The 72,089-nt window shown below is 38.3% G+C and overlaps 2 protein-coding genes across 2 annotated transcripts; one reads left to right on the top strand and one right to left on the bottom strand.

The window, feature by feature from the left end:
* Nucleotides 1-12,900: 12,900 nt before the first annotated feature.
* LOC121439873 (peptidyl-prolyl cis-trans isomerase A-like) lies at nucleotides 12,901-13,492 on the bottom strand. Its single transcript, XM_041640491.1, has one exon. It carries the CDS (start codon nucleotides 13,487-13,489, stop codon nucleotides 12,995-12,997), a length of 495 nt encoding a protein of 164 aa, XP_041496425.1. The 5' UTR covers nucleotides 13,490-13,492; the 3' UTR covers nucleotides 12,901-12,994.
* A 33,732-nt stretch (nucleotides 13,493-47,224) lies between these two features.
* On the top strand, nucleotides 47,225-50,046 carry LOC121439844 (DNA ligase 1-like). The gene is given in 2 exon segments (XM_041640455.1): nucleotides 47,225-48,112; nucleotides 48,114-50,046. Coding segments are annotated over 2 exon segments (2,769 nt in total). The 3' UTR covers nucleotides 49,995-50,046.
* The last annotated feature ends 22,043 nt before the right edge of the window (nucleotides 50,047-72,089 follow it).

The following is a 72,089-nucleotide window of genomic DNA, read 5'->3' as shown; positions in this document are numbered from 1 at the left end:
CAGTAAACAAAACAGGCAGCTTGGAGTAACACTTACGCAGTAAGAAGAGGAGGGGAGAGAGCAGGAGCAAAGGGAGATGTCCCCATGAGTGAAGAAGGCCAGAGCAGTAGCCAACTGAAGGAGCCATAGAGACGTGGATAGAGTATAGAGTGTCCACCTGGAGGACATAGCCGGCCAGACACCAGAGAGATGAGAGCAGCAGTTAGAAAACTGGCAGAGGTGAGCAGTAGCTGAAGGATGAGACCCTAGGTTGTGAAATCTAATGTTGTGGGTGGCACAAGCCAGCAGAACCAAATGATCCGCACATACTGAGGAGAGTCAGAGCAGATGCTTGGCTAAGAATGGCTGAGTTCCCGAACAGGAAGCTCATTTATGCCTTTCTGGGGTGTCAGCACCAGATAAATAAAAATAAATAAATAAAATAAAAAGGGAAAGAACTCGACTGGTCCCAGGTTTCACTGCCAGATGAAGGGAAAAGAAGAAATAAAAATGGAAGGAGAATGACGGGACCTAAGCATGATGAAGAAGGGCTATTACAGATATTATAGAGAGCATTGGCAGAGGCAGGGACATGTGTGGGAGTCTCGAGGGGACATGACCAGACTGAGATGTCCCATGTGAAGATAATGGGTAATGGGATGTAGAGCAAAGAGAGGGAAAACAGGTACAGCATCCAAGAGAACCAAGGAGAGTAGACAAAAGGTCAGGTACCCAAAATAGTTCAATTATATAGTGAAGGGCTGCTGTGGGATAATGTTTTTTTTTACACACACACAAATAAATAATAATAATAATAATAATAATAATAATGATAATAAACAAAGAAATGTAGTAAAACATATCCCGAGTAGAAAAATATGTGGCATCACCATATGGATGTGATGGGTCTTCTCCTGTCAGTCACTAATTAAGAAAACTCCCTCTTGGTCACATCATTGTGTGTGACTCCTTACATAACCACTGTTATGGCTGCTTAGGGGCTGGAGAGATCGCTCTGAAGTTAAGACTACTTGTTGTTCTTACAGAGGACCTGATTCAGTTCCCAGTATCTACATTTTCTTTGAGAAGCTGTTCCACAGTGTATTTACAAATATACACCTTGCATTCAAATACTTGGTCTTCTGTTATCAATGAAAGGGAAGAGATTCTTGAGAGAATTCTGAGTGATGTGGTTTATGAAAACCACTTCCTGATCTGTCAGAATCCCAATGTTTTGGATAATGACCATAGGTCAATAAAAATTTAGAACACAGAACTAGAGGAACCAGTATCCAAAGTCTTACTCATCTGTCTATATCAGGTCAAATGTGAAGTAAACAGTCTGAATAATTTCCATAAAACACTGTGCCATTATTATGCACATGGCAGCCAAAGAGATGTATTTTCTTTCATTCAGTTTTCTTTCATCTTGAAAAATTGTGCATTCAAGTTAATGTACTATTGGGAAGCTCATCAATCTCTTCTAATTTGCTCATGTTTATAACATTTGCCAAACATTTAGTTAGGGCCTACTGTGTGCCAGGGACTGAATTCTAAAATCTGAGTGAGTTAGCTTGAATTATTTAATAGTGTATCTTCATGACTTTATACCTTTGTCATACAATTATGAAGGCACATATTTAGTTGAAAGGCTCATGGCATCCTTACAAGCAAACAATTTTAAACCAGCTGTGTGGAAATTAAAACAACTGAATTTGCTTCTATCAAGCTTGGCCCTTTGATGGTGAATGCTTTTCATGCCAGCATGTATGCCAGAACTGAATCTACTCGTTCTGTGTTTCTCTACATCAGAAATAGTTGGATACTGGGCCCTCTGTCTGAAAATCTAGAGTCAACTTTACTATTGTCTGAAACTCTGGAGTCAACTTTACTATTGAATAAATGATGGTGTTTTTTTCTGTCTGAATATTTGTGTGGGTATTCCACAACTAACAAAAAATAGATGCAGGAGAGTACCTTGCTTGTTTTACACTTTAGGTGTTTTTAGTCTTTCAACTTCTAAATGATTAATATCCTATGCTTTCCTAATATTTATTTATTCCCAGCATGTCCTGTGTTCCCTGGTTGCTGAGGTTTTAGTTATTTGTTTGTTTGTATATATGCATTTGATATTTGTATATACATAATTTTAGATTTTATTCATTAAATAACCATACTATCTATATCATTTAGCATTTATTATGTTTATTTTTATTTTATTTTTATATTTTATTATATTTTTAAGGAAAATTTGTTTTAACTAATTACCTTTCCCAATTCATGTGTCCCATACCTCTGCCTACTCTAGTGCCTTTCTCCCAGGAGTCTCCTTTCTGTTTTCATGTGGCATGTATTAAATTGTCATTCCACTTCCTTCTCTCCTCTTTCCACTTCCTTTTTTTCTTGGCGGTCTTCTTTATAGCATCATAGTCTGTTCCTACACTCAAATCTACATATGTGCTTATACTTCAACATGGAAAGCTACGATTTCTATATCAGAAATATACAGTATTTGTCTTTCTTAATCTGAGTTATTTTACTTAATGTAATATTGTACAGAGCCATCCATTTTCCCTCAAATTTTGTAATTCATTTTCTTTATCATTTAATGTTTTTTGTGTATACATTAATCTGTAGATATATGCCTAGCTAGCCTCATTCCATTTTTTTGATATGGTGACTAATGCAGCAATAGAAATGGATAACCAAGTATCTGTGTTGTAAAATAGAGAGTGTGTTGAATATATGCTCAGGAGTGATATATCTGGATCAATAGGAAACTACAATATTCAGTCACCTATATATCGTCTATTTTTATCTTATAAGAAACATGCATGTTCATTTCCAGTGGCTTTACGAGTTTATGTTTCCACCAGAAGTGAATAGAAGTTTCCCTTTCCCCAACATCCTTCAGTATTTCCTAGTGTTTATTTTCTTGATGATAGGTATTCTGATTGAAATGAAATGGAATCTCAAAGTTGTTTTAATTTGCATAGAAAATAAACACTTAATAAGATAATTTTACCTTCAAGAGATGAGCTAATTATCAAAAGACATGTCATTCAGACACTCCATACGTGTGCTGCAATTCTTCAGTGGCATTCAAAGTAAGGACAAAACACAAACCCCAAGTAAAAGAGGACAACTAGACCACAGGTAATGGTTTAGATCAGTAAACTTCTGATAGTCATAAAGAAGAGATAGTACATTATTCCAAGAAGCATTTTAAATTATTATTTTATTACAAAATATAATGTGTATGGACAGGAAAATATATTCATATTTTAAATAATATATATAAAATAAATATAATATATAAAACAATAGTAATAAACACTAAAGCATTATCAATTTCTTTGAAGTTCCCTCTCTGTTGCAACTTATATTTCCCTTTTTGTTCAGAAAGAAATCTAATATAGAGAATTATATATTGACCTTGTCAATGCTCTTTCATATTTTACAATATGCAAATATAGTCATTAAAATTTATAATTGGATACTTTATATCTTAGACTTCTATAAAGACAATTATCCTTCATATTTCCTTCTACAGTGTTTTTTAGATTTTTATTTTTGAAATTGCCATGAAATTATATCATTTCACCTTCCTTTTTTTTCCTCCAAATTCTCCCACATAGCTGTCTTAGTGCCTTAGAATTCATGGCCTCTTTCTTCTTAAATGGTGTTACATAATGCAGATATAGCCTAAATACATAAATATTAAGTATATTCCATTTATCCTTGTATTTGCATTTTTGTAGATTTAGTTTAATTACTTCTTGTCTTATAGAATTCCATTATATGGCATTATGATTTAAATGTTTTGCCCTATATTATAAAACCTTTACTATGTTGAGTAATCTCCCTTATAGTCCTAGACTTTCTAGGACTTTTATCATGAAGAGAATGTTGGATTTTGTCAAATTCCCCTTCTGGGTATAATGATGTGATCATATGTCTTCTGTTCTTGAATCTATGTGGTAGATTACATTTATTGATTTATGACTGTTGAACCACTCCTGAGTCTCTGGTATGAAGCCAAGTTCATCAGCGTGGATAATCTTCATAGTGTGCACTTACATTCAGTTTGCAAATATTGTATTGAAAATTTTGCACACATGTTCATTGGAGAGAATGTCCTATAATTATGTTATATTGTTAAATTTGTGTCTTGTTTTCCTGTCATATTAGTACTGATTTTATAAAATTAACTAGGAAAAGTTCCTTCCTTTACTGATTTGTGGAATATTTTGAGGAGCAGTACAGTTATTTTTCTTCCAAGGTTTGACAGTATTCTGTCCTGAACCCATCTGACCTTGAACTTTTTTAATTAAACAATTTCTTCATAATTAAAAAGTCAAACAAACAAAAATACTTGGTCATTAGCATAATAATGTTGTGAGGTTTGACCTACAGAAAATTAAGCCATGAAGGTAAAGAACTCATGGATGAATTAGATGGTTCATACAAGGGCTTTCCAGAGAAAGTTTGTCATTTTTGTCCTTCCACCATCTGCTACATGAGAAAACAACATTGCTCACCCCTGGTGGACATAACAAGGTACCATCTTAGAAGCAGATGGTACCTGTCACTAAACAACCAGACCTGCTGGCACTTTGATCACATACCCTCCAGCCTCCAAAGTTGCGATAATATAAATTGATGCTCCTGTGATTGCATTTAATTATGTACCAGATCATTTTTGATTAGATATTTAAGCTCTTCAAGTGACTTTGGACTATGTTTCCAGATAAATGTTTCAATTCATTTTGTCTCAGTATGTGGAAGTTTAATTTCCAAGAAACATTAAGCACAAGTACACCCCTACTAGCATTAGACTACTTTACTAATGCAAGTGGTTTTTTACAGCATTGTGTCAATACTCATCACATTATGATATAAAGGAAAAAGTTTCAAAGCATCCTTGTGGGAAATAAAATCAACCAGTTTTAATTACGTTACCCCCAGTCCATATTCAGTAACAGAGTAAACTACAATACCCAATTGCCTAAATATCTATACCTAGATGTCTATGTTAACAAACTGCTTAGCATTATATCACATGGTTACAGTGTTTGCCTATATTTCATTGTTCAGGAAATCTCACAGACTAAGCTCCCAGGAAAAGGAACGATTTATTTTGTAGTATAACCTTTAGATAGAGACCCTCTACAGAGCAACAGACTGAGCTCCCAAGGTCCAGTTGAAGAACAGAAGGAGGGAGAAGATGAGCAAGGAAGTCTGGACTGCGAGGGGTTGGTCCACCCACTGAGACAGTATGCCTGTTCTAATGGGAGTTCACCAAATCCAGCTGAACCGGGTCTGAATGAGTATGTGATCAAACCGGACTCTCTGATTGTGACTGACAATGGGGGTGGACTGAGAAGCCATTGATAAGGGCCCTGGAACTTGTTTCTACTGCATGGACTGGTTTTTTTGGGACCCTGGTCTATTTGGATGCAAAAAGTCCTAGGCCTGGAAGTAGAGGGGAGAGCCTAGGACTTCCCACAGGGCAGGATTCCCTGCCCTCTCTTTAAGAGGGAGGGGGAGGGAGGAGGGGGAGTGGAGGAGCGGGAGGGTAATGGGAGGAGGGGAGGAAGTGTAAAATTTTGAATGGATAAATAAATAAATGAATAAATAAGGTGTGGGGAAAAGGGCAAAAGTGTAAAGAAGCACAGCATGCATACCTTGACTTTTTGTTTCCGTGTTTGTATCTTTTGCCAAAGTTGGATGTATGCAAATTTTCTGATTGAAAAATTTCAAATAAATTCAACTACAAAAAAATAAAATATTGAAAAGTAGTGTGTTTGTTATTCTGTGTTCTTAATGTGTACTATAAAAGACATGTGTTGAAATGTAGACACCAGTGTATACTGCTAAGAGTGGGAATGTTCAGGGGGTGATTACTCATGGGGCTATACTCCTTATAAAGAAGACTATGATCATTCTATAAGGTCTGGATGAAACTGGCATTAGTCCCTATTTTGTCAATGTGTCTCTTTTGCAATGCGAGGACACGATGTTCATCTCTCCCAGAGAATGTGACAAAAAAGCACCATCATGTAAGCAGGAACCAGGCACCAAAACTGAAATAACCTAGATTTGGCTTTCCAGTTATCAGAGCTGTGAGAAAAGTGTTTCTCTTGTTTACATTAATAAATTGTCCAAAATTATTAAATCAGGTAGTGAATGTTACAATTGTTCATTAAAAATCCTCACTTTTACATTTAAGATTTTGTCAGAAAATAGGCAGTGCACAAGTTAAATCCAATGTATTATACTTGAGAAATGTTGACATATATATATATATATATATATATATATATATATTATCTCCCTTGTCATTTCCTCATTTTGCTCTCTAAAAGAAAATTCTCTCCTAAATGTGCGTTAATCCTTCCTTTGAATTTATTTGCATATATTTAAGTGCCCATATATAATACACAATATTTTCATTGATTTTAAAATTTTACATATGACATCACATTCTAGTTTCCATTTGGTGACACATTAGTTTTCTTTTTGCAAATTATTTATTAGGTTGACAATTTCATATCTACTTTGGTCACATTCACCGCAACTCTTCCCAGAGTCATCCACTCTTTCTTCATAACCTTATATTGTGTGATTTGAAAACCAACCAAACATACAAATAAAAACATTGAGTCCATTTCATACTTCATCTATGCTCTTGGATGTGTGTGGCTTTCCACTGGAATGTGGTCAACATACCCAAGGCCACACACTTAAGCAAACCTCACTCTGTTGGCAGTTATCAATTGCTATTAGCTCCTCAGCTAAGTGTGGGACATTGTAGCCTCTTCTGCTGTATGTATGGCAATTTGGGCTGGCCCAGGTCCAGCACAACTTTGGTAAATTCATATGTACAGATGTCCTGCTGTGTCTGTGTTTTAGCTAGAGCTTTTCTCATATGAAGAGGCAGCATGACCACAGCTACTCTTATAATAGAAAACATTTATTTAGAGCTTTCTTACAGGTCAGAGGTTTAGTCTGTTGTCATCATGCCAGAAAGCATAGCAGCACACAGGCAGACCTGGGGTTGGAGAAGAAGTTGAGAGTTCAACATTTGGATCAGCGAACACCAGGAAGAAAGAGAACCATAGGGCCAGGCTTGAGCTTCTGAAACCTCAAAGCCCATCTCCCAGTGACACTTCCTCCAATAAGGCCACATCTACTTCACCAAGGCCACACCTCCTAATAGAGCCACTCCCTTTGAGCTCATGGGAGTCATTTTCATTCAAATCCCCACAGTCTGTAAACACTGGTTCCTTGTTATCTGCTGATTCCCGCACTTACAGTCCGTCCACATCCATTTCTGCAATGTGCCCTGCGCTTGAGAGGAGAGGGAGTCAAATATAGATGTACCATTTAAAGCTTAGTGTTCTTCAGTCTTTCATTTTCTTCACTTAACCAGCTGTGAATCTCTGTGTTAATTTTTATCTATTTTAAAGAGAAGATTCGCTTATATATTCTTAATTCAACATTTGTGTTTCCGTATTTGCCCATGTACTATGCCATAACCCTTTGCCATTCCCTATTTTCCTCATTATGTGGATAATTCATAATTTATTTTTAACCCTATTGCTTTTGAAAGAATTTTTGTTCTTGCTCTAATTTTCACTGTTGTAACACCACAATAAACATACTAGGATGTACTTCAATGGATGCTTGTATGTGAACATTTTCAACATAATACCCAGACCTGGATGAGAGAGTTACAGCTTCAGAACATTGTCTACTTTGCTACCTATTGCCATATTACTCCCGAATTTGATTGACAATGTGTACTTTCTCCAGAAGCTAGTGAACATTCCTCATTCCTTCTCTTTCTTGAATCTTAATTTTCATTATAGCAGTATAGACTACCAGATGATAGATACCTAAAGAAGTTTAGGAAGTAGGCAAGCTCTGATAATAAGATGACTCGTAGAACGTAGTAGAAACTTATACTAATATATTGAAAAGTTTTCATCAGGAGAATATCTTGACTGAATTTGTGCTCGAAAAGATCATATAGGTTTCAGTAGGAAAGATGGATTATGGGAAGGAAAGCCCTTGTAAAATGTTGTGATTGCCACTCAAATTTACTCACTTCTTTAAAAGGCTCTCTCTCTCTCTCTCTCTCTCTCTCTCTCTCTCTCTCTCTTTCTCCTACCTGAATTGTTTTTCTTCCAGTGGCACTTCAAGTTCATGTAGCTCTGTTCAAAAGAGAGAGAACTGGTTTTTCATACATTGTTTGACAGTTTTCTAAAGAAAAACATAGTGTGCAAAAGAGACATGCAGCCTCTGTCAATCACACAAACGAATAAACACACCTTTATTGCTAATTATCATTTTTGTTTTGTGCTACTGTTTGCCAAATGGCATTGAAAGCTGAAGCACAGATGCTCATTAACATCATTCTTGATTTACTGATAATTCAGTACTGACAGTTTAATAAGTTTAGGATGTAACCCAACGATTATTTGTCAACACATTTTTGGGGATATGTTTTTTACTCCTTTTTAACTGAATGGTTTGCTTATTTTGTGATAATTGTACAAATAATATGAATACTTTAAATTTACATTTAATATTTTCATAAATAGTTCAAATATGTCTGACCCATTCTTGCTGATTGATAACATAGACCCTTATGGTAATAAAGAGGAACTACAAGATAAATTTCAGTGATTCTTAAAATTATCTGAATCTGGTGGTGGTGGCACATGCCTTTAATCCCAGCACTTGGGAAGCAGAGACAGGTGGATCTCTGTGAGTATGAGGCCAGCCTGATCTACAAGAGTTAGTTCCAGAACAGGCCCCAAAGCTACGGAGAATCCCTGTCTCACAAAACAAACAAAGAAAATTATCTGATCTGCCTGTAATTGCATATTAAGACTGAACTACATTGATTTCCTTGTTGGAAGAATGATAGAATTGTTAAATATGGACTTGGATGTCTGAAGATATTTTCAGTAGAGAAATACTCAAAGTGCTGTGATGGATGCTCCTTGGATTCACCTTGAATGATTGTTATTTTGTGAGAATTTTACTTTTATTCATTAGAGAAAAGGATGATGTTTCAGAACCATTGTGTGTCATGAGGGTAGACACAAACAAGGTATTTTAGACATAAATAGAAATCTACCAGCCCAAACTATGCCCTGCTGTATATGCTGTGTTAGAGATTGGTGTTATTTTCATATAGATCAATATGGAAATATTCTGACACTCAAAATCACTCCAAAGAGGCAGATATTAATTTTTTTCTTCCCACTAAATGTCTTTCTCACACATATTATTCAGCATATGGTTAATCTCCTCTGGATTTTGTCAATCTGAGATTGTTGAATAGATTTCTCTATGGCAGGGTGTTCCAAGGAATGCTAATACTTCCTAGTTGGTATGTTATATAAGACAAAACTATCAAATATAAACTCACACCATATAGGCTTATGTGTACCAGGTTAAGATGGTGGTAATAGCAAACTTTCAACACATTATTTTCTATAATTAAATCCTGTGGCTATGACTCTGAATTCGGCAATACCTTTTAACAAATTTGGCTGAGGGAAACTGTAAAGAATACATACAGCTACAGTATAACCAGCACTGAACATCCCTGTAGAAAATCTTAAGAAAGCAAGGCTGAGATATTCTTGGTGGTATTCAATATTGTTTACACTTAACCTACCGAGGAAATAGGTAAGAGCACAAATAAGTCTGACCCCTGAAAATTAATCACTCAGAAGCTACTTCTAAGCAAATTTTGCTCAAAAAAGAACCTTAAAGCAGTATAAATTAATCTAAAGAGAAATATTCTAAACCAGATTTGAATTCATCATTGTTCATACTGTGTAAGTTGATTTGTCAAAACAAAACAAAATATAATCTTCAAAACATCTAGTATTGATTGGTTAGGTATAATATCACATTTTTAACTTAAAAAAATAAAATGTGATTACAGTTCTTCATTTTCTCCTTTGTTTTTCAGTCTCAACTTCTTCCATGTAACCCCTCGCCCCTGAAATATTTCTCCATTCTTATTTTTCAAACATGACCACTTGGCATTGAAATTAGGGAACTCACTCCTGGGGTAGACTATTTCTTCTATTCTCAGCATTATTTAGCAGTCTATAGTTCTTTGTCTAGGAATGAGGTCTGGTAGTTAAACTTCTTCATGTTTTACTTAGGCAGCTATGTTGTCATGATATCATGGATGAAGCATCCCTGTCTTACAGCAAAATTCACCCTAGCCCTCTGGCTCTTACTGTCATCCCACTTCCTCATCTGGGGGTGTTCTCTGCGCCTTGGTTACAGGAAGTGCTTTGCAAATGTATCACAGTATTGGAAACCAAGCCACTTACAAAAGGTTAATCAGATCATAGGTCTTAGAGGGGCAAACATTCAAATGTACTTTTTTTATGGATTTTTTTCATTGTGTACATGGTAGTGGTGCGGGAGAATTGTCTGTCTTCTGTCAATCATGTTTTAAATAAACGCTGATTGGCCAGGCAGGAAGTATAGGAGGGAAAACCAGACAGGAAGTAGAAATGATGTAATGAGAACAAGAGAATTCTGGGAAGGAGGAAGTTGATTCCTCTCACTCCTGCCCAGACCACTGAAGCAGCAGGATGTGATCTGCCCCACTGAAAAAGGTACTCAGCCACATGGCTAACATAGATCAGAAAAATGGGTTAATCAAGATGTGAGAGTTAGCAAGTGAGAGGCTAGAGCTAATGGGCCAGTCAGCTTATAATAATGGAAACCTATGTGTGATTTTCTTTGGGGCTAAACAGTTGTGGGCTACCAGGTGGCACAAAAAACCCAACAACAAGCAGGCCCCCTAACAGTTGTGGGGAACTGGGTAGGGCAGAAAACACAAACAAGCAGGCCCCCGTTCATGTTACATGGTAGTTTTGTTTGCATGTGTGTCTGTGTACCATATGAGTGACTGGTACCTGCAAAGGCCAGAAGAGAAATTGGATAACCTGAAACTGGAGTTGAGAGATGGTTGTGAGACACTATTGAGTGCTGGTAACTGAACCTGGGTCCATGGCAAAAGCAGTAAGTGCTTTTTTACCATTGAGACATCTCTCTAATCCCCACCACAATAATTTTTATAATTGTTTTATTAGATTATTTATTTAATCACATTAAGAACTTTGCCACATGTATACTAAAATTAATGATTTACTTAAATCATATACCCAGTCAATAATGGAAGTGAAATTAGAAACCAAGTTTGCTAGACTTTAGAGCTATTGCCACAACAGGACTTTCAGTTCCCTATTAATAAATTGAAAATGTTAAAACTATCTTGCCAAATTACAGAGTATTATGAAGTATCAAAGATTGTGTGTGTGCTTTATAAATTTTATATTTTGTTATCCCAGTTCAAGACATTTCACTTTTATCTCCACATTAGTATCTATCAACTGTAATATATTCCTTACTGTCAATCACCATTTTTCGTGATTTAATAAGGCAGTAAAATATTGGTCAGAGGACTGTTAAAAATCAAAAGCAAAAAGTCTTAGCTGTGCACAAGTATTTTTTTCCTTCTAGCTAAGAATACATGTTAAATTACAACATATAGACATGGTGGCTCATGCCTTTAACCCCAACAATTAGGAGGGAAGTAGAGGCAGGCAGATCTCAGTGAGTTTGAAGTTAACCTGGTCTATATAGCATGCTCCAGGACATTTGGAACTAAATAGTGAGACTTGTCTCAAAAAATCCCCAAATAAGTAATAATAAATATAATAATAATATAAAGTATAATATATATAATATAATAATAATATAAAGCAACAATCACCATAAGAAATAAAATATATATTTAATAGAAATTTTACCCGAGTATACTGTATAATGCTTTCTAGAGAATAGATCAAAATAAATTGAAAGAACCATCAAAACTCTCCAGGAAACAGGTTTATATATGTGTATGTGGTAAATGACTTTATATCTCTTACCTTATTTACTTGGATGTTTCCTATTTCAAAACTCAGATGTAAAGAGCAAATAAACATTGGCCAAAATACTTGGTAACTAAGGTGAGTCATCCTTCTGAAATGAGAAATAAAGGGTATTCATTTCTTCTTGACGAGATAAGTGTAAAAAGTGGGTTCAGACACGGGTGAAAAAAAGATACTATGCTCAGAATGTAGGTCTCTTTTTCTTAATGGATATAGCTAATTTTTGTGTGTTTTTCCCTTTAAAACATAAAAGATGCCTCCAAACAACAACAAATGTGGTGTTTGTAACAAAATGTGTGTATACCTGTCAACAAAACATATTCCAAATATTGAATTAAATTCTATTCTTTGTGTTCTCATGACAATTTCTCATGACAAATGTGAGAAACTATATAAATGAATAAAGATTTGAGAGGCTACAATATTTTTCCAGTAGTAAGAGAGCACAGACTTCTATAACCATAGAAAATGTACTAGGAATGAAGAAGAAATACAAATATTCCCAAATAATAGAAAAATAAGCAAGATCATTTTCAGTAGTAGAAATATTGATAAATAAAATAGACTGTCTCCCCTGAAGCCTCTAATTGTATTTCATGGCTGAAGTGAAGAAAGGATTGTACTTGACCTGTTTTTTACATTACTGAAGACTTAAAAGCTATGATACATGGATGTAGGCAGAAGCATGTTAAAAGAATATGGCATCTATATGTCACTCAAAATTGTATGGTATCACTGGCATATATATGTATATAAAATATATATGTTTAAAAGTTACAGTCAAGAGAGTAGGAGGAGGGAGACAGTGGAAATTTGAAATGGTATTTTTTTTCTTACTTAGTTTTTATTCATAATCATAAACTTAACTCTGCAATCCAGCTAGATTTGAAGGGGAATGAGGAAAATATGGAACACAAAGAACTTCAGTGAGAGCAGAGATTACAGGGTACTGCGGGCAGATGGGGCTGGGATGCTCTCCTGAGCTACAGAAGGAATGGTCTGGTGGGTAAGAAGCCCGCAAGTCAAAAGAATTAGAGTTGTCCACAGTCGGAAATGGTGATCTTCTTGCTGGTCTTGACATTCCTGGACCCAAAACGCTCCATGGCTTCCACAATGTTCATGTCTTCTTTCACCTTCCCAAAGACCACATGTTTGCCATCCAGCCACTCAGTCTTGGTGGTGCAGATAAAAAACTGGGAACCGTTTGTGTTTGGTACAGCATTTGCCATGGACAAGATGCCAGGACCTGTATGCTTCAGGATGAAGTTCTCATCCTCAAATTTTTCTCCGTAGATGGATCTGCCTCCAGTGCCATTGTGCCGTGTGAAGTCACCACCCTGGCACATGAATCCTGGAATAATCCTGTGAAAGGAAGAACCCTTATATCCAAATCCTTTCTCTCCAGTGCTCAGAGCACGAAAGTTTTCTGCTGTCTTTGGAACTTTGTCTGCAAACAGCTCGAAGGAGACGCGGCCCAAGGGCTTGCCATCAGCCGCGATGTCGAAGAACATGGTGGGGTTGACCATGGCTGCAGCAAGCGGTGAGAGGGGACAGCAGCGTCTGCAAAGCGGCCTGAATTGGTATTTTTTAAGTAATAAAAAAATAAGAGACTTGAACCTAGAGTGGCTCCCAGGAGCCCAAGGCGATGTCCCCAGATAGTTCCTTGGGCAGCTGAGGAGAGGGAACCTGAAATGACCCTAGCCTATAGCAATACTGACGAATATCTTGCATATCACCATAGAACCTTAATCTGTTGATGAACGGAGATAGAGACAGAGACCCACACTGGAGCACTGGACTGAGCTCCCAAGGTCCCAATGAGGAGCAGAAGGAGGGAGAACATGAGCAAAGAAGTAGGGACCACGAGGGGTGCACCCACCCACTGAGACAGTGGGGCTGATCTATTGGGAGCTCACCAAGGCCAGCTGGACTGTGACTGAAAAAGCATGGGATAAAACCGGACTCTCTGAACATGGCGAACAATGAGGGCTGATGAGAAGCCAAGGACAATGGCACAGGGTTTTGATCCTACTTAATGTGCTGGCTTTGTGGGAGCCTAGCCAGTTTGGATGTTCACCTTCCTAGATATGGACGGAGGAGGGAAGACCTTGGACTTTCCACAGGGCAGGGAACCCTGACTGCTCTTTGGACTGGAGAGGGAGGGGGAGAGGTGTAGGGGTAGGGGGAGAAGGGTGAGAGGAGGGGGAGAAGGTTGGGAGGAGGGGGAGGGAAATGGGAGGCTGGGAGGAGGCGGAAACTTGTTTTTTTTTCCTTTTCTCAATTAAAAAAAAAAGAGATGGGAAAAGTAAAAAAAAAAGTTGTTAAAGAAAAATGATTGTTTTTTTGGCGCGTGGCATCGCCCAGCCCAGCCTATTTGGGCGCTGGGTCCGAGTACCCGGGGCTCCCGGGCGGGCAGCAGTTCCTTTGTTTCTGTGGCCTGCCTGCACCAAGCGGGGTAGGCGCTTTGTCTGCGGGCTGCCCAACCAGCACGGAGGCCTGATCTTTCGGCGCCAGGAGACCCAGCATTGGGGTGAGTTTCTGGCCCACGGCGCCAGCCTGGGACGGGGAGCTCGGGGGTTTCTTGGCCCCCTGTCCTGCATGGGCTCTCTGCTGCCTCTTTCTTCCTGGCCCACCCAGCTTCCGTCCAGACCCCTCCCCACATCGCCCCCACTGCCCTCTTTTGGCGCGTAGCATCGCCCAGCGCAGCCTATCTGGGCGCTGGGTCCGAGTACCCGGGGCTCCCGGGCGGGCAGCAGTTCCTTTGTTTCTGTGGCCTGCCTGCACCAAGCGGGGTAGGCGCTTTGTCTGCGGGCTGCCCAACCAGCACGGAGGCCTGATCTTTCGGCGCCAGGAGACCCAGCATTGGGGTGAGTTTCTGGCCCACGGCGCCAGCCTGGGACGGGGAGCTCGGGGGTTTCTTGGCCCCCTGTCCTGCATGGGCTCTCTGCTGCCTCTTTCTTCCTGGCCCACCCAGCTTCCGTCCAGACCCCTCCCCACATCGCCCCCACTGCCCTCTTTTGGCGCGTAGCATCGCCCAGCGCAGCCTATCTGGGCGCTGGGTCCGAGTACCCGGGGCTCCCGGGCGGGCAGCAGTTCCTTTGTTTCTGTGGCCTGCCTGCACCAAGCGGGGTAGGCGCTTTGTCTGCGGGCTGCCCAACCAGCACGGAGGCCTGATCTTTCGGCGCCAGGAGACCCAGCATTGGGGTGAGTTTCTGGCCCACGGCGCCAGCCTGGGACGGGGAGCTCGGGGGTCTCTTGGCCCCCTGTCCTGCTTGGGCTCTCTGCTGCCTCTTTCTTCCTGGCCCACCCAGCTTCCATCCAGACCCCTCCCCACTTCGCCCCCACTGCCCTCTTTTGGCGCGTAGCATCGCCCAGCGCAGCCTATCTGGGCGCTGGGTCCGAGTACCCGGGGCTCCCGGGCGGGCAGCAGTTCCTTTGTTTCTGTGGCCTGCCTGCACCAAGCGGGGTAGGCGCTTTGTCTGCGGGCTGCCCAACCAGCACGGAGGCCTGATCTTTCGGCGCCAGGAGACCCAGCATTGGGGTGAGTTTCTGGCCCACGGCGCCAGCCTGGGACGGGGAGCTCGGGGGTTTCTTGGCCCCCTGTCCTGCTTGGGCTCTCTGCAGGGCCTCTACTCCCCGGGTGCTGCCTCTTTCTTCCTGGCCCACCCAGCTTCCGTCCAGAGCCCTCCCCACTTCACCCCCACTACCCTCTTTTGGCGCGTGGCATCGCCCAGCGCAGCCTATCTGGGCGCTGGGTCCGAGTACCCGGGGCTCCCGGGCGGGCAGCAGTTCCTTTGTTTCTGTGGCCTGCCTGCACCAAGCGGGGTAGGCGCTTTGTCTGCGAGCTGCCCAACCAGCACGGAGGCCTGATCTTTCGGCGCCAGGAGACCCAGCATTGGGGTGAGTTTCTGGCCCACGGCGCCAGCCTGGGACGGGGAGCTCGGGGGTTTCTTGGCCCCCTGTCCTGCTTGGGCTCTCTGCAGGGCCTCTACTCCCCGGGTGCTGCCTCTTTCTTCCTGGCCCACCCAGCTTCCGTCCAGAGCCCTCCCCACTTCGCCCCCACTGCCCTCTTTTGGCGCGTGGCATCGCCCAGCCCAGCCTATCTGGGCGCTGAGTCCGAGTACCCGGGGCTCCCGGGGGGGGCAGCAGTTCCTTTGTTTCTGTGGCCTGCCTGCACCAAGCGGGGTAGGCGCTTTGTCTGCGAGCTGCCCAACCAGCACGGAGGCCTGATCTTTCGGCGCCAGGAGACGCAGCATTGGGAGAGCCAACATTGGGGAGAGACAGCGTTTGGTAGGCAAGGAGACCTAATCCGGTAAAAGAAGATCCATAGGGAGCATTTGGAAGAAGAGATGGGCCGACGTCAAGGCAAGAATTCGCCCAACAAGCTGAAAAGCAACATGAAGCTACCAGAAACAAGCGACCCCACAACGGGAGGACAAGAACCCCTTAATCAAGAGGAAGGAGAAAAGATTGACTTCATGAAAGTGATTGACACCCTTAAACAGCATGTAAAAAACGCCCTTATAGAAATGGATGAGAAATATAACAGAAAGTTTGAAGAATTGAATAAATCAGTGAATGATACCCTAGAAAACCAAGGAAAAACAATCAAACAGATAATGGAAACAGTTCAAGACCTGAAAACTGAAATGGAGGCAAAGAAGAATACACAAACAGAGGGCCGTCTGGACATGGAAAATCTAGGTAAACGAATAGAGACTACAGAAACAAGCATAACCAGCAGAATACAAGAGATAGAAGAAAGACTCTCGGATTCTGAACATACCATAGAGAAAATAAACACACTGATCAAAGAAAACAGCAAGTCCAACAAACTCTCATCACAAAACATTCAGGAAATATGGGACACAATAAAGAGACCAAACCTAAGAATAATAGGAGTAGAAGAAGGAGAAGAAGGGCAGCTCAATGGTCCAGAAAATCTATTTAATAAAATTATAGAAGAAAACTTTCCCAACCTAAGGAAAGATTTTCCTATGAAGGTGCAAGAAGCATACAGAACACCGAATAGGCTGGATCAAAAAAAAACATCCCCTCGCCATATAATTATCAAAACACAAAGCATACAGAATAAGGAAAGAATATTAAGAGCTGCAAAGGAAAAAGGCCAAATTACTTATAAAGGTAAACCTATCAGACTTACACCTGACTTCTCCATGGAAACCATGAAAGCCAGAAGGTCCTGGATAGATGTAATGCAGAAACTGAGAGACCATGGGTGCAAGCCCAGATTACTATACCCAGCCAAGATTTCATTCACTATAAATGGAGAAAATAAAATTTTCCAGGATAAAAACAAATTTAAACAATACGCAGCCACAAATCCAGCCTTACAGAAAGTAATTGAAGGAAAATCACTAACCAAGGAGTCCAACAATGACCACAATAACTCAGACATCTAGAGACCCTTCACCAACACAAAACAAAGAAGGGAAACACACAAACTCTACGACTAAAAAAAAATGACCGGAGTTAACAACCACTGGTCATTAATATCACTTAATGTCAATGGACTCAACTCACCTATAAAAAGGCACAGGCTAAGAGATTGGATAAGAAAACAGGATCCAACATTCTGCTGTTTACAAGAAACACACCTCAACCACAAAGACAGGCACCTACTCAGAGTAAAGGGCTGGGAAAAGGCCTATCAAGCAAATGGACCTAAGAAACAGGCAGGTGTGGCCATACTAATCTCTAACAAAGTTGACTTTAAACTTAAATCAATCAGAAGAGATGGAGAGGGGCATTTTATACTCATAACAGGAACAGTTCATCAGGATGAGGTCTCAATCCTGAACATCTATGCCCCTAATATAAAAGCACCCACGTACATAAAAGAAACATTGCTAAAATTCAAGGCAGCCATCAAACCGCACACACTAATAGTAGGAGACTTCAACACTCCTCTCTCACCAATGGACAGGTCAATCAGAAAGGAACCTAACAGAGAAATAAGAGAATTAGTGGAGGTAATGAATCAATTGGACTTAACAGACATCTATAGAACATTCCATCCAAATAGGAAAGAATATACCTTCTTCTCTGCAGCTCATGGAACCTTCTCGAAAATCGACCACATAGTCGGTAACAAAGCAAACATCCACAGTTACAAAAAAATATTAGTAACCACCTGTGTCTTATCAGATCACCATGGATTAAAGTTAGAATTCAACAATAATGCTACCCCCAGAAAGCATACAAAGTCATGGAAACTGAACAGTCAACTATTGAACCATAGCTGGATTAAGGAAGAAATAAAGAAAGAAATTAAAGTCTTCCTGGAATTCAATGAAAATAAAGAAACAACATACTCAAACTTATGGGACACTATGAAAGCAGTCCTAAGAGGAAAGTTCATAGCACTAAGTGCCCACTTAAAGAAAACAGAGAAAGCTCACATTGGAGACTTAACAGCCCACCTGAAAGCTCTAGAAAAAAAAGAAGCAGACTCACCTAGGAGGAGTAGAAGACTGGAAATAATCAAAATGAGGGCTGAAATCAACAAAATAGAAACACAGAAAATAATACAAAAAATCAATGAAACAAAAAGCTGGTTCCTGGAGAAAATCAACAAGATTGACAAACCACTATCCAAGCTAATCAAACGGCAGAGAGAGAATTTGCAAATTAATATGATCAGAAATGAAAAGGGGGACATAACCACAGACACAGAGGAAATTCAGAGAATCATTAGATCTTACTACAAAAGCCTATATGCCACAAAATTGGAAAATGTAAAGGAAATGGATACTTTTTTAGATAAATATCATATACCAAAGTTAAATCAGGACCTGGTGAACAATCTAAATAGACCTGTTAGTCGCGAAGAATTAGAAGAGGTTATCAAAAACCTCCCTACCAAAAAAAGCCCAGGACCAGATGGTTTCAATGCGGAATTCTACCAGATCTTCCAAGAAGATCTAATACCTATACTCCTTAATGTATTCCACAAGATAGAAACAGAAGGGTCATTACCAAACTCCTTTTATGAAGCCACAATTACTCTGATACCAAAACCACTCAAAGACTCAACCAGGAAAGAGAACTACAGGCCAATCTCACTCATGAATATCGACGCAAAAATCCTCAACAAAATACTGGCAAATCGAATCCAAGAACACATCCGAAAAATTATCCATTATGATCAAGTAGGCTTCATTCCTGAGATGCAGGGCTGGTTCAACATACGAAAATCTATCAATGTAATCCAGCATATAAATAAACTGAAAGAAAAAAACCATATGATCATTTCATTAGATGCTGAAAAAGCATTTGACAAAATTCAACATCCATTTATGTTAAAAGTCTTGGAGAGATTAGGGATACAAGGGTCATACCTAAATATAATAAAAGCTATATACAGCAAGCCGACAGCTAACATCAAATTAAACGGAGAGAAACTCAAAGCCATCCCACTTAACTCAGGAACACGACAAGGCTGTCCACTCTCCCCATACCTCTTCAATATAGTGCTTGAAGTTCTAGCAATAGCAATAAGACAACATAATGGAATCAAGGGGATTCGAATTGGAAAGGAAGAAGTTAAACTTTCGTTATTTGCAGATGATATGATAGTGTACATAAGCGACCCCAAAAACTCCACCAAAGAACTCCTACAGCTGATAAACAGCTTTAGTAATGTGGCAGGATACAAGATCAACTCCAAAAAATCAGTCGCCCTCTTATACACAAAGGATATGGAAGCAGAGAGGGAAATCAGAGAAGCTTCACCATTCACAATAGCCAAAAACAGCATAAAATATCTTGGGGTACATCTAACCAAGGAAGTGAAAGATCTATTTGACAAGAACTTTAAGGCATTGAAGAAAGAAATTGAAGAGGATACCAAAAAATGGATGGACCTCCCTTGCTCTTGGATTGGTAGGATCAACATAGTAAAAATGGCAATTCTACCAAAGGCTATTTATAGATTCAATGCAATCCCCATCAAGATCCCATCAAAATTCTTCACAGATCTGGAGAGGACAATAATCAACTTTATATGGAAAAACAAAAAACCCAGGATAGCCAAAACAATCCTATACAATAAAGGATCTTCTGGAGGCATTACCATCCCTGACTTCAAACTCTATTACAGAGCTACAGTAATGAAAACAGTGTGGTACTGGCATAAAAACAGAGAAGTCGACCAATGGAATCGTATAGAAGACCCGGATTTTATCCCACAAACCTATGAACACCTGATTTTCGATAAAGGAGCTAAAAGTATAAAATGGAAGAAAGAAAGCATCTTCAACAAATGGTGCTGGCACAACTGGATGTCATCTTGTAGAAGAATGAAAATAGACCCTTATCTATCACCGTGCACAAAACTCAAGTCCAAATGGATTAAAGACCTCAATATCAGCCCGAACACACTGAACCTGATAGAAGAGAAAGTGGGAAGTACCCTACAGGAGCTGGGCACAGGAGATCGCTTCCTATGTATAACCCCAGCAGCACAGACATTAAGGGCAACATTGAATAATTGGGACCTACTTAAACTGAGAAGCTTCTGTAAAGCAAAGGACATAGTCAATAAGACACAAAGGCAACCTACTGATTGGGAGAAGATCTTCACCAACCTCACAACAGACAAAGGTCTGATCTCCAAAATATATAAGGAACTCAAGAAACTAGACTTTAAAATGCTAATTAACCCAATTAAAAAATGGGGCACTGAACTGAACAGAGAATTCTCAGCAGAGGAAGTTCAAATGGCCAAAAGACACTTAAAGTCGTGCTCAACTTCCTTAGCAATCAGGGAAATGCAAATCAAAACAACTTTGAGATATCATCTTACACCTGTCAGAATGGCTAAAGTCAAAAACACCAAGGATAACCTTTGCTGGAGAGGCTGTGGAGGAACGGGTACCCTCATCCATTGCTGGTGGGAATGCCATCTTGTGCAACCACTGTGGAAGTCAGTGTTTCGGTTTCTCAGGAAATTCGGGATCAACTTACCCCTGGACCCAGCAATACCACTCCTGGGAATATACGCAAGAGATGCTCTATCATATGACAAAAGCATTTGTTCAACTATGTTCATAGCTGTATTATTTGTAATAGCCAGAACCTGGAAACAACCTAGATGCCCTTCAATGGAAGAATGGATGAAGAAAGTATGGAATATATACACGCTAGAGTACTACGCTGCGGTAAAAAACAATGACTTCTCGAATTTTGCAGGCAAATGGATGGAAATAGAAAACACTATCCTGAGTGAGGTGTCCCAGACCCAAAAAGATGAACATGGGATGTACTCGCTCATAATTGGTTTCTAGCCATAAATTAGCGCCACGGAGTCTACAATAGGTGAACCTAAAGAAGCTAAGTAAGAAGGTGAACCCAAGGAAAAACATATAGTTATCCTCTTGGCTAAGGGAAGTAGACCCAATTGCCGGGGAGAAAATTAGGATTTTGGGGGTGGGGTGGGATGGGGGTAAGGGGAGATGGGGAGAGAAAAGGTAGAAGGGAAGGAGGGGGGATTTGGGGAATCAGGAGAATTGGGATAAAGGAAAGGTGGATAGGGGAGCACGGAACCACAATTCTTAGTTAAGGGAACCACTTTAGGGTGAGCAAGAGATTTGACCCTAGAGGGGCTCCCAAGTGCCCAACATGAGGTTCCCAGTTAGTTCCTTGGGTAGCTGAGGATTGGGAACCTGAAATGACCCTATCCGAGAGCAATACTGACGAATATCTTGCATATCATCATAGAACCTTCATCTGGTGATGGATGGAGACAGAGACAGACCCACACTGGAGCACTGGACTGAGCTCCCAAGGTCCCAATGAGGAGCAGAAGGAGGGAGAACATGAGCAAAGAAGTCGGGACCACGAGGCGTGCACCCACCCACTGAGACAGTGGAGCTGATCTACTGGGAGCTCACCAAGGCCAGCTGGACTGTGACCGAAAAAGCATGGGATAAAACCGGACTCTCTGAACATGGCGAACAATGAGGGCTGATGAGACGCCAAGGACAATGGCACGGGGTTTTGATCCTACTTAATGTGCTGGCTTTGTGGAAGCCTAGCCAGTTTGGATGTTCACCTTCCTAGATATGGACGGAGGGGGGAGGACCTAGGACTTACCACAGGGCAGGGAACCTGGACTGCTCTGTGGACTGGAGAGGGAGGGGGAGAGGAGTGGGGGGAGGGGTAGAAGGGTGGGAGGAGGGGGAGAAGGGTGGGAGGAGGGGGAGGGAAATGGGAGGCTGGGAGGAGGTGGAAACTTGTTTTTTGTTTATGTTTTTTTTTTTCTTCTTTTCTTAATAAAAAAAAATTATTTAAAAAAAAAAAAGAAAAATGATTATATATATATAAATATAATATCACACACACACACACACATATATATATATATATCTTTAAAAATGAAATGCACACATCCCATGGCACCAAGTAAACATATTCCTGAACATTTGTCCCACAAAGACAAAAGTGTATGTACATACACAAAAAAAAAAACTTGAATGCGGACATCCTTAGGGACTTCGTTGATAAACACTTAAACAGGACAGAATAAAGCCTCTTCTGAATGTCTTTTAATTAGTTTTGTTGTTTTGACTTTTCCAAGGGAAAATCAACTTAAGCGAAAAGACCCTATTTTGGACCATGGTTTCAGAAGTTTCAGTCCATGATCTCACTCCATTGATTTACCCTGGCGGAGGTAAAATGGTATGGTGGAAATGGCATGGTAGAGAAGAATGCTTGCCTAATACCAGCTCAGAAGCAGAGTGAGAGGTCAGGAGAAGATAGAGTTCCCAAGGACATGCCAAATCGCAGCACTCAGGAGGCTGAGGCAGGCAGATATCTGAGGTTGAGGCTATCCTGGTCTACAGAGCAAGTTCCAGGATAGGCTGGGTTAGCTGCATAAAGAAACCCTGTTTAAAGCATCCCATCCCTCCAAAAAAGAATACATAAGAAGTCCTTGTGATACTTAAAAAATTTTGTATCTGGTGATGACACTTTATGTGTGATAAAATTGAATAATGCTGATATCAATTTTGGATTTGACATTATAATATGCTCACTTTAAATGTAACTATTGTCAGAGCCATGTATGAGATTTCTGCCCACTATCTTTGCAACTTTCTGTGAATATAGTAATTGTTAGTGGAGATATTTGAAAATGCTATACAAAAATTAAAATAAAATAAATAGATTCTTTAAAACGTAAAACATTTCTATGGAACATTGTTAAACTTCTCTTTTAATTGAATACATGGACTATTTTGTAACTTTGTATAGAAAATATCTTATTGAAAACATTCAATCATGACTTAATCAGTTGACCTCACTTGAAATTATCTTGTCTGTCTCTTTTGCTGTAGTAAATGTATGGGTATCCACTGGTTTTGTTTTTAGCTTAAAAACCACTGACACGCAGATCAGTCTCTTTGATTCAAAAATTTATGTATAGACAGTTGTTATTGATCAACATGATCGAATGGAGATGATTAAATCTTACATTTACTCTGAGTGGTCAATATAATATCACCAGGTGGCAGTAGAGTATTATGTCTACCAATGTAATAACTATATTATTCCTATAATATTTGCAGGGAAAAATAAAACCCATCTCTAGCCCTCATGTTTAATATCACTGTGTCACATTATATCATATTGCCAATTGTTATTAAAAGCATGGCTGCATAATACAGAGTTAACTTATGATAAATAAACATGGAGTTGGCTTTGGTCACTTATGAGATAATGGATACAGTTTTATGTTCTAAATCTACAGGGTTTTTATACCTCACATAAACCTCATACCTAAATAAAACACTGACTTTTATATGCCACTAACACTCATATCTTCTGTAAAAAATTAAAATATAAAACATTAAATATTTAAACATCATGGATTAAGACTAAATTTTTATACAAGCAGTTGATTAAACAATAAGTTTTTCTTATGCTTCAAGTATGTAAAATGCAAGTCTGTTAATATCTAAATAAATGATTTTTTTACTAGCAAAGCATGTGTTTTAGAAAAATTGACAATGAATAAATAATTGTGTCTAGTTTTTAAAATGCACACAAAATAATAAATTGCATCAGTGGTACCTAAGGAAAATGTTTCCATTTGCCAAATAATATTAATTTTTCTTACCTAGATTTTATTTTAAGAAATATTTCTAAATTGTGGCCAGAAGTCATGAAATGTAGATAAAGGAAATGAGTTCCTTGTTTTACAAACAAAATAAACACATATGCTTATGTAGAAGATTTTAGCTTTATAAGAAAGGACTCATTACATGATTTTCAAAAAAGTAGAAAGAATCAGAAGATTGTGTCCAGGGTAGATTACAGCTTAAATGAATAGAAGAACTTCAAATGGTTACTAATAGAAAAATTTGGTCTAACCACAGTTGAGTTTGCCTGAGAAGTGGTCAAGTCTCTCTTTTGTGGAAGTTTCAAAGAGAGACTCAAACCCAAGCATCCTTTCAGTGATACCATAATACTAAAATATTCAAATTTAATTTTATATCTCTATGACTGCACTTCTATATATACTTCATAATGAAAAATGATAAAATGATAAAATTGTGCTTATTACCTACTGAACACTTCTGAGAGTGCTTAATATTTATAATTATTAAATATGTACTGAACATCTAGGAACCATATTGAAACAGGAGCAATAGCAACACAAAAAGAAAATAAAATGTCTCATGTGAGCTTATGTTCTACTAGGGGAAATAGTTCATGAAAGAACCATGAGGAAAAATGGAGCAAATCGAGGGCCTAGAGAGCGGCATGGAGAGAGATGACTTGCATTGGAGTTAAGGAAAGAATATCTTATAAATGATATTTAGGGTTACATTGAAGGGGACAGAGAGAAGGAGGGAGGATTTTAGAAGAGAAAATGCATTTAATGGAAGAAATAACAAATGTCAGGGTCCTGAAGTCAGAGATTGAATTTTCCTTTTTTTTCTCCCACCCTCCCCCATCTCTCGTTTTTTGTCTCCTACTTTTGTGATCAAGGTACAACAAATTAGCTTTGATTCCTTCTTAAGATAGTACCTTACTACAGATACTTTCTCCCATTTGATAATAATTCAGCCACCCTTGGAGGAGGATGACAATTGTGAAGTGGATCTAAAAAGTCTGTTAAAGACACCAGTGTGCTTGCGAGGCTCTGCTAATAGCTCTGTGTTGTAGGGAGCCTCTGTCTCATAAAGCTCTCCCCCACAAGAAACAGACCATGGAAATTCAAGGTCTCAAAATCACGTCAATTTAAAGGAGTGATTTTACATTTGATACTGGAAATTACAACCGATGATTTTCAGCCATTTCTCGAAATAAGATGTGAGTTTGGCCGTTATTGACGGGGTATCATTTTCTCAGACACATCTGAGATTTTCAGAGGTTAAGTAGTTGAATTGTGTCTTCTGTTCCTTTCTCCAGAAGTCATTTTGTGCACCCCTTCCATGCATTAGATGTCTCCAAATCACTTTTAGTCACAGTGTTTTCCCCTCTACTTCAACTCCTGTGGATATTTTCCACCATCTGGTTTTGAGATCGTAAATGTGTATCTGGAGGCGAATATTTCCCCATTCTAGTAAGCAATGGTAATTAAAAATATGTTGCTTTTATTACCCTGTGATGACTGAAAGGAAACATAGGCAAATAGCACCACATTTTTTTTCACTTCAAGACAGCTGCCTGTCAGTTTGACTCTCAGCTACTTGTGGATTTCTTATTTGGCTGAGTCCATGCATAGGTTGTACTTTTTCACTAAGTGTAAGCCACAATGTCACTTTTCAGCTCTAATGCTGTCTTCTATTGGGTATATTATTTTTAAGAGAAGTTATTTTTTATTAGGATACCCAGGAGAAAACTGTGGTTTATTCTCATCAGTTTCAGAGATCTGATAAAATAAATGATATAAAGCCTCATGTAGTAGGATTCATCTCAAAGACTAAGCAAGAGGATTATTGGAGCCCAGGACTTTGAGACTATAGCAAGACACCACCTCAAAAATTACACATTATATATAAGATACACATGGCAATCTCTCTCTCTCTCTCGATATATATATATATATATATATATATATATATGCATAATTATGGACATAATTTATATACTCTTAACAATAACTTCAACAATAATTGCTACTTGATGCGGCACATCAATATAAATGAATGTATTTCATTATGTGGGAATAGAGACTATGTAACTCAAGTCACACTAAGTTCTTCAGTAACATTATCAAAATTTTGTATTTAACCAATCTGCAGTATATTGAGCTTTGTAAATTACTACAAAGTAATTACACCCTACATAACAAATATCTTTCACAATAATAAGTAAGGGAAGGACTATCTTTTGGCAGATCTTATTCACGGCCCTTGAATTTACAGACGAAATTCTATAAAATAACCCTTTTCCTTTAATCCTAAGATTTATTCTATATTTATAATGCAGCCCAAATGTGAGAAGAAACCACCTAAAGCTCACAAGCCTATCACTTCAAAGTTCGAATGAACTTATTATATCATTTCTTAATATTTAAATTTTATAACTACTTAAGAATATAATAAGAGTTGGAGTATTTCTGAAATAGAGGTCCCTGAAAACAGAATATTTTGTGCAGGAAGTGTGTGTGTGTGTGTGTGTGTGTGTGTGTGTGTGTGTATGTGTGTGTGTGTGTGTGAGAGAGAGAGAGAGAGAGAGAGAGAGAGAGAGAGAGAGAGAGAAGTAAAAGAGATTTAGAATTGGCTTGCAGTTACTTTTCAGCAAGATAGAAAAGATGTGAAACAAGTAGTTGAATATCCTGCTTTTGGTTAAAGATGTCTGGGATGAATATTGCTTCATTCATTTGAGGATATTTGCTAATTGAAGCCATGGGAGAGATTATAGATTGGGAAGCCAGTGGAGTTTATGAACAAACCTTGATTAAGTCTGACATATAATAGCTGGGAAGAGGAAGATGAGCCCTGAGGGAAGAGAGATGTAGAAAAATGATTGTGTTGTGGGAACTAAAGGAAAGTGATGTTTCAAGTTTTATGGAGGTTAGCAATAAATCTCACAGGCAAGAGGTCAAATAGTGAATTCAGTGTCTATTTTATTTGATGACAGTAGCGATGTTAACCAGATCTGCTTAACTGGAGGGATAGAGGATAAGGATGAAGTAAAGTAGATAAGTGGAAAAATAGAGACAGTGAGACTATATAACAGGATTAGCCTGAGTTGTTTTTTTTTTTTTTTTTTTTTTTTTTTTTTTTTTTTTTTTTTAGTTGGAGAGGATAATTCGGTCCTTGGGAATTGAAACAAACATGTAGCTTTTGTGCTGAGAATGAGACCATTCTCTTTTGGATGTTTCTTTCTGTCTTCTAGTTGCAGATCTCTTACTATTATCAATCTCTGCATGGGCATTTGTTCATGAACCTCACTGCCATCCATTTCTGTAGTCATTCTCATGGCTTCAATGAATACAGACTCAAGTAAATATTATACTTTTTATTCTCCTACAATCTAAAGTAGGTCATTCAACTCCATGTTCCACATTTTGTCTAAGTCGTTTTCAACATATTTGAAAGAGAGGAAGGAATTCAGAAATTTAAGAATTGGGAGGGAAACGTTGAAGTTGTGACTTGAACCGAAATATAGTAAGGACACTGAATACTGTTCATTATAATGGAAATGATCAGTTTCAGATAATTGAAATGATGAACCATGGAATCAATGCTAGATAAATAAGATAAGTAACAGAAGGAACAGATAAATTAATTGGGGGGGGGATAGCGTCCAACTAATGAATAATTTTCATGCTACTGATGTATGATCATTAAACAAATGGTTCAACTATCAACCTGAATGATTTGAGGCTGAAGTAAGAAAAAACATGAATTGAGGCTGTATTAAAAAGTCCAGACCCAAAGAAAAAAAACATATAGACATCCTCCTGAATATTAACCTTCATCAGGCGATGAAAGGAGACAGAGACAGAGTCCCACATTGGAGCACCAGACTACAACCCCAAGGTCCAAATCGGGAGCAGAAGGAGAGAGAGCACGAGCAAGGAACTCAGGACCGCGAGGGGTGCACCCACACACTGAGACAATGGGATGTTCTTTCTGGAACTCACCAAGGCCAGCTGGACTGGGTCTAAAAAAGCCTGGGATAAAACCGGACTCGCTGAACATAGCGGACAATGAGGACTACTGAGAACTCAAGAACAATGGCAATGGGTTTCTGATCCTACTGCACGTACTGGCATTGTGGGAGCCTAGGCAGTTTGGATGCTCACCTTACTAGACCTGGATGGAGGTGGGTGGTCCTTGGACTCCCCACAGGGCAGGGAACCCTAATTGCTCTTTGGGCAGATGAGAGAGGGGAAGTTGATTGGGGGAGGGGGAGGGAAATGGGAGCTGGTGGCGGGGAAGAGACAGAAATCTTAAATAAATAAATAAATAAAAATTAAAATAAAAAAAAAGGCCGGGTGGTGGTGGCGCATGCCTTTAATCCCAGCACTCGGGAGGCAGAGGCAGGTGGATCTCTGTGAGTTTGAGACCAGCCTGGTCTACAGAGCTAGTTCCAGGAAAGGCTCCAAAGCCACAGAGAAACCCTGTCTCAAAAAACCAAAACCAAAAAAATGGTTATGAATGATACTGAAGCACTGACAATAATTCTAGAAATGGTTGACCCATATAGAGAGGAAATAATACTGGTGTTAGTTAAAGTCTTAGTGCTATTAAATACATGATTCATAAGCATTAAGAATCAGCCAGTATGAAAGCAGAGCTTCTGACAGAACAGATATTAAAACAAAAAGCTACAAACACGGGGGTGAGGATGTCCATCAGTCAGAGGTGTGCTAAGCACACATGAAACCCTGGATTTTATCCTCAGCACCACATATGCTCTTATGTAGAGAGAAATGTCTTTCAGTCATGATAGCACAAGTCTATAATCTCAGGAAGAAGAGACGAAAGGATCAAAAGTTTCAGGTCATACTCAGCTACATAAAAATTTGAGACCTTCCCGGGGTACAATGAGGCTCTGTCTCAAAAACTGAAAGCTATGAAAACAAGGGCTGTGCTCACAAAATGAAGGCTCTTGGCACTGAGGAAGGCTTGAGCTGATGTAGGTTGCAGTGGCTAGAGACAGAAAATTCTACAGTGAACTGACATAACAGGCAACAGATGGGGACTTTTTGTGAAGGACTTTGGTTATTTTTTTTAAAGGTTTTTAAAGTCACAATTGAAAGCAGAATCGAGTGCAAAGGTAATGTACCTGTCTACCATGCTTTATGGGGTGTGAGTTAGCAGCAGCACCAGCACTTTAGAGAGCTAAAATTGTGATTTCAAATGATAGCCATGATTCAGTTGAGATACAGAAGTGTCTGTAATGCTCACACTGCTTCTTAATGTTTTCTGTAGACTGTTTTGATACATGCAACCCCAAAATATTTATAGAGTGCTTAGTAAACAGTTCTTAGAAGGGCAACTAGCTCCATCAGTCATGAGCAAAGATGTACATACACCTTATCCTGATATTTTGGGTGATGAGCTGTGAAGATGGGGCTATGACTGGATGCTTGGCATTATAATTTTGACACTAGCAGCATTTGACATTCAATAGGTTTATGTGAGAAACATTTGAGAAATAATGCATGTATTATTCCTTAATATTTTGTTTATATTTATTGTTATCTGTAAGAATTCATCCACAAATGAGGCTAGAAACCTCAATTCTCTATGTTATATGAAGATTTCTATGGGAAATAATTCATGAGCCCAGATTCATTCATTCATTCATTTTTTCGTTCTTTCTTTCTTTCCATCTTGTTTTTTTTTTTAATTTTTTTGGTTTTTAAAGACAGATTTTCTCTGTAACACCCTGGCTGTCCTCCACATGAGTCATGACACCCAGTTGGAGTCCTTCCTTCTAAAGCATCCTGAAAGGCTGTGACTCGACATATAAAGGCACTTACCACCAAAGCTGAGATCTGAATTTGATTCCTTCAACTCACATAACAGAAGGAGAGAACTGACCCCTACTAGTGCATGTTGTCCTCACACGTGCCTCAACACACACACACACACACACACACACACACACACACACACACAGAGAGACACACATACACACACACACTTACATACACATATAAATAATTAAATAACTAAATACAATTAAAACTTAATTTTAAATGAAATTTCAGAGACATTTTTCACTTCTTTCACCACATGTGGACAAAATGAGAAGTGATCCCATAACCCTTTGTAAATGTGAGGCAGAATGCAAGGCCTCCTTAAACACCAAATCTCACATGATCTTAGACTTCTCAGAAACCCGAGTTATTAAGACAAAAATCTGTTATTTAGAACCTACCCAGTTTGTGACATTCTTTATCAGTCCAAACATACTACCACTAATAATAGCAAAATACACACCAATAAATGGAAATCTCTGTACCTTCAAAATTTAATTTCTCTTCTTAAATGCCTATGCAAGCTTCCACATAGGAGAAGTCATCATTTTCTTCAGTATTTAGGAATTCAAGTCTTCCTAGTTCTTTCATCATAACTATACAGTAAGACCCAATAGCTGAAGGCAGCATACAGTTAGGCTGCTTGATATAGAGACATATATTACATAACTATATAATATTTTCTTTAATCATAAAAACAACCCTATTAATGATTAAGAACATATGGCTATTGAACTCACAGGCCCCAGGTAAAAACTTACTATTATTCTGCTAGATTAACATTATATTAAACTGTCATCTAATTTGTATATTAATACAAACACATTATATATAAATGTAGCTCTTAGGCCACATTAGAGAAGGTTTTGTGTAGTGGCTGACTGTTCATACAGAAACCCATAATTAATTGGTCAGAATACAGAGAATAAATGTTGGTAGAGTGCTCAGCCACAAATGGGAAATATGTAAGTAAATCATACAAAGCAGTCCCTGCACCTGCCAAGGCTCAGGAGCCACCTAGGAAGCGGGGAGTAGAAAGAATGTAAAAGCCAGAAGTTGGGGAAGACTCAAGCCAAGCTGTCTTCTGGACATGGCAGACCAATACACTCATGAACTCATAGGAGCTGTGATTGTCTGTCGAAGATCTGAACAAGGTAGAGCCAGTCAACATTCCAAATGGAGAGGAGAGGGGCTTACAAGCTTCCAACCTTTAGAGCACTGGACAGTAAATGGTTTCTTAAAGAAAGCAAGTTAGTTTTATTTCAGGGTGTGGCCTCTGGCATGTGGGCCATGCTTCAGTGAATGGCCTCATACCTGGGAGTATATGTGATTTCTATATTGTGATTCTTGACTCCCACTTCATGGAACTATTTGGGAAGAATTAGGAGATATGGCCTTGTCAGAGGTGTGTCACCTGGAATGGTCTTTGAAATTTCAAAAATCAAGCCCCATTAATTCTAGTTCTCTCTCTCTCTCTCTCTCTCTCTCTCTCTCTCTCTCTCTCTCTCTGTCCTCTCTCTGTACCTCATGGTTGTTTTCTCAACATGTAAACATTCAGCTGCTGCTGATGATTCAGCACCATGCCTACCTGTTTGCTGCCTTTCTTCCAACCATGATGGTCATGGCATAACTTTTTGAACTGAGGAAAATTGCCAATTAAATACTTTCTGTTATAACTTGCCTTGGTTATGGTGTCTCTTTACAGCAGTAGAAAAGTAACTAAGACAGCCTTACTTAATCACAGTATTTATCACCACTCACTTTAGTGACGAGGAAAGTAATTTTCTCTGGTTATTACATCCAGCAAATTGTGACACTGTCTCTAGTTCTGGAGATTGTAATTAGCTACTACATTGCACAGCTTCACTGGCATTCTTGATTATGTTTATTCACTACTGAAATTCTCTCAAATTATCTTCACCATTATAGCTTACTCCCTATTAACTGAATCTCACCTCATGTCTAGCATTTTTGTGTTTCTGCATTTTCTCATTAGCCTAATTCTTCTTTAGTTAGATGAGATAGTTATTAAATATATGATAATTTTTATGTCATAAGCTTTATTGTTTTGTAAATAAAATTATGGAGTATGTTTCCTCTCCGTTACTTGTCTCTTTTGTCTTTTTTCTTGATATATTAAAAATATTTGCCATTTGGAAGAAAGCACTGAAAGTGGCAGCATGTAGATGCACATGCAAGTATATGTACATATTCATATTTAGTTTTCCGTAGTGTTGAGTACTGAATCCAGGACATCATGAAAATGTTAAACAAGTGATCTGCCACTGAACTACACCCCTAGCTGGAAATAGTTTTTACTAAATTAAAGAAAGAAATCTTTTATTCCCTCATCCATGTTTGGGATGTTATTCGGTGTTGTTATTTGGTGAGGTCTCATTTAGGGAAACATATTTTTGAGATGTCATGTGTGACACTTTTTGGACAGAGATAACTCTTTAGGCTTGAACTTTGGTTGCCTAATGACAGAAAAGCTACGACTTTGTCAAGAAACTGGGCTTGGCATGATTTGTTCAGTTTATGACTGAGAGATTTGGAGCCTGGCTTGGTTTGTGTTTCAGGATAGCTCACCAGAAGTCACTGGGTTTCTCTTAGAGTCCCTGAGTCCCCAAATAAATTTATCTTCAGTATTTTAGCCTTTGAGGTTCTCCACAACTGTTAACTACAGTGTTGGCAGAGTTTTACTTTTGTTGTTTAGAAATACATTTAAAAAGAGGAATCAAGGCCATTTTGTAACAAATCAGAAAGCTCTGCATGTTTTTTGTTTTAAGTATTTGGGTTGATTGTTTTGAAAATGGTCAGGGGATGTTTTTCACTCTATTTCCGGAAATAGATATTATATCTCCTTAAAGCCTTAGCCAGCCATGGAAAATTATCCACAGTTTGTCCTTATTGTTCATATATTCTTCACACAGTTATGTCTTATATAATAATCTCTATTATTAATGAAATCAATCTACTTATTAATTTGTCTGAAATCAATCTTCTTATTAATTTCTCTCATGCATTTATACCATCATACCGTTATTAAAAATCAAAGCTGTCTGCAGTTCTGTATTTTTTAATTTATATTAGTTTGATTAAGAACAAAGCTATAATTATTGGTGGCTATATAGATGGCTCAGCAATTAAGAACACTGGTGGTCTTCAAAGGAATAAGGTTCAATTTCCAGAACTTAATTGGTGACTCATAACCATTTGTAGTTACAGAAGATCTAACATCCTCTTCTGGCTTCCAAAGGTACTAGGCATGAACATGGTACACAGATATACATGCAGACAAAACAACCATGCACACAAAATTCAATTAACTTAAAATAAAGAACTAAAGCATCTATTCAGAATAGTAAGGCAATAATTTTAATTATATTGGTAAAAGGCTCTCAAAAATTATGCTTAATATTTATAAATATTCTGTACATTTCCTGCATTTTATTCAGGGTTAAAACAATCAAAGGTTTTATCCCAAAAGCATGGGATAAAACCGGACTCGCTGAACATAGCGGACAATGAGGACTACTGAGAACTCAAGAACAATGGCAGTGGGTTTTTGATCCTACTGCACGTACTGGCTTTGGGGGAGCCTAGGCAGTTTGGATGCTCAGCTTACTAGACCTGGATAGAGGTGGGCGGTCCTTGGGCTTCCCACAGGTCAGCGAACCCTGATTGCTCTTTGAGCTGATGAGGGAAGGGGACTTGATCGGGGGAGTGGGAAGGAAATGGGAGGTGGTGGCAGGGAGGAGGCAGAAATCCTTAAATAAATTAATTAATTAAAAAAAAACAATCAAAGGGAGCATAACATCTAGTAATCCAGAAAATGCATGAAAAAGAACTACGAAATAAATAAATCACAAAATAGGCAGAAAAAGAAAAAAAGGAGTAAAGAAATAGAATAGAAAGATGACAGACTTAACTCTAACTATACTCTACTATACTATACTGAATGTAAATTGTCAAATTACCATGGCAAGATCTATCAGATTCAATATAATGCAAAGGCCAACACATGCAGGATGCAAGAAAATACTTTATAAAGGTAAAAATATGTAAAATCAAAAATGACAATGGATATAGAAGGATAACACTAACATAAAACTGGAGTGTCTAAAATGTTATACAATATTGATTTTTAACTAAAAAACATCACCTGGCAAAAGAGTTTTCTTTCATAACATGAATGTTAATAGAACTGAAGGACATAACAACACTATACATTTGTGCAACTAATAGATATGTCTCCAAATATGTGAAGCAAAACTAGTTTTAAAAAACTCTCAAACATGTCAAGATGTCCTTGGCTATAAAACTTTTTTAATTGAATATAAAAGCAAAGTTTGAAAGTGATGAATTCCAGATGTATGAGGTCAAGCAGAGCCTAAAGCATGATGCTGGTTTTATAACTATTTGTTTTCAGCTTTTAATTCTGAAGTAAGGAAGCAACAAAATTCTGTGATGTAATTAGAAAAACTTAGCAAGTCATTTAACACTTGACTCTCTCCGCTTTCTCAGTTTTAGCAGTATAACCACTGTGTATGCTTGATATGTCTTAAAGAATTATCATAAAGATGAGTTCATATAATGAAACAGCTGATGACAGTGTGTAAAATGTTCACATTGATATTATTGAAACTAATTGGTCTTTTACTTGGTCAACAGTTTTGATTTCTGAGATACCACCTTACACCTGTCAAAATGGCTAGGATTATAAACACCAATGATAGCTTATGCTGGAGAGGTTGTGGAGTTAAGGGGAATACCCCTCCATTGCTGGTGGGAATGCAAACTTGTACAACCAGTTTGAAAGTCAATATGGTATTTCTCAAAAACTTGGGAATTAACCTACCTCAGAATCTAGCAATACCACTCTTGGACATATATGCAAGATGTTCAATCATACTACAAAGGCATATGTTCAGCTATGTTCATTGCAGCATTATTTATAATGGCCAGAACCTGGAAACAACCTAGGTGCCCCTCACCTGAAGAATGAATAAAGAAAATGTGGGATATTTACACATTAGAGTATTCTTCAGCAGTAAAAAAACAATGACATCCTGAATTTTGCATGCAAATGGGTGGAAATAGAAAACACTACACCGAGTGAGGTAACCCAAACCCAAAAAGGTGAATATGGTATGTACTTACTCTTAAGTGGATACTAGCTGTAAACAAAGGATATGGAGCCTATAGTTCATGATCCTATAGAAGCCAAGTAGTAAAATGTACCCTAAGAAACACACACACACACACACACACACACACACACACACACACATACACGTATATTTATATATGGAAAGTGGAAACAGACAAGATAGTCTGATAAAATTGGGAGCATGGAGGTGGGGGGCGATATAACATGAGGGCTGGCTTGTTGGGGTTTATGTCCTGCCCAGTTCCCACAGCAGTTAAGACCCAAAGAAAATCACACAGAGTATACATTAGATATAAGCTGATTGGCCCCTTAGCTCAGGCTTTGTATTAACCCATTATTCTGATCTATGTTAGCCATGTGGCTCAGTACCTTTCACAGTGAGGCAGATCACATGTTGCTTCTTCTGTGGTCTTGACAGGACTGGGAGGAATGGGCTTCCTCCTTCCTAGAATTCTCCTGTTCTCATTGCCCTGCCTCTACTTCCTGTCTGGTTGACCCACCTATATTTCCTGCCTGGCCAATCAGTGTTTATTTAAAACATGATTGACAGAACACAGACAATTCTCCCTCACCATTTGGCAACACATTTTCTTTGGATAGGTACCTTGCCCAGCCTGGATATAGTAGGGAGGGCCTTGGTTCTTCCTCAGATCTATGTGCCTTACCCTCTCTGGGGAGTGGATGAGGGTGGAGTAGAGGTTATATATGGAGGGAATGAGGGGAGGGAGTAGAAACTTGAGTTGGTATGTATAATGAATAATGATAATTTGTTTTCTTTTTAAAAATAAATAAATAAATATTTTTTTTAAAAAAAACATAAAACAAAGCCTCATTCTTAGGTACTTGAGAGATGGTTTGGCCATTAAAAGCACTTGTTCTTCCCAAGGACCTAGGTTCAGTTCTCAACCTGCACAGGGTGGTCCACAACTGTCTGTACTTCTGGTTCTAGGGCATCCAATGCCCTCTTCTGTCCTCTACAGGCCCCAGACACGCACATGATACACAGACATACATTCAGGCAAAATACATATACACAAAAAATAAAATAAATAAATCTGATTTTTTTTTTAAAATCTTCCTTCCATCGCTTTTACCAGAGTATTTTGCTACAGCAATAGGAAAAAAACACTATGGCAGAGGATGAACCGTATTTCTTCCAACAATGTTCATCTTTAATTTTGCCTAAGGTTTTATATTATTAACATATTGCATTGTTAGGGGGAACTTTCTCAAATGCTGTGATATTTCTCTTACACTGCTTCATTATTTATGTTTCTTTACTCACTAAAACATCTTCCCTCATAAAATAAGAGAGTTCTCTCTTTTACTAATAGTCATTCAGTGTTTCCTTCTCTTCACTGTTGGCATAGAAAACTTGCAGCGCTTTACCTCTCAGTAGGAAATCACCTGACTATCATCTGAGGAGCATGATTTAGAGCACAGGCTCTGAAGACAGGCAGCTCTAGTCTTCCCAGTGTGTACACTTCACCAAATCACTCTTACCGCACCAAACCTTAGTGGAGTCAATGTTCAAATAGGGTAATGAGTCCTACTACAATATGTGAGGACTAGATAAAATAACGTGAATGAAACTTTTGGTATAGAAAATGTTATTGGTGCAAACACCGCAGTGATCCCTTTACCCGTTTTCTCACACTGAATGATTCTTTCACCGCAATGTTTATATTATAGCTATCTTGGCTGACTAAAATTGGTGGGAAAAGGATTAAAGTTGAAAATCTTTTTACTCTGTTTTTAATATATATGTATATGTATATATATATATATAAAATCTAGATAGCTAGATAAAATTTGTATGTCATTCCTCTTTCAGATGTATTTCTAGCAAGCATTCTCTCCCATTTTGTAGATTTTTTCTTCACTTAATTAATTTTGTCTTTTAGCTGTGCAGATGTTTTAGTTTTATGAAGTCCCACTTGTTAATTATTGACCTTAATCTTGGGCAAATAATTCGTTTCCTACATATAGATCATGTAGCACACACTGCTTTTTGTTTTCTTCGAACAGTTTCTGTGTTAGAAATATATACATCTGTAAAATTTTCTTCTTTATCTTTGATAGTTCTGAATTTGCAACTGTCATCCAGTCTTTCCAAGTTATGTTTCTTTCTCTTATTACAAATGACTGAATATACTATACAGAGGTAAGTTTTAAATATATAGTCCAAAGGAAGGTGAAGCACTGTTATCAGTGCAGCCCAGGAAGAATCGAACATCGGGTTCTTTCCCTTAAAAATCTGATTTTCTTTTTTGTTTTGTTTTGTTTTGCTTTTGAGACAAGGTTTCTCTGTAGCTTTGGTGCCTGTCCTGGCACCTGCCTCTCCCTCCTGAGTGATGGGATTAAAAGCATGTACTACCACCACCCAGCTAAAATCTGATTTTCTATTTACCCTGTATATAACTTTCACATGAGTTGTCCTTTCATTTCCTTTCCATATATAAAGTTAACCAGTATTTGAGAAATATTCATTTACAATTTTGAAGCATTTGAATTTGAAAAAAAAAATGGAGGAATTGGTTGAATGGAATAACTTATTTTCTAATTCAAATATTTCAGCCAAAATAAAATAAAATGAAATTAGGAAATGATGCTGGTTTTCATGCCTTGCAGTCTGTATTTAAACAATCTAGCTATGTGTCACCTTGAAAGTGAAAGTAACAGATTTATTCTATGTCTCTGTCCTTTAATAAAAGTGTCAATCCTTCACAGAACCCCATCCCATCGCCACATGGCACAGCAAGGGCAGGTATGAAGTGGATGCCAGAGAGTTGGCTACAATGGCATGGGCGCTGGAGAGCTGGCCCTGTCCTTGACCAACCAGTGCACTCAAAAGAGCTGGCCATATCCGTCTCTGGCTGCAGCTGTGCATCTTTCCCCACCAGAGCAGGCCCTCACTCTTCACTGGCTATCATAAAATAGTGTTGGTAGTGTCATGGGCCCAAGAAAACTGGCAGAAATATACCTTTAGGATCTCCATTATTTGGGGCAATGGCAGGACAGCAGAGAGGAGTCTTAATAAGGGTCCAGTATTGGTGTAGCAGAAGCCAGAGGCCTTGAACCAGACCCGATGACTCACTGCAATGAACAAAGTTGCTTGGGTAGGGGGACTACCATTTGTGACTCATTACAGTTCCCATTTGCCACTCTGACACACACACACACACACACACACACACACACACACACACACACAGTGTAGCTGAAGATGAGACAGTTGTGACATGTGAGAGGACACTGCGATTGATAGAGGAGCAAGTAGGTAGTTGCCCAGAGGGGTCAACAAGATGTTTTGTTTTTAATTTTTATTTTTATTTAATTTTTAAAATTTCCTTTTGTGAAGTAAGATTACAAGGGTGGAGAGCAGACGTGTAAGTACTGGGAAATGAGTGGAAGCAGGGTGAATAATATGAAATTCTTCCAAAATCAATAAATTTTATTAAAAATATCAAACCTTCATTTCCATTTCTGGGATTTAAGATTTGAGACTGATCCCTACTTTGAGGAATAGAGTCAAGGCATTTAACTATCACTCTTCTTCTAGTTCTCTGTAGCTAGTTTAATGTCTGTTGTTGTAATAGGAGCGGCAGGGCTGTGTCCCGCCACCCAGCTGCCCACATGGCTAGCTTATGCCCCGAAATAATTACACGGAAACGGTATTCTTTGAAACACTGCCTGATCCATTAGTTCCAGCCTCTTATTGGCTAGCTCTTACATATTGATCTAACCCATTTCTAATAATCTGTGTCGCTCCACGAGCTGGCTTACCAGGAAAGATCTTAACCTGCGTCTGTCTGGAGTGGGAGAATCATGGTGACCCCTTGACTCAGATTCTTTCTCCCAGCATTCTGTTCTGTTTACTCCGCCTACCTAAGGGTTGGGTCTAGGCAGTTTCTTTATTAATAAGAAATCACTCCCACATCAGTCTGTCATTTAACAGGTACTCAATTTGTTAGTTTAAAAGCCAACCAATTAAGACCAGCTGGCCTGGGTCTGGAAAAGCCTGGGATAAAACTGGACTTTCTGAACATAGCGGACAATGAGGACTACTGAGAACTCAAGAACAATGGCAATGGGTTTCTGATCCTACTGCACGCACTGGCTTTGTGGGAGCCTAGGCAGTTTGGATGCTCAGCTTACTAGACCTGGATAGAGGTGGGCGGTCCTTGGGCTTCCCACAGGTCAGCGAACCCTGATTGCTTTTCAGGCTGAGGGGGGGGGGGCTTAATTGGGGGAGGGGGAGGGAAATGGGAGGCGGTGGCGGGGAAGAGACAGAAATCTTTAATAAATAAATAAATTAAAAGAAAAAGCCAACCAATTTCAGAAAGCAAATCAGGGAAGATTTAATTTGAGTAAGTATCTGTTCCTTAATGATTGTACTCTCTGCTATTGTGTGAACAATAAGATTTTCTACTAGTTCTTCTTAACTTAACTAATTTGTATATCTCCTCCTTCTTGGATAAGCTTACTAATTTATAGAACTATTTTTCAAAAAGATTTTGTTGTCTGTTCATGGAAACATATGATTTTGATCCCAGAACTTGAGAGGCAGAAGCCTAGACTATGTAGTAAATTTCAAGGCAGCCACAGCTACAGAGTAGAACCTATTTCACAAAGATATCTTGTTAATATGTAATTCATATAGTTCAAATTTTATGTGGTTACACAGTTGCAAATACTGATTTGACTTTCATCTATAAAATTCCCACATTATTTTTGATTATTAAATACTTGTAAAATGTGAATGATGTGTAGTAAAGAAAAAAAACTTTAATAACATTAATCAGCTTTATGTCATTTGAGCACCTCAAAGATAAACTTCATTTCCCTTAACCATCATTTCTAAATCTTCCTAAGTCATTTTGTCTGTGGTTTTGCCCATGCCCAATACCTTATGTAAATATAATGTGAGAACAACATGTGCTCATTTTGAGGCTGGCTTATTTTGGTTAATACAGTCTTAGCCATATTATAACATGTGTTATCAGCCCCTCTGTGCTTAAATAGTATCTCAGTATATGGATACACCATTTTAATTTATTCATGCATCAGATGATTGACAAATTGGCTTGTGTTTCCACTTTGGATGTTCAAAATAATACTTCTATGAGGTACTTAATTTTTAATTAACAAAAGTCTGGAATACTTTATGATGCCTCTTGTCTGTTTCCCTACTAATTCTTAAGAATGTCTTCTTTTAGCTAAACGATACAGAGAAGAAGAAAAATTCTGATATGAAGGCAATAAATAGCAAGACTAAAATTTTGCTGTCAGGTTGTTACAGGTCTATCAACAGTTGATGTACAACTGCTTCCAAATATGTAATGGATTGGCTTTAAATTGTTTTAATTTACAATGATAGGAATAAAAAATTTCAAAGAATGCTTACTTATAATTTTGATTTTTTTAAGTTAATAACTTTTAGTTTGATACCATGTGATTCTATACAGTAGTGATAATCCTCAGTTCCTATTTGGCTATTCTATCACTAGAGAAAAACAGCCAGATTCTTCAGGACACTGTGTTGCTAGCATGTGAAGTTAATATAGTAAGTTAAATTATTAGTTATAATATTTTCATCTTACTATGGGTTCCGATGAATGTGGCTGGATTTTAGTAAAGTGTACATAACACAAAATTTTATGGATCTCATCTAAGTGCTATTCAAAATATTTTCTTTGAAGTAATTACTTTGAGATTTTGTTTTCACTTTTATTTTTATTCTTTGCAATTAATTTCTAATAATATTAAACTGTTATATTTATTATGCAGTTCATATTCCAGATTACAATCATGCCCATTTTATCATATGATATTTTGATTCTATAAATTACATTTGTAAAGATTTGTACCTGTTTTGAAAGGCTTTGAAAATATCCTGTCATTGTTGGCTAATTATTTGAGGGACAGTTATTGGTGAAAATGGGCCTAAGAGTAGTCACTGAGAATGTTTTTCCATTAACATTCTGGCAATTTTTTTAGTCATTCTTTATGAATATCTTTTATGTTGACACAAAATCTTTTTTTTTAACTACAGCACTGTTAGGCCAATGACTCAGGCATATTTCTAGCTAGTTCTTGTATCCTAAATGAACCAACTTCTATTAATTTGTGTGTTGTCACGATGCTGTGGCCTTCCAGGAAGTTTCCAGCATCTGTTTCCTTCGACAGCAACATGGGTTCCCCTGAAAGTCTTATTACACAGTCCTGGATGGCCTGGAACTCACTATGTATGTAGTTTGGCCTTGAACTCATAGAGATAGTAACATATCTCTGCTCCTTGAGTACTGGCATGCTCCCCTTTATCTGAATGAAAAGCTATTTTTTAATACCAACAGTGTCTCTGAGATTAATATAGTGACAAATTCCCATTTCACGAAGTCCCATCTTTTGCATTTGTTCATAAACGAATTCCAAGAGTCTAGATCCTCTAGCATCTAAGCTGGAGTGTATGGTAGATGCCCCACAGAAGCTTCATTTAGGGAGCAATGTGCACTTCCTCTGTTAATTTAATACTGTAATTGGCATGTATTAACCCTCTCTTTCTTCATTCCAGATATTTCTTCATTCCAGAAACTTCTTTAGAATAACTAAATTCATAGCTTGAAACCCATTATCTAAATGGCTTGTGTAACAAATTTGAATTGAGCTACTTCCTACTAAAATAGCAGTCATCAAAAGAAGCAATCTTTAAATTGTAGAGAGAATAAAATACAAATTTATTTTATATTGCAAATTAACTAAAGAATAAACTTATTTAAAATAATATTCTAATATCTATTAAAGAATTCAATATTTTCTTCTTATTATTTCAATAGCAAGCATCATTTACTGAGAAATAGAAATGGAGTTTTGGTAAATCAAGTTCCCTGAGCAAAAGACTTCTTCAAAGAAGATACATTGACAGATATTTTAATAATATATTATCCTGGAAATTGTATTATGTTCTAAATGACAAATGTGAGTATGCCTCCTAGAAAATTAATAGTTTGTTTATTTTTGACAATTGATGAACCTCTTCATTAAATTGAAATGCATTCACACAAAATAACACATTAAAGTTAAAGACGTCTTTTTAAATTTGTAACATATTCTAATATGACATACCTATGACTAAAGAGTGATGAGACCCACTGCTTTCTGATACTTCTACAATATATTTGATAAAATTATTATATTCTTTCTTTTAATTGTTAAAAATGTCTTCATATTTTAATAATATATATGTATGTATGTATGCATGTATGTATAGTGTGATAGCATTCACTTACTACCAGTAGCTACTATGTGGCATAAAGTTTCATTGAACTTTTAAAATGTGACACATAATTATCCATTTGAATGAAAAGGGACCTTTTTATTTACATATTTCAAGATTGGGTGGGTCAGGTCTTGGCCTGAGGTACTACTGCATTTATTCTAATTAACATCAGGCCTTCATTAAAAATTTCTCATCTCTTCTTGAGCACATGACATGGCTCCAACATTAAATTTTCACGAAACTTTTCTCTTCAATCTATAAATGTTACATTTATTTTTGTTTCATTTGCTCTTTTTCAGTATAGAGTTGCATAAGACACACCAGAGTCAATATTAGACTGCCATGAAATCTCTGTTATAAAAATAATCCATTACTTTTAAGTTTATCTTGAGATAAATTTTTCGGACAATGGCAGAAGGCAGCCCCAATCTTTGATCAAAATATCTTAAGAATGGGCTCCAGCACAATTTCTAATATTATTCGACTCTGAAACTTCTTGAGCAGGGTCATCATAGTTCACATTGCTTTCAGCACTACTGTCTTCCAAGCTCGTACTAAAATGGCCTGTTAAGTCTCACCTACAGCATTCACCTGCTTTTCCTGTCCAAAGTCCCAAAGTCTTCCATATTCTCCCAACAAGCAGCGTGCTCAGGGATATTACAATACCCTACCTAGTACCTGATACTAACTTCTGTCTTAGTTACTTTTATTTGTGTGAAAAGACACCCTAAAAGCCTTGTGGATATTCATGACCTGTGCAGCTGCCTATAGTCACGCTGAGGTCTGTGGCTAGAAACCACATGGAAATCCATCATCCTTGATGCTGCTAAATGTAAAGGGCAAGGAAGCTACTTTTGCAGTGGTATTATGACTGCAGACTCACAGTTGAGAATGAGACACATAGGAATGCTTCTGTAAAAATCTCTCTCTCTCCCTTCTCCCCTTTCAAAAAAAGAAACAATCTAGATGGGAAGTCGTTGAAGAAACTCTTAGAAATTGTGATGGGATCCTGTAGTGTAGTTTCTTAAGAGTTGATGGCTTCTGTCAGGAGAGTGAGTGGGTAAGGACTCAGTTTTCTTTAAGGGGCTGGCCTCTGAGAGTTTGAATATGCTCCAGTGAGTATGAGTATATGCGCCACACATATTGGACTTGGTATTTTTTCTTTTATTCTTTTTCTTGGGGGAGTCACAAAGGGGTTGGATACAAGACTAGGAAGTGAGTGTAATTGTGGTGTATTATGTGTAACTCTCAAATATTCAATAAATAGTTATGTTGCAAAAAGGCAAAAACAAAAGAAAAGATACCATGAGCAAGGCAACTTATAAAATAAAGCATTTAATTTAGGGCTTGCAAACAGTTTCAATTGGTGAGTCCGTGACCATCATGGCAGGGAACAAGGCAGCAGATAGGCAGGCATGGCATTGGGGCAGATGTTAGAAGCTTCCTTCCTGATCTGAAAGTTAGAGGGAGACTGACTGGGCTTTTGAAACTTCAAAGTCAACCTCCAGTGGCACACCTCTTCCAACAAGACCATATCTCCTAATTCTTCATAATCAGTTCTACCATCTGGATACCAAGCATTCAAAGACATGAGCCTATGGGGGCCATTCTTATTCAAACCACCATAAGGACAAGACTGAATATGTGTTCTATAAAGTATCTAGATAAAAAACTTCATGTGAAAACATCAAGGCATTCAGAGATGGTTTTCATAGAGATGGTTTCACAGAAGGTGAAGAGGGAATGCTTTCCTGGAATGTCCTCTGAAACTGGTCATTGAATTGCCTTTTGCTTCTCACAGATCTGTCTGTTCAGTGAATCTAGCAGTCAAAGTGTCTTCAGTCTTTCATTCATCTGTTTCTACACACACACACACACACACACGCACACACACAGAGACACACACACTACTCAATCTAATCTTCTCTTTCTCTGCCTCAAATAACTCCATGAAGCTTTTTTAACTGTGGTTGATTTTCTCAAACAGGGATGTTTACCCTGTTCTCATAGTACAAACTTGCCAGAGCAGAAGAGTTAGTGAGTGGCTATATTGCTGTCTCTTTGCTGTTTTTTTCATAGTGTTTCATTTTCTTCTTGAAATCATATTAACATCAAAATGCTATCAAAGAAATGCGTACTGTAATGCTAAATTTTTATTAAAGACACTGCATGCATATGTATTTCAACATGTTTCATGAGGAAGTTTTGGTATCTTGCCTATTTTTACTGAGGAGATCATGTGCCATATCTCCATTTACTGGCATTGATTCCACCTTATGTGAAATAAATTCAATGTGAGTTACTCTCCGGTGGCTAACGTTCAGGCCACTGCTATATACTCTAGAGACCTGCTCTGCTCAACATCTGTCTGTGGCTTTGATGATGTACTTTGGTCTTTCATTTTCATATCATACATAGTCATTACTAAAAACAGACTGCATGTTTAATAATGAGTTAATGACTCAATTTGACCAGACCAAAATAACCTTTTATGCACAAGATAAATTGTGAGCTTTTTAAAAAGGATGCCTTTTCCATTTAACTTTATATAATCTTCAGCAGTATATACTCTGAATATAGAAAATTCTCATTAATTATTCATTGAATTAATTAAATGAGTAATTAGAATTATTCAATATTTTCAAAGTTTGGAAAACATATCACACAGAGAGGGGGACAATACATATGTTACTGCTTTAAAAGTGTACAGTGAAAATGAGATTTTTTTTTAGACCTGGAGAGGTTAGTAGCTTTTCTTAATAGAACAGAAAGGGAAATCTAGACGTGAGTGTTCATAGTTCACCTTTCAGGATATGTATCTTTCTCCCTGTGGATGGCCTAATGTCGATTTAGCTGATCCATGACCATAGAGTCCCTCAAATGTGAATCTTGTTTATAGTGATTGACAACTTTATTGACTCTTGTTTGATCTGTGTCCTATTTAAGGGATCCTGACTTTGTGTTTGCCTTGGTGTACTGTAAAAATCCTATTATATGAGAGCCTCTCATTCATCAAAAAGAAAGCAAAAATTCTACTGATCCTCATAAGAAGAAATCAGAAGATTTTGAGATGAAGTTTCAGGGTAGGGAGGACTTTGTGTGTTGAGGTGTCTTTGGGTTACAAGAGGCAAAAATGAATACTCGATCAGAGAAAGGTATGTGTTAAAAATACCAGTGATCATGTTAGGTTCTCAGGCAAGTGAGCAGACACATAAGAAAATAAATAGCCAAATTAAAGGTAGTATCATGAAAGCAGCAATCAACCAGCCTGTTGGATAGGGAACAATTACTATGGTTTTATTCCCCGCCTCCAGCTTGACTCATTTGCATGTGCTGTAGACTGAGAAATGTATATGAGTGGTGGCTTAGCAATTCTTGTGGTATCAGAAAGTTATGTGTGTATCCAAAATGGATGCTAAGGCAACCTGAAATTACAATAATTTACTGAAGTCACCTCCCTAGTTTTTGCTTTATGAGATGTTTAACACGTTATTCTTGATGACTGAGTGGTTAGGCAATGAACAGTATATGTAATTATCTTGTTGCTACTGTCATCACAACATCATTATGTTTTTCCTAGAAACTTGGAGGTTTATCTTGAGCTTGAGCAAAATATGAATGCAAATAACTCCAGCATATTTATAAAAAATTAAATTAAATTGCTTCTGCCATGATTTAAACTGGTTATCACTGTATGCTGAAGCATGCTCGTAAACAAAGCAATCTTCTAAGAATTTAGTAATCGTGAAGGAGAACAATTGTCACTACACTTTGAAAGCTGTGACTCTCTATTTCCCTTTTCATTGGATAATACATTACTACAGAGAACTAGAACTTTGCTTGTGTATAATATTTTATACTTTATCCATTTACTGAGCCAAGTATTTCCATTTGGGATTTCACAAACACATGTGCAGAGTTTAGATAACTGATCTTTCCGAAGCATTATCAAATTCAGTGTCTAAAGACTTTCTAATCAAACCACTAAAGAGGGGGCCTCTGAATGTTTTTTTCCTATTCTTTTTCATTTCCCTTCAAGGTACCAATAGTGTTCTGATGGCATTCCACAGTAAACAAAATGCTGTGACCAATACTCTACCTCTGAAGAGCCTTTTTCTTTTCCATTATAGGAAATTGAACATGGGGCCTTACAAATACTAAACAAGAGTCCTACTTAAGAACTGCATCCCAAGCCTTTCTTTTACCTTTTTATTTTGAAACAAGGTCTCACTGAGTTGTCTGCATCTGTCTCTAAAGTTATCCTTCTACATTATTCTCAAAAGTAGCTGAGCCCATAATCCTGTACTACCAGGCCCAGTTAAGATTCTGGAGACGGAGAGAGAGCACGAGCAAGGAACTCAGGACCGCGAGGGGTGCACCCACACACTGAGACAATGGGGATCTTCTACTGGGAACTCACCAAGACCAGCTGGCCTGGGTCTGGAAAAGCCTGGGATAAAACCGGACTCTCTGAACATAGCGGACAATGAGGACTACTGAGAACTCAAGAACAATGGCAATGGGTTTTTGATCCTACTGCACGCACTGGCTTTGGGGGAGCCTAGGCAGTTTGGATGCTCAACTTACTAGACCTGAATGGAGGTGGGGGTTCCTTGGACTTTCCACAGGACAGGGAACCCTGATTGCTTTTCGGGCTGGGGGGGGCTTAATTGTGGGAGGGGGAGGGAATTGGGAGGCGGTGGCGGGGAAGAGACAGAAATCTTTAATAAATAAATAAATTAAAAAAATAAAAAAAAAAGATTCTGGAGACGTTTCCGGTTTGCGTCGCCGAGCAAGCAAGTCCGGCATCTGGTGAGGTGACTCGAGAGGTACAACTAATGAGAAAGAAACAGCAGAGAAGTATTATGTCATTTGTCCAACCCACCAAAGAGGGTAAAGCAAAGAAGCCTGAAAAGGAGACAGCCAACAGCATCGGAGAGAAGGAGTCCCCTCCAAAGGTAGCATTGAAAGAGAGGAATCGACTGGTGTCTGAGAGTGACTCTCCAGTGAAGAGGCCAGGAAGGAAGGCAGCCCAGGTCCTAAGCAGTGAAGGGGAGGAGGAAGATGAGGCTCCTGGCACCCCCAAAGTTCAGAAGTCTGTATCAGACTCCAAACAGAACTCTCCTTCCAGCCCTGACACATGTCCTGAGAATAGTCGTTTCTTCAACAGCCCCTTCATGGATATCTCCCCATCAGGATTCCCGAAGCATCGCACTGCTCGGAAGCAGCTCCCGAAAGGGACAATTCAGAACTCTGTGGAGGAGCAGAATGAGGACAAAGGTAGAGCAGCCAAGAAAAGGAAGAAGGAAGAAGAAGCACAGACGCCAACAGAAAGTCTCACAGAGGCTGAAGATGTAAAACAGAAGGAAGAAAAGGAGGGGAGCCAGTCCATAGTGCCCCCTGAGCCTGCAAAGTCCCCTGAGTCAGTAACCCTGTCAAAGACAGAGAACATTCCAGTGTGTAAGGCTGGCGTGAAACAGGATCCTCAGGAAGAGGAGCAGAGCAAACCTCCTGCTAGAAGTGCTAAGACACTCAGCAGCTTCTTTGCTCCTCGGAAGCCAGCAGTGAAAGCTGAAGTGAAACAAGAAGAGGCAGGTACTCCAAGGAAGGAAGAGACCAAGGGAACCCTGGATCCAACAAATTACAATCCTTCCAAGAGTAACTACCATCCCATTGAAGATGCCTGCTGGAAACACGGCCAGAAGGTTCCTTTTCTTGCTGTGGCCCCGGACATTTGAGAAGATAGAGGAGGTTTCTGCTCGCCTCAAGATGGTGGAGACACTGAGCAACCTGCTACGCTCTGTGGTGGCCCTGTCACCCCCAGACCTGCTCCCTGTCCTTTACCTCAGCCTCAGCCGCCTTGGGCCACCTCAGCAGGGACTAAAGCTGGGCGTTGGTGATGGTGTCCTCCTCAAGGTAGTTGCCCAGGCCACAGGTCGTCAGCTGAAGTCCATCCGGGCTGAGGTAGCTGAGAAGGGTGATGTGGGACTGGTGGCCGAAAACAGCCACAGCACTCAGAGACTCATGCTGCCCCCACCTCCACTCACCACCTCCTGGGTCTTTACCAAATTCTGTGACATTGCCCGGCTCACTGGCAGTGCTTCCATGGCTAAGAAGGTGGACATCATCAAGGGCCTTTTTGTCGCCTGCCGCCACTCAGAAGCCCGATTCATTGCCAGGTCCTTAAGTGGACGGCTGTGCCTTGGGCTGGCTGAGCAGTTGGTCTTGGCTGCACTTGCCCAGGCTGTGAGCCTCACACCCCCTGGCCAAGAATTTCCCCCTGCTGTTGTGGATGCTGGGAAGGGCAAGACAGCAGACGCCAGAAAGATGTGGTTGGAAGAATAAGGCATGATCTTGAAGCAGACCTTCTGTGAGGTGCCTGACCTGGATCGAATCATCCCTGTGCTGTTGGAACATGGGCTGGAACGTCTCCCAGAGCACTGCAGGCTGAGCCCTGGGATCCCTTTTAAATCAATGCTGGCCCATCCCACTCGGGATGTCAGCGAGGTACTGAAGCACTTTGAGGAGGTGGACTTCACCTGCGAGTATAAATACGATGAGCAGCGGGCACAGATTCATGTTCTGGAAGGTGGAGACGTGAAGATCTTCAGCAGGAACCAGGAAGACAACACAGGAAAGTACCCTGACATCATCAGCCGCATCCCCAAGATTAAACTCCCCTCTGTCACTTCTTTCATCCTGGACACTGAGGCTGTGGGCCGGGATCGGGAAAAGAAGCAGATCCAGCCATTCCAAGTGCTCACCACTCAAAAGCGCAAGAAGGTAGATGCATCAGAGATACAGGTGCAGGTGTGTCTGTATGTCTTTGATCTCATCTTCCTCAACGGAGAGTCCCTGACTCGCCAGCCCTTGTCTCGACGCCGGCAACTGCTCTGGGAGAACTTTGTGGAGACGGAGGGCGAGTTTGTCTTTGCCACCTCCCTGGACACCAAAGATATCGAGCAGATCTCTGAGTTCTTGGAGCAGTCGGTGAAGGACTCCTGTGAGGGGCTGATGGTGAAGACCCTGGATGTTGATGCCACCTATGAGATCGCCAAGAGGTCACGCAATTGGCTCAAGCTGAAGAAGGACTACCTTGACGGTGTGGGTGACACTCTGGATCTTGTGGTGATTGGTGCCTATCTGGGTTGGGGGAAGCGTGCTGGCCGGTATGGGGGCTTCATGTTGGCTGCCTATGATGAAGAGAGTGAAGAGCTGCAGGCCATATGCAAGCTGGGAACTGGATTCAGTGATGAAGAGCTGGAGGAGCATCACCAGAGCCTGAAGGCCCTGGTATTGCCAACCCCACCCTCCTATGTGAGAATTGATGGGGCAGTGGCTCCAGACCACTGGCTGGACCCCAGTGTCCTGTGGGAGGTGAAGTGTGCAGATCTCTCTCTGTCCCCCATCTACCCTGCTGCACGGAGCCTGGTGGACAAAGAAAAAGGTATCTCCCTTCGTTTCCCTCCGTTCATTCGTGTCCGTGGAGACAAGCAGCCAGAGCAAGCCACTACCAGTGACCAGGTGGCCTGTTTATACCGGAAGCAGAGTCAGATTCAGAACCAGCAAAGCTCAGACGTGGACTCCGACTTTGAGGACTGCTATTAACCCCCTGGCCTCCTGGGCCTGGAGTGGAGATTGAGGTAACCTGGGTACTATTTGCTTGGTGGTGTTGACTGGTGTGTGTGTCGGGGGGAAATAGGGGTGGGATACTGGTACTGTGATGTTTCATTTTCTTAAATAAATGACTATTAAATAAAAAAAAAGATTCTGGAGACATTTTAAATTAACCTGTGTAAATTATTCTAAGAAACATGTTGAAATTATTATAATTAATTTTAGATCTATATGTCAAATTGTGTCCAAAGTAATATGTTATAACCATATTTATTCAATTTAATTGTGTAAAATATTATTCTGTCAAGAACTAATCTTAAAGAAATATCTCCCTAATTTGACCATGCTAATAATTTTGCTGGAATAGGGAGAGGGGTTTGTACTATCTTGGTAATTATTCATTTAAGTTCTCAATTTCAATAAAGAACAACAATGAATGAAGGACAGATTATAGATAAAAAGGTCTTTCCAATAACCATGTATCCATAGGCACGCCAGATTAAACGGGTGGGCATGGACCAGAAGGCCTTCAGATCTGTGGTATCCAACTGGGAGAACTTGGTACTTGATTACATTGTAAGAAAGGCACATTGAAAAATTCAGACCAAAGAAATATCATTCCAGCTACTTGTGGCTGCCACCCAAAGGATTGATTCTTACATCACCCAGTACTTGAAATGTGCAAAGTTTGGTATTTGTGAGTCACCAGGATCAAAAGAAGCCAAGTGACAGTTTACAATAGCCTCTTTCCAGGATCACTTCCTAACAAAAAGTCAGGCACAGCCATCCCCCAGTTTCTCCCTGGAAATGGTTTGCCTGCCCTCTTTTATAAGTATTGTAAAAAGGTACAGACCTACAAGAAGCTGTGACTGACAGCTGATGGGCAGAGAATTAATCACACATCCAGGGGCTGAAATAGAAATGATGCACTTCAGATGCCTTTCTTTTCCATCTTATTTGAACAGTAAGACCACAATTTCAGCTTGTCCCTAGAAGTAAGTGGTTCACATACCAAGCAACAGCACTTTATATTTCTCTACCAGCACCACCCCCTGACCCCCATGTGGAGAACAGAGGAGTGTATGAGAGTCCCTGGAGATATTGGAACAGGCAGTTATGACTCACCTGCTATGAGTGATGGGAACTAAACCTGAGTAATGTGGAAGAGCAGTATGTTGAATTAGTGGTGAGCTGCCTTTCCAGGCCCAATGTACTCCTTTTTAGACCCACTGAGTCCATTTAGTGCTGTGAATGTGTGCATGAATATGGTGTCATTAAGTGGAAGATGAGCATCCTATCAGGAGCGTTTATCCCTCAAAACTTACACACTTTTTACCAGCAGCCATCAGCTACCAATAGCTCCTTAGCTATGGGTGGCCCTCATCAGAGAAGTATTTCTTTTTTCAGAAGATAGCTAATAACACAGAGGCTCACAACTTCAAACCAGAAAGGATAAGAGACTGTGGGACACTAAATAGGACATCTATAACACATCCCCCAAGGCTCTGGGATCTTTGTGGAAGGGAGGAGAAAAGATTGTAACAACAAATATCTCCTTTCAATCTTTAACATAGGCTGACATCTAAAGAGCAATGGTACAGTTAAAACAGCAATTTCTTTATACTTAGATTTGGGTGTTTTGTTTGAAGGTCATTCATAATTATGGGAGAAACATTCTTATAAATAATGTAGAAGCTGCCTGATTCCTGAATCCTCTTCATCAGTTGCAGATTTTGGAAATTACCTACTTTTGGACAATCTCTGTGTTCAAAAGGAGGTCAAAATGAAAAATAAAAATACCTTAACAAAACAAAAATGAAGCCACAATATACCATTGTCATGAAGAAATAAATGACAACAAATGTTTACATTAAATAAAAGAAAAACTCAAATAAACAACTTAACTTTACACTCAGAGAACAAGAATAAAACGAATGAAAAGTAAACTCAGAGTTAGCTAAAGGAAATAAATAAATGAAAAATCAAATCAGAAGTGAACAAGGAAATAAATCTATAAGAATATCAACAGAAGTATAAGTGTGTGTGTGTTTAAAGGGAGTTAAACCACTTAAAATTACAATGCTCCTCACAATGACAATAGACTAACATAAACCCCAGTACCAGGCATGAGAAACGTCCTTTTGAATGGTTGATCAGTGTAGTCTAATTGACTCTTCAAACAATATATACTATCCATGTATCCTTTGGATGTCTTTCAAGGGTTGACGGTGGGCCCTATAGTAGAAAACACCACACACTTAGGATACACAAGCCAGATGATCTGAGTTAGATCTGACCTGGAAGCCTCTTTCCTGATGTCTAACCTTCATGATAACAGAAAATACTGTGCAAACTGCAATGGGGAGACAATGCAACTCAGCTGCAACACCTATGAACCATTGCAATAAGCAGCATGGGAGTTTCTCTATAGGTGCACTCGCATGTTTATGGCAACCAGCGGCTGTCTAATTTGACCTAAGGCATACTCAACAGGAGGGGGATTATGCCTGGCACTGGAAACCTAGCCAACATCCCCAGGCCAGTGAAGCTAAGGGCCTTAGAAAAGAATCTACTATCTCCACTTTGCTAAACCTGTATAATTTGTTACAGAGTTCTAAATCTGAGCCTTATACTCACCTTTCTTCAAAGAAGCTTCTCGCTACAGCCAACAGATATCACAGAAAACCACAACTGGACACAATGCAGAAATCAATGAATCCTTAGGAGCCCAGCCACAGTGGATACATCCACATCATAACCTCTGCATCTACATCTCAAGGAACATTGTTAAAACCAGAATGGAAAGATTGTAAGAGCCAGAACACAAGGACATTTGCTGTGAAACACTCTCCTAGAAATGATTAAAACAAGACCAGTACAATGACAATATCAATGAGCATATTGACATGGAAGGAAAATTTTTCACAGAGTCCCATCCCTAGACAAAGAATGATGGCAAATATTGATTGCTTGGAGGTATATTAGCCTCTTCCAGGGATGAACTTTTTATTGGTTGTCCAATGCAGAATGGCCAACCATAAAATCATATACATAGAAACAACCAAAACAGACTCATTTGGTTGGAATTATATATTTGTGAAAGAATAATCAAACAAAAAAGGCTATCAATTTGAGAGTGGGGGTGCATAGAAGGAGCTGGAAGGAGGAAAGGAAATGTTAAATGTTATATGATTCTATTTCAATTAAAAATATTTACAAATAAATATTTGTTTTAAGCATAAAAAGTCTAACTAATGGTTTCTCAAATAATATAATTTGATAAATATCTAGGTAGATGAAAACAAAATTCCTAAGAAAGAAAAAGGAGGCAGCAAAACTTATGTTCCAGAAATTAAAAGAAGACTCATAGGAAGCAACTATGAACAGTTAAAGACCAATATATTAATTGCATAGCCTAGAACAAATTAATACATTTGTTGATACAAATAACTTTTCAAGACGGAGTCAAGAAAACTAGAACACTTGAATTGAGTGATAAAATATTAAGAGGTAAATGTATAATTAATATCCTCCTGACAAAGACACCCCCAGAACTGCATGACTTCGTGGCTGAATTCTATAAAATATTTAAAGAAGAATTCATACTAACCATTTTTTTGAAAAAAAAATCTCATACATTTTGATCATGTTTCCCGCTCCCCTGACTTCTCTCAGATTCACACACATCTCTATCTCCCCAACTTGTGTTCTTTTTTTTCTCTCTTTCAAAACAAACAAAATTATAAGAAACACAAACAATCCACCCCAAACAAAAATGTCATTCAAAATAGACATGTAATACATGTATGCATATAGAAAAGAGAAAAGCAAAATCTCATGTGTAAATTGGGAATGTAGGGATCATGGTGAAGGGTAGAGGGAAAGAAAGGAGGAAAGGAGAGGAATGGAGAAAAAAATGTATAGCTCAATAAAATCAGTAAAAAAAATAAATAAACAAGTAAAAAGTCCAATCAGGCAAAATATGCTCAGAGAAGAATTAAACAAAAAGTCTACAAAATACCTTTGAGGGTTTATGTGTGTGTGTGTGTGTGTGTGTGTGTGTGTGTGTGTGTGTGTTGACCATCTACTGCTGGGCAAGGACCCTGGCCTAAAATGTAATACTAGCCTTTGTAAATTCAATCAGCTTTGAGGAGAGGAGACAATTGCTACTCATTTTATGAAACCAGATAAAGATACTACAAAAATAGGAAACTGTAGACTGACAAACGTGAAAACAAACATCTCTTCACCAAAGTGCCAGTCAATTTCAACAGCTCATGAAAAGATTATAAACCATGATCAAATGGGACTTGCGTATGAAAGAAAATTTGGCTTAATATAAGGTAATCAATGTGAAATATCACACTAAGGACATGAAAACTGGTCCTAGAGAGACAGCTCAGTTGTGCACTCCTCTTGCAGAGGACCTGAATTTGGTTCTTATCATCTACATGGGATGGCTCACAACCTACTGACTCTAGTTCCAAGGGATCAGATACTATAGCATCACCTGTATTCATATCTGCATGTGTGCACACATGCACAGAATTTAAAATAATAAAAAAATTAAAACTTATAATCACATTGCCTATTCATTACAAGCAGAAAACTTATTTGATATGTATAGGACTATTTTAGAAAGGTCACAAGCGAGTTATAAAACCAAATTGTCTCAACACCAATGTACTATCTATAGAAATTTCACAGAAAACAGCACAAAATTAATGAGGGAAAATGGAAAGTTTTTCCAATGAGATTCAGTACAGAACAAGGATACATACTCTCATAACTTCTAGACCAATGAATATTGGGGTGACTGGCAACTGGCAAATAATGATTAGGAAGCACAGATCTCTCTGAGTTCAAGGACAGTTCGAACTACTCAATGAGATCATGCTTCAAAAAATGTATAAAAATAAACTGATAAAGAAAAAGTGTTATTGTTGGAGGGAGGGCTGCTTGTTCTTCCCGGTAACCTGGCTAGCTTAGACCCAAAGTAATCACACAGAAACTGGATTAATTAAATCACTGCTTGGACCATTAACCCTAGCTTCTTACTGGATAACTCTTATATTAATTTAACCCATTTCTATTAATCTGTATATCTCCACATGGCTGTCGCTTACTGGGTAAAATTCCCAGCACCTGTCTCCAGCAGCTCCATGGCTTCTCTCTGACACTACCTCCTTCCTCCCAACATTCTGTTTAGTTTTTGCCACCTAGCTCTATTCCCCTATATCTCTGCTCTAGGTCCAAAGCAGTTTCTTTATTCATTAACCAATAAAAACACATAGACAGAAGGACCTCCCACACTAGGTTATCTAAATTGTAAAAGAAAAAGTCAGCTCTTTTTGAAAAAGACAAGATAGTCTATGTAAAACTCCCCATAGACTCCAGAATTCTTCCAAGAGGTACAACTACATGAACTCAAATGCGGTGTTTGTTGCTGATTTCAGACAAGTGTGTGAGAGGTATCTTTAGTTTAGAATTGGTAAATTTCTCCTCCTGTTATAAAGAAGATGCAATTTCCATATAGATAATAGTTCAATTCTAAGAAAATCCTTGTAAAAAAAAACATGATCTTTCAGGGTGTATGATTGCCATAAACATGCTGGTATTGGAGTGCAAAAACCTATGAGTACCCTGGTCTAGAAACTAGAGTTTTTTCACTGTTAGCTGTTAATCAATTGCAGTTTCTATTGGGCTCTTTTAAATTAATCACTCAAAAAGTTTGGCTTCTTTAATGATGGCAATAAGTCCTTTGCCCATTCTGCTGCCAACTTTCTTATTCAACTTAACCTTGCTCTTTGTAGATTTTAATTTTTAGATTACTGATTGACATAGGGCACTATTTTCCTGAATATTGCTTGCATACCAGGTACTTCAATAAAAATCCAAGCTGCCTTTTAGTTGCATTCAAATTAACTGCAGCCTTTTGATCAACTATCAATAGAGGGTGTTATTCATTCCAGGCCAGCCATATAAATAGCAACTGCTCTAAAATCCTTAATGCTTTCCAACTTTACTGTATTTTTTGTTACCCATTTTGTCTTTACTGTATTTATCATGCCACACTTTAAACGTTTTGAGTGGGAATTGATTGAATTTTTAGAAATACAAAAGTCAGAGTATTTATACAAATGATTTGTAGTCCTTCTGTACAGGAGATTGATCTGTTCTACTAATATTTTTGGTTGTTATTTGGTATAATTATTTGCTGATTGTTGACCTTTCAGGGTTTTTTATGTATTTTGAATAACAGAACTTTATGAGTATTGATTTGTAAAAATTTGTTCTGGGATGTGCCTTGAATTCATTCTTCTGCAGAACAAATAGTTTGAATCTTAATAAGATCTAACTAATGAATTGTTCCTTTTATAATGCAGGCTTTAAATATATTATCATTAAAAATCATAATCATCAAAGCTAATATTGCCTGTGATTGTAATCCTCCTACCTCAACCTTTCAAGTGCTGGAAGTGACAGGGCAAGCCACCATGCCCAGTCTCTCTTTCATTCTGTGTATCAGAAATTCACATCTTCTTTCCCCACCAATTAGACCACCTAGAAGTTCACTGATTTTTATTTATATTTTTATGAACTATTTTGATTTCTTTAATCTTCATTAAATTAAAATTTCTTGTATTTGATTTTATCAATTTCTGTCTAAATTTTTGCCATTTTCTCTCCGTTCAGCTTAAAATATATCCCTCTGCTTCTTTTAAAACTATTTTAGGTATATTAGTGTTTCCCATTTTATCTGTCAGTTGTTAAAAATACTAATGTCTCCTAGTGAATACTGTGTTTTGTTACATCTTCTTTTAGATAAATCAGTTTTGCTTCATTGTATTCATTTGTATAAACACTAACAAACCTGGGGATATTTGTTTATGAATTTTCCCTCTTATGACTGTGTAGCATCCTTCTTTGTTAATGGCATTTTTGCCTGTTCTAATTTATCTGATATTAACATATTTAGTCAAGCATCCTCTTCATTGCTGTTAGCACAGTATATCTTTCTCTGTTTGATCTATGGTATATGGTATTTATCTTTAATTTTGGGTCTCTGCATGTTCTGTATTTTTTTGTGTGTTTATGGTAACTTTGCCTACATTCATGTATATATACCACATGTGTGCCTGGTACCTTTGGAAATCAGAAGGAGGGTCCCAGGCCCTCTGGAACTGAGTCACAGACGTTATGAGCCATTATTTCAATGCTGACAATTGATCTCAGGTCCACTGAAAGAACAACTAGTACTTTAAACACTGAGCAAACCCTCTAGACCCCTTGTGTTTTTTTTTATTATTTATTATTTACTTATTTTACATCTTGACCTCAGTTTCCCCTCCTTTTTTTCCCTCCAATTCCCTCCCTCCACCTCCCCTCTGCCCCCCCCACATTCAATCCACTCTTCTTCTGTTTCTGTTCAGAAAGGGGAAGGCTTCCCATGGGTATCAACAAAACATGGCATATCAAGTTGCAGTAAGACTAAGCTCCTTCCCCTGTATTTAGGCTGGAAAAGGTAATCCAATATGAGGTATAGGTTTGCAAGAGCCAGTCAAAGCATTAGGAACAACCCCTGCTCCCATTGTTTGAAGTCCCACAAGTAGATCGCGGGACACAAATTTCACGTATATGTAGAATCCCTAGGTCAGTCCCATACAGGCTCCCTGTATTTTATTTTCATTTTTAACTTATTAATTATTATATTATTTTCTACAATCTATTTTGAGCATATTTTCCTCCCCTAATCCTGCAATATCTCTTCAATCTCTACAACACTCGACTTTGAGATTTCTTCTTTTCTTTTTTCCCTATTGATTCTAATTTGTGTTGCTCAATGAGTCTTGTGAGTAGGGCTTGTCCTGTCATGCTGTGAACTTACTAGGAGCCACACCATTAAAGAAAACTGTCTCTTCCTCTCTCATAAACTATCAAATACCATATCTCCTCAGTTACTGGTGATTTGTGTGTGTGTGTGTGTGTGTGTGTGTGTGTGTGTGTGTGTGTGCCTACTTTTTCCTCTATACTGGAGCTGGGGTACGTGTTGTGCATGCTAACACAATCACTGTGAGTTCATAGGTTCAACTGCCCTGTTATGTCTGGAAAATAGTTTCCTCAAAGGCATCCACTACCTCTAACTTTTACAGTTTTTCTGCTGCCTCTTCTGGGGGGCGGGCAAAGTAACTTCTGCAATAGTGATTTGATTTCCACCTTTCATTTTCATTTTTCCTTAGAAATTTTCTCTCTCTCTCTCTCTCTCTCTCTCTCTCTCTCTCTCTCTCTCCCTCTCTCTCTCTCTCCTTATAGCATCTGTCCCTTCTCTGCTGTTTACATTTTCCATTAAAGCCTTATAACTTATTAATCACTGTTATTTTAAATTCTTTAATCATTACAAGCTCTGTGTTGTACCTGATTCCCAGTGTCTTGTTTAATTTGTTTCTTCAGAATATATATTTCCTTTTCTTTTTTAGAAAGCTCTGTATTTTGTTGTTGTTACTGTGTTAGAACATTAAAGATGATGCATTGAGCCTTTTGTGTGATAATTTATGCTAATGTGCCTAAAAATGGATTGGGCTTAATGTTTTGTTTATAAATGATTAGTCCCTCAATTGCCTTTGCTTTTGTTTCCTTGAGTTTGAGATCCCTGTGTGCTTCTCCTCAGTAATCCTCTATACTGTAATTCTTTTAGCTCTAATCTTTTCTCTTGTGAACTGCAGCATACTGCAGGCTGATTGGTATTCTAAGGTGTAGGAAGACATAGCCTTTACAATATTTCACTTAAATAGCAATTCTTCAGTGGAGTTATACCTTTGGCCTCTGATCTACATTAGTGTTTCCTTTTTACAAAGTTCCCATTCCACTTTTGTGTGACTAAAAGGCTAAGAGAGGGACTGGGGTGGGAAATATGTCATTCTTCGGGTGTATTGTAATATCTTTTTCTTTGAAAAGTGGCTGTTGATGGAGCTGTGGAATGATATAGCTATATTGCATTGTCTTTTTTCTTTTTCTTCTATTCAGGCCATTATAGGAATTCTCTTGACTCTTCAATAGGAAACAATAGTGAGGTTCTATTCCTAGATATGGATTACATGAATATATGCAGGGTCTCACTAAATTATGATTTTCATTTGTATCTCTTTTTCCTATTTGTATAATACCAAGTGGTCATTCCTAAATACACACACACACACACACACACACACACACACACACACAAGCAACATTGAAGAAAATCAGCAGGTTACATTTATATATTTATTTGCTTTTATATGTAACAATAATTACTAGCAAAACATAGACTATAAATTTTTCCAGGGGAGCCATGGTGGGGAACATTGGAAGGGCTTGGAAGGAGGATTGGGAATGGGAAAATTATGTAATATATACCATTTTTTTTTATTTTATATGTAACATGATTGGGGCCTTCTTGTTGGGGTTTCTGTCTGCCCGGTACCCCACAACTGGCAAGCCCCAAAGAAAATCACACAGCGATCTCTATAAGTTATAAAGCTGATTGGTCTAATCGCTCAGGCTACTTATTAGCTCTTGTTGCTTATATTAACCCATTATTCTGATCTATTTTTGCCATATGGCTCGGTACCTTTTTCAGCTGACACGTCACAACCTGCTTCCTCAGTGGTCTGTACAGGACTGGGAAGAATCAACTTTCTCCTTCCAAGAATTCTCCTGTTCTCATTGCATCATTTCTACTTCCTGTCTTGTTTTCTCGCCTATACTTCCTGCCTGGCCAATCAGCATTTATTTAAAACATGATTGACAGAATACAAACAATTATCCCACACCATTTATGCATATGGGTATTTTGCCTGTGCAAATATTTGCAACATATGCATGCCTGGTAGCCAACAAGGCCAGAATAGGTCATTGGATCCACTAGAGGTGAAAATATAGGCAGTTGTGAGCTGTCCAACATATACTCTGGGAATTGAGCATGGGTCTTCTATAAGAGCAGCCAGAATTCTTAACCACTGAGCTACCTCATCAGCCTCTAATTATATTTAGATTCCTTTTTTAGAGAATTTTTTGAGGTCTAGTATTTAAAATAAAAATTCTACAGATTAGTTAGGAAGAGAAGATACATGCAAGCAATACTATAATATCACAACATTATGTGCTAGTTTTATGCAATGTCATGAACTTTTAACTTTTCTATTGGCACACACTCATTGTGCATAGCAATGAGTTTTATAAAGGTATTTTATTCTAGTTTATCACCACTTGACCACATTTACCTCCATATACATTCGTTTTCCTTAATCCATATCAAATATAGGTAAAAAGGTTTTATATATCTACATAGAACATGGGATCCACAAATGAAAGGAAACGTGACTTTAGCCTTTCTGGATCTAGGTTATTCAGCTAAATATGATCCTCAGTTACAACTTGTTTATACTTACTTACAGTTTTGGTGGGTTAATTCAGGATCATCATGGCAGGAGTCAGACTACCCTAATTTTTCCCAAACACTTTCACTAACTTCCAAGCAATTCAGACATATGAGTCTGCAGGGCTCACCATAGTCAAGATAGTCACATAATCATTAGCTTAAAAAGAATTCTCTCATTACTTTTTGTGCTCTCTTCTCCCATTATTAAACCCATTCTCCCCTTTGATGGCAATCCACTTTCTGTTTTTCAAATTCTTTTCAGTTCTATAGGTTTCGGTATAAATGAAATAGAGCAGTATAGTCTCACTTGTGTCTGGCTTTTTCCTTTCAGCATATTTGGCTTGAAATTTATCCATGTAATAACTATCCATAGATCATTTATTTTTATTGCTATTGTGTTTATTTTATTCAATTAATATATTACAGATTATTGTTTTTCTATTGGTTGACATATTCTTAATTAACAGATCATGGAAATTTTGAATAAAACTTCTTTGAATATTCATGTAAGCTATATTGCAAGGAAATAGGCATTTGTTTCTTTTGGGTAAATATTAGGGAATGGAGTTATTGAAATACAAGGTAGACATGTTTTGCTTCCAAAACCTGCCAAAATGTTTTCTAACGTTGTAAATTTTTACATTCCAGCTGATAGTGTATGGGAATTCTTCATATCCCCTGGAAAACTCAGTATGGACAGAATTTTAAACTCTAACTGTTCTAACAGATGTAATGTGTAATCTCATTGTGGTTTTTAAATTGTACTTTCCTATTGACTGATGCCAGCTACTTTTCAGATTACTGGACAACTGTACAGATTCTTTGGTGACCTGTGTTATTTTTTAAAATAAGGCCAATATTAATATTGCATGTACATACTAAATCAACTTGGTGTATTTTTAGGATTTTGAACTTTTATAAACTGAAAAGCAGATACATTTCTATAAAATCAAGCACAGAGCTTTATAATGACAAATACTCCAAAATGGATGAAGAGCTTGAGCTTTTTGAGTTGATAATTTCATGTTATACCATTTACACTTAATTTCCCATGACCATGTCATCTGCAATAAATTTTCTACATAGGCTCTTTGGACATACATAAATAAACCTGTGATGTGTCTTTTTTTTAAGTGGGTAGCTTGTTTCCTCCTTACTGAGTTAGACTACTATATTTTGAATATAAGTCTTCTGTAAAATATATGGTCTGTAAAAATTTTCTCCTAAATTGCAGTTTGTATTTTCATTTCTCATTAGTAGTAGTGGGGTGAGGTTTGAGCCCAAATTCCAAATTGTCAGTTTATTTCTTTATGAATTATGCCTTTGGATATATACCTAATTTTTCCTTATTCCAGAGTTTCAAACTTCTCTTTGGCTTTATCTTCTGGAGGTTTTAAAGTTTCAATTTTTAAATAGAACTGTGGTTCATTATAAGGTATTTTTTGTTGAAAAATCTGAGATATAGAAACAATTAACAATTTATTAAAATTCTATGACATTTCCAAATAATTAGCTTTCACACACAGGTTTGCAAGGTAGCCTGCAAAGTTTTGAAATGTGAGAACTCATTCTCACCATATTTTTCATTTGCAAATTTCACTGAATTTTCTCGCCAGACAATTTTGGCATTTGTGATCAAACTTTTTTTCCCCAATTGGTTACTTTTTTTTTCTTGCCTGGCTGCACTGCCGAGAATTTCTGATTCAATGTTGAACGGAAGTGAGAATGAATTTGAGCATGGTGGGCTGTTACAGGGGGAGAGGTAGAGGGAGTGTGACTTTGAAGCCAGGGTTAGCTTCTTCACTCAGTTCACTAGACATATGGCCTTGTCCCTAGTCTGCAGCTCAGAAGAGCTTACCCTGAATCAGAGACACTGATTGCCTCAAGTCTACAGATGCACATACATCAGCAAAGACCAATGTGTATCCCTTCATCTGTGAATACGCAGAACTAGCCTAATCCTATCACCAAGCAAACAGAACTCATTTGCAGAGGTATTTTAAGGTCTGCTTTGGAACCAAGGTCAGATGTTCTGCCTGTTGAGTCTTGGACTTATATAATTCCAAGGTAGAAAGTTGCTTCAAGACCTATTAACTTAACAAAATCACTACTGGAAATCCAACATAAAATTTGATTACAGACCATTTCAGGGTCTATAACTGGGGTTGAATTTAACGTGCTTGTAGCCAGATGTGAAAGTCATTGTCCTTCTCCTAGGTCCATTAGTCGATGGTTATGACAGTAGAAATATGGTCTAATTTAGCTCTAGCCAACTCTTTAGGGGTTGAAGCCATTTGGGGGTTTAGAGTCAGGGCTGACTTTAGAGAGTGTGCCTTCTCAAAATTGTATCCCTAAATCTTGGACTCTGCCAGTATTTCACCATGTCCTCCCTGAAACAGAAAGTGTCCACAGATGCTATGTTTTCTGTATGCCCTTGAAAATCTACTGCTGCTGAGAGAATAAAAATGGAAGAACCACATATTGTGTCATCAAGATTTTATTAGATGTTTTATTTCGCATGTCTCAGTTTGATAAAGCTTTCTTCTATTCCTGTTCCTTCAGATTTCATGAATATGTGCTAAATTTTGTTAAGTTATTCATCTATGTACTTTGAAATGACGTAATGGCTTGTTCATTTTAGTTTGTTAATGTGGTGTATTGATTTCTCTCATACTCTATTAACTGTATACTTCTGAAATAGACTCCATATTGTTAATCATCTATTATCTTTTGATACATTGCTGGATCCTCTATAATAAAATTTGTTTACAAAATTTCCTTTACATTTCCATCAATTATGCATGTTTTCCTTCAGTTTTTTTTTCTTTTGAAGACTGTAGAGTAAGTGATATCATTGTTACATTTTCTTTCTTTCTTTTTGGTTTGCTCTTATTTATTTATTTATTTATATATTTATTTATTTATTTATTGAAAAAAATTCCGCCTCCTCCCCGCCTCTCATTTCCCTCCCCCTTCTCCCACTCCTCCCCCCTGCCCCCACTCCTTTCCCTCTCCCTCTCCAGTCTAAAGAGCAGTCCAGATTCCCTGCCTTGTGGGAAATCCAAGGTCCTCCCCCCTTCATCCAGGTCCAGGAAGGTGAGCATCCAAACAGGCTAGGCTCCCACAAAGCCAATTCATGCGGTAGGCTCAAAACCCAGTGCCATTGTCCTTGGCTTCTCATCAGCCCTCAATGTCTGCCATGTTCAGAGAGTCGGGTTTTATCCCATGCTGTTTCAGTCCGGTCCAGCTGGCCTTGGTGAGCACCCAATAGATCAGCCCCATTGTCACAGTGGGTGGGTGCACCCCTTGTGGTCCTGACTTCCTTGTTCATGTTGTCCCTCTTTCTGCTTTTCATTTGGACCTTGGGAGCTCAGTCCGGTGCTCCAATGTGTGTCTCTGTCTCTATCTCCATCCATCGCCAGATGAAGGTTTCATCCAGATGGAACTTCTCAGCCTCATTATTATATTTTCATACTTTGTTCTTATTTATCCCCTTCTTCATTGTCACCAGTCTTTATTACACTTGTGCTGTACTGATTTTGTCCAATTCTTCATATTATACTGAATAAAAGAAAGTACTCTTCTTTTTCAATGTTCTGAAAGACTATCTGTGTGCATAAGTCATTTTATTTCTTTTGTAAGTGTTGAACCTGCTTCACTCAAATTTTCTTTGTGGAAACATACTTCAATTTTAACTTCAATACCTTTATACAAACAGGACTGTTCAGATTGTTGATTTCTTTTTCGCTGAACTTAAGTAATTCATGGCTTCAAGGAGTGTGCCCAGTTCAACTAAGCAGTTGAATACCTATGAATAAATTTGTTCATAATGTTTACTTCTTGACATTGGAAAAGTATGCTTTTCATTTCCTTCCTGATCTGTCCTGCTAGAAATTGATGACTAGGATTAATCATCTCAAAGTGTTTAGATTCTACTGTTTTTCTGACTTTAGTTTTATTGAATATTCCTTTAAATTCTATTGTCTTTTTTCTTACTTTGTATGTAATAGCTCTCCTCTTTATAAATTTATTGTAGTGTAGGAAATTAGTCCAATGGTTTATGATTTCCTAATGCAGGAATGGAATGCTTCCCACCTCTCAGTACTGCTGACTTGGTGGACTGCCACAGAGTTTCTAGTTGATTTTAAATTCTATCATTGCCTTAGAGAAATTTAATTATGCTATTACAATATTTAAATTTCTTCATATGTCTTAAGTGTGAGGTTTCCTGAGCTTCTTTAGGTTATCAACTTTGACTCACCTGAGAAAACTATAGAGCATTTTTACCTTTAAACATATTTTTCAGATCTTTAAAATTGAAAATACAGGGTTTTACACGTAATATGTTCTGATTATGGTTTCCTTACTTTCGACTCCTCCTTGCTCCTCCCACCACACCACCGACCCAAATCTATACTCTTACTTCTTCTATCATATTTTCACACTACTATTTTAGTAAGTTTAATGAATCAGATGCTAAATAACTTGAAACAGTCCCACATTTTGTGTATCATTTTTTAAAGAAATTAATGTATTGTTATTTTCTCTGTGTTCCTATTCTTTTATTTATGTCATTATATCTGCTACATAACCTTGTCTACTGTGGCATTAAATTTATTATCAGTCCTTTTAAGTATTTTTCTGCCTGTGAAGTTTTAGTTTTTATTGCCATTTATGTGAGTCTCAAATTTAGCATATGGTACAAACTTCAATTCTAATGACTACTTAATATTTTATCAACTAATTTTTATATCTGCATCAGTCTGGGTCAGTCTCTTTATGAACATGTCTAATTTATTTGCATAATTTGTCATCTTTGTACATCAAACATGGGGTTTTATTTCTATTGGATGTCTTTTTTTTTATTTTATTGCATCCTGGTAAATATTCTTGATATTTTCTTGGGATACAGTTCCAATACTTGGGCTCAATTTCTTACTTTGGAGTCTCCTTTTTATGATTTGTTGGCTAGGACAAGAGCAGTGCTCATGCTGGACATGATCACTTCCCTGTAGTTTGAAAGACATTAAATTTTGACACCTGGATCTTGCCTGCCAATCTAGTTGAAGAGATCACACACTGTTGTGAGTTTTGTTTGTCCACAGGCCAATCTTCACTGATACTTTAGGTTCTTTTTGTCTTGGCTTCAGGTGGATTCTGTACACATATGCTAATTAGCATTCAGGAAAATGCTGTAGAACATCAAGTGTTATCATAATGCCTTGCTCTCACCCCTGTGACACTCCAAATTCTAATTAACCTTTGTAACTTTAGGGGTTTATATCATGCCCAGTTCCCACAGCAGGTAAGCCCCCAGAGAAAAATCACACAGAGAGTCTACATTAAGTTATAAACTGATTGGTCCATTAGCTCAGGCTTCTTATTAGCTCTTGTAGCTTATATTAACCCATTATTCTTATCTGTGTTAGCCACATTTCTCAGTACCTTTTTCAGTGGGGCAGGTCACTTCTTGCTTCTTCGGTGGTCTGGGCAGGACTGGGAGGAATGGGCTTCCTCCTTCCCAGAATTCACCTGTTCTTATCACCCTGCCTCTTCTTCCTGTCTGGTTGACCTGCCCATACTTCCTGCCTGACCAATAGGTATTTATTTAAATCATGATTAACAAAATACAGATAATTTTTTCATACCCCTTCCCCCTCTTTTTTTTAAACAAAGGAAAATATCCATAGTCCATTTTGGGGGGAATGAGGGTGTAGTATTCCAGTCTACTTCTGGCTGGCTGGGGACACTGATAATCTTATGGGGACCAAAAGAAAATTTAGAGTTATGATAAAATGCTGACTGGAGTATCCTGTGAGGCTTGATCATCTTAGACAACATCTTGAATCCATTCTGGGTGTAGAATTGTGACATCTGGGCCATCTGTTCCTACCAGAGTTTTATCAGGTTGTCTTTTTTGGTTGAACCTTATTTTTCTTAATTCAGAATGAATCCACAGTCTTTCATTTCCTGTGGAAACAAAAGCAACATTTCTTCTCCAAAGTAACATACCTTTTGACTTCAATTTTGATGTCAAGGTATTTTTAAAGTACCTATCTTGGATAAATTCAGCAGCATTTATAAGCAAATATCTTTTAGCAGCTGTTGCTCCTTCCTCACCATTCAAAAAATTCAGAGAGTATAATAACATACAGTATCCAGATTCTCTGTGTGTTTTCCATCTTTATGCAGCTTTACTTTAACCTCTATTTCTTTTATTTTTACTTTCACTGTTTGAGACAGGTTCTCTGTATATCTTTGGCTGTCCTGGAATTCCCTCTGTAGACCAGGCTGTCCTTGAACTCACAGAGATCCTCCTGTCTCTGCCTCCCAACTACTGGGATTAAAGGTGTGTCCTACCATACCTTGAAGTCACAGAGGTCTGTCTGCCTCTGCCTCACAAGCTTTGGGATTAAAGTCATGTGCCACCACACCTTGAACTCAGAGGTCTGTCTACCTCTGTCTCCCAAGTGTTGGGATTAAAGGTATGTACCACCATACCCAACTACTCTCTTTCTTTCCTTTTTATTTTAAGAAATTTAACCTTTTTTCAAGCCTGCTTATATTTTTTACACACTGTAAAAGACTTAGAGGTTTTCTTCATCTTTGAATCTTTCTTTACTGTATATATCTCTCTTTTTCTGACTACATGAGTCTTTAATTTACCAAGCAATATGGGTAGGATTAAAGCTGTGGCTTTGATGGATGTATCCAGCCCATTTCTTAGCTTTCTGAGATTTCAGCCTCATGGCAGAGGTACTGGCTGCAGTCACATTTATTGCCACAACTCTATGGCATTTCAAGGTCTTTGCCAGCCAGCAACATGACACAGTGTGTCCACAAACAACACTCAAATGCTCTCTCTGTAGCCAGACCTCATACCTGAAAGAGTCAGAGTTTGCCCTGGCAGGATGGCCCAGAAAGCCAGCATTTTAAAATGGTGCATCTTTTTTCTTGCTACTGCTGAAAATCAAAAACTATGCAGTCAGCTTTTTATCAAAACCATTTAAGTGTTTCTTGGCAGGACCTCTTAAAAAATCTACAAGGCTTTACAGCTAAAGCTGAGTCAGGAAGCCTCTCTTAGATGAGAGTGCTTTCCTCTAGCAGGCAGAGCAGACCCAAGAGATTGCTGCTAGCAAGAAGCCATGCTTTATTCTTTCCAAGCTTTCTCAGGCTTTCTGTGGATGCAGTTATCCATGTGGGTGCCATTCTGTAACAAACTTTTCTCCAAATTTTCAGCTTCCTTAGGAGTCTTGAGGTCATCCTACCATTTCAATGAAAAACAGCACAGTAACTCAGAAGGTAAGAGGTGACCATAGTACTTAATATAAATAGTTCCCATTCTAACTAGGATCATTGTTCTTCCTTGCTAGATAGAGAGTAGCTTGAAATTCACTGTTTCATATTTTTTTCCATGTGAGATTTTTATTGTTTTAGGAGGTAAATTTGACTCTTGTCATTCTGTAATATTCAGAAGATGAATTCTTTATTATTTAAAATTAACAAGTTTTAATAATAATATAACAATATAATGCAATAAACATAGTAATATAAAATTGTAACCTTAATATCAGTAAAGTATGGGAGAACTCCAAATACAATGCTAATGCAACCTTGAGAAACATTTATGAACTCTAAACAGTATAAACAAGGATTAAAAGCATGAGCTGTGGCATCCCCAGCATGTCTGGGCAGACTATTCACCTCATAATAACATGGGAAGGCATGTCCTTAGCTGCACACTAGATACCCATGTGGACAGAAAAGATTTGTCCAAGTATAACTACTTTCTTTTTTGATGGGGAGAGATAATAGAAATATTACTCTAAGGAATAGGAATATTACACACAAATATAAAGGAACTTCTGGAGGCATTACCATCCCTGACTTCAAACTCTATTACAGAGCTATGAACACCTAATTTTTGAGAAAGGAGCTAAAATTATACAATGGAAGAAAGAAAGCATCTTTAACAAATGGTGCTAGCATAACTGGATGTCAATCTGTAGAAGAGTGAAAATAGATCCTTATCTATCACCATACCCCTCAGTGGAAGAATGGATAATGAAAGTATGGCACATATACATAATAGAGTGCTACTCAGTGGTAAAAAAAATGACATCTTAAATTTTGCATGCAAATGGATGGAAATAGAAAACACTATCTTGAGTGAGATAACCCAAACCCCAAAATACAAATATGGTATGTACTCACTCATTAGTGGATTCTAGCCATAAACAAAGGACACTGAGCCTATAGTTCACAATCCTAGAGAAGCTAATTAAAAATTTGAACCCAAAGAAAAACACATATAGAACCTCCTGGAAATTGGGAGCAGACAAGATCACCAGGCAAAAGTTGGGAACATTGGGGTGTGGTTGGGGTGTGGGGATGAGGAGAGGGAGAGAAAGAAGGGAGAGGGAGGGTTGGGAAGAGCTTGGAGCAGTGTGATGGGTGAGATGGATGAAAGACATATATGGGAGCAGGGAGGAAGATATCTTAATTAAGGGAGCCATTTTTGGGTTGGCAAGAGACTTTGTTCTAGATGGGTTCCCAGGTGTCCACAGGGAGGTCCCCAGTTAGGACCCTTGGCAGTGGAAGAGAGGGTGCCTGAACTGGCCTTGTCCCATTGTCAAACTGATGAATATCTTGAATATCACCATAGAACCTTCGTCCGGCAATGGATGGAGATAGAGACAGAGACCCACACTGGAGAACTGGACTGAGCTCCCAAGATTCAGTTGAAGAGCAGAAGGAGGGAGAAGATGAGCAAGGAAGTCAGGACCGCAAGGGGTTGGTCCATCAACTGAGACAGTGTGCCTGATCTAATGGGAGCTCACCAAAGCCATCTGGACTGGGACTGAATGAGCATGAGATCAAACCAGACTCAATGAATGTGGATGACAATGGGAGTTGATTGAGAAGCCAAGATAGTGGCACTGGGATTTGTCTCTACTGCATGTCCTGGCTTTTTGGGATCCTAGTCTGTTTGGATGCATACCTTCCTATGCCTGGATGGAGGGGGCAGGGCCTTGGACTTCCCACAGGGCAGGATACCCTGCCTTCTCTTAGGACTGGAGGTGGAGGGGGCGGGAGAAGTGGGGAGTCGGGGGGGGGGAAGTGGACATTTTGAATAGTATTATTTATAAAGCAATAAAACAAAGAAAAAAATGAAGAAAAGTTAAATATTGGAGGATAAGAAAGATAGTCTTTTGTGATTTGTAAAATATCCTTCCTCTTTTTTTACTGTGGAAGGGGAATTTACGTAGTCTATCTGGGTCTCAAGCTTTTGATCCCTCTGCCACTGGATCATATCAAGTTCAATAAAATGCCTCATTGGGAACAGATGGTTGCCACACAAGCCTGCCAACCTGAGTTTGATTCCTGAATCCCATGTAAAGGCAAAAAAATGAGAATGAATCTTCAAAGTTGTCCTCTAGCCTCTCCGTGCATGCCTTGTCACATGCACTGCATGCTACACACACACACACACACACACGGTAAGCAAAATTTAATATAACTAAAAAAGGAATCATGTATTGTACTAAGATTTTGACTGGCAATCACTTTCCAGAACATCCTGTGAACTGAAGCATGTAATAAAGTGTCAAGAAACAAACTGAGTTAGTAAGTAACCTTTAGAAAATTCAATCAAAGTGGATTTGATCATATTCATTAAATAATGAAAAAATAAAACCTGCCATTTCTTAGCATTTGGTTCTGGGTTAGAGTCAGATGAAATGTGAGCAAAAATTTTAAATAGAAATTTTAATTTCTAGAGTCAATAAACACATTGCATCTATGGCTTAGTGTCTGGGATTGTTTTGCTATTTCTTCAGTTGAGTAAGAATGGCAAATCTTTCAAATTATTGGTATAAAATTAAAAGGCCAATGGTATGAAAAATTATTATTCACTAAAAATAAGATTGGCTTGGTTTTCATACCTACATCTAATTAAGCTATCATTACAGGTTTTAAGAAACTGAGTGCTCAGTGCTGGATTCCACTTTGCAGATGAACATCAATTTCTACATTTAGAAAACAATGCCTTTCAAACTGTCAAGTAGTTTCAGTTGACAGCACTCCCGCTGTGTGTTACATTTGCAATACAGAAAATGCAGTTTCTATCTCAGAGTCTTATCTAGTTAAATACAGTGGCAACAACAAAAATGTTAAATTACCCTTTATCCTTGGTTTTCTGGAAGTCTTAAAAGGGGGTGGTAAGTAAAAGTGAGACTAAATAAAGGGGTTTACGTGGTAAAAGTCCTTAATAAATAAGTAGATATTAGATAATGACAGAGAATGATTTTTTGCTGCATAGGAACTACATAGGAACAAGCAAGGCTTTGTTGTAAGGGAAGAACAAATCTGGCCAGGATGTTGTCAGGAGGAATTGAAAAGATAGGAATGGTCATATCGAGTCTAACAAAGACAAGGACATATTAAAACGTGAGGATAAATATAAATACACTCAGGACTAAAAATAATGTACTGTTACTGAATTCCATGTACAGCAGTAATATGCTAACATTTGTATGTTAGATAATTAAAAGGTTATGCGAGAAAGCAAAGGAAGGCAAAAAAAAGGGGAATCATATTGTAACTTAGGTTTGGAATATAGCAGAGAAAGCATGGAGAATTATATAAAGAAAAATATAAATCCAAAATTATACCCAACATTTTAGGATAGACCATACTGAAATAGATGAAATGGCAGTACAAACCACAAGTAAGGATGTGATTTCGGGTTTGAAAATAAGAGATAACGGCTTAAATATGTACCTGTTGTGAGAATACACATCCATATAAAAAACTGACTCCATGTATGTTAAAAAAATACATCTAAAAATAAGACATGAAATCTACATATGTTCATGAATATATAAAATTAGATGTCAGCAAAAGTAACATAGCCAACCCCTATGTACTGAGAAAAACAATAACATATAGAATTCTAAACAACTTATATTTTAAAGAACAAAATAAGGTAGCAATGAGAAAATATTTTTATTTCAGCAACATTTAAGATAAGTGCATATCACACTGAGGGTGAAGCTAACTCTAACCCATCAGATTAATACACATAATCTTAAAATCTTTTCACCAAGTTTAAGATTTGAAGAATGAAATTGGCATTAGTAAAATGCTGTAAAAGCGCAAAGGAGACAAACTAAAAAACTGGAAAGGGGAAAATAAATGCATTATATATATATAACTATAAATGGTGACAAAAACCGAATCAAAATCTGGTTTTCAAAAATGGCTAGTAAAATAGAGATGTCTCTATTAAGATTTGACCTGTCTAATACAAGATGCATTTGTTATTTTAATTATATATGCAACACTGTATCCCCAGAGCATAGTAAAGATCCTAGAACATACTTTGTATCAACGAATAGTTAGAACATTTTGTACTCATAATGAAAAGCTACCACCAAAAAGAGATAAGCACCAGAAACATGTGTAAGTTGATGGAGGAAGGTCATCGGTTAAAAAATAAAGAAACCGCTTGGCCCTCATAGGTTAAAACATAGGTGGGAGGAGTAAACAGAACAGAATGCTGGGAGGAAGAGGAAGTGAGCTCAGAGGCCATGCTCCCCTCTCTCGCGTAGATGCCATGAAGCTCCGACCCAGGATGGACATAGGCTAGAATCTTCCTGGTAAGCGCA

The sequence above is a fragment of the Microtus oregoni genome, unplaced genomic scaffold (genome assembly GCF_018167655.1).
Source record: "Microtus oregoni isolate MIOR12 unplaced genomic scaffold, Mior012 000063F_ref0000156, whole genome shotgun sequence".
Lineage (NCBI taxonomy): Eukaryota > Metazoa > Chordata > Mammalia > Rodentia > Cricetidae > Microtus > Microtus oregoni.
This window is presented reverse-complemented; position numbering and strand designations above follow the sequence as displayed.

Excerpts from the sequence above, each read along its gene's own strand:
- LOC121439873 (XM_041640491.1), bottom strand. The coding sequence starts at position 13,489 with ATGGTCAACCCCACCATGTTCTTCGACATCGCGGCTGATGGCAAGCCC.